This window comes from Serinus canaria, chromosome 6 (genome assembly GCF_022539315.1).
Source record: "Serinus canaria isolate serCan28SL12 chromosome 6, serCan2020, whole genome shotgun sequence".
Lineage (NCBI taxonomy): Eukaryota > Metazoa > Chordata > Aves > Passeriformes > Fringillidae > Serinus > Serinus canaria.
Genome location: NC_066320.1, coordinates 6,093,575 through 6,165,663, shown reverse-complemented (window position 1 = coordinate 6,165,663; position 72,089 = coordinate 6,093,575). Strand labels below are relative to the sequence as shown.

At 38.2% G+C, this 72,089-nt stretch overlaps 1 protein-coding gene across 2 annotated transcripts; it reads left to right on the top strand.

Annotated features, from left to right (window-relative positions):
- The first annotated feature begins 20,739 nt into the window (after positions 1 to 20,739).
- CABCOCO1 (ciliary associated calcium binding coiled-coil 1) lies at positions 20,740 to 71,828 on the top strand. 2 transcript variants are annotated; one of them, XM_030241354.2, is made up of 8 exons: positions 20,740 to 20,776; positions 27,622 to 27,734; positions 30,593 to 30,762; positions 33,791 to 33,935; positions 38,055 to 38,127; positions 67,715 to 67,774; positions 68,164 to 68,304; positions 70,982 to 71,828. In XM_030241354.2, the coding sequence occupies exons 1-8, from the start codon at positions 20,759 to 20,761 to the stop codon at positions 71,009 to 71,011; spliced, it is 750 nt and encodes a 249-aa protein (XP_030097214.2). In that variant the 5' UTR covers positions 20,740 to 20,758; the 3' UTR covers positions 71,012 to 71,828. The 2 variants fall into 2 exon arrangements, with proteins under 2 accessions (XP_030097214.2, XP_030097215.2); XM_030241355.2 differs by lacking the exon at positions 20,740 to 20,776 and adding an exon at positions 21,677 to 21,935.
- The last annotated feature ends 261 nt before the right edge of the window (positions 71,829 to 72,089 follow it).

Sequence of the window (72,089 nt, the reverse complement as noted above, 5' to 3'; positions counted from 1 at the left end):
CCCCAGGCATCTGCAGAAATTAGTTCACCTAAACAAGTTATGATCACAGATGTTGAAGGTGAGCACAAAAATAATAATGCTTCAGAGGCCAAAGCTAAGAATTTTGAATAAAAAAAGGTGCTAGTTTTTATCCTTGGATTCAGCCCCTCCTCCCCACTCCATGTGCTCTTGAGTTTCTTTCATTTAAGTGTATTTTGCCTCTGACTTCAGAATAAATGGTAGCAAAGTTTTCCATAAGAAGTCTCAAAAAAATGCATTATTAATTTGGAGTGAACATTAACATCTTTGTAGGAAATGGCTTGGATTCAGATATCTGGCAAATGAAAGCATTATGTATTGACTTACTGTAATTTGCTAGGATGCTGGTAACTTCATATTCATTTGCCTTGGTACCACTGGAGAGAGTACTGCATATAAAACCAGAACTGCTTGTGCTGTATTATTTAGACCAGTACTCCAAAACCAGAGAAGAGCCACTGCAGCTATAGGTGATCAAGCGAGATGCATTCCAGTTCTGCTGCCTTGAAGTACTTGGGGTCAACGTGTGTTCTCTTGCAAAGACTTCTTCACTTCTGTAGCAGCACAAGGCAGATCACCTCTGCAAGCACATTCAGGTAGTGCAAAACTGCCCCAGCAGTGACAGGAATTTGTGCTTTCTGCAGAGTAACTGGACCAGTTAATCTCTGAAAGTCCCTGACCCAAGGCAAAAAAGGCCTTTTAAAATTCAATAAATAACTGGAGAATACTATGAAATAACAAGGTGCCTGTCTAGCTCAGATTCTATTTATTAACAGCAGAACTGTGCACCACTTTGCAATGTGTTTGTGCTCCCTTCAATTACCATCTGAGAGCCACTCAGATCTGGCCCTGTGTCATTGTTTGTATTGCAGAGGAACATGAATCAAGTCTGTCACACTTCTGATGTGGCTGCCAAGTCAAAGCACAGTCATTTTAAGAACTTAGCAAAACCCCCTCCATGTTTTCTGCAATGAAGACAGAACAGTTTTTGCCCCTTTGCTTGCTTTTATCACTCTGTGGAAGATTCATTCAAAAATGACATTTATTTGTCAGCTGAAAAAAAAAAAATCTTTTCAGGTATTGTTTTTAATTTTATAGATTTTGAGGTTTACAAAGTTCACTTTTTTTTTCATTTCAGGACAGATTGTCTCAAAAAGCGGGAAGTAAATATTATAGCCAGCATTTCAGTTTTGTATTTTCTTACTTTGGTAGTTCCTTTTAAAATTCCACTATTTCTAAGGAATCAGATCTAGCAGTTCCAGGAAGGAGAGATTTGGACGGGTAGATGTGTACTGAATCCCAAAATACAGTTAAATACAAGCTATCCTAATCTTTTTATGGCAGAATATGAAGCTGACACTGTCAGTTTAATTTCATCAAAGACATAAATGTCCTTTTGCCCCAGGGACTCCAGGAAAAGGTATTTTCAGTTTTGGTCATTATGCCAGGCGTAGTAGTCTCTTTTCTGAATTGGTGTTATGGGCTTCAAATAGGAAAAGTAGTAGCATGCAGACTGCAGTATATACAAAAAATCATGCACTTCAGTTTGGGATATCAGTAATGGACAAAAGCTCCAAGACAAGATAAAACTATGGTAAAATTCCAGCCCTGAAAATTAGGTGGTCTTTGTTTCTGTAGCTAATGCTGTTAATCTGGCAGCTTTCATTACACCTGGGATTTGGTTTTGCACTCCTTAGAGTTCAAATCAGTCCTGAATAGTTGATGCCAGTGTCACAGTTTAAGACCCAAATGACAGTGCAGAGACTAAATAGATCTGGGTATCAAAGCACTTCATTCATAGGTATATGTAGTCTTTGAAATGACACATCTTCCCTGTTCTGTGGAAGAGGAGGCACAGTCCAGGAAAGAAATCAATGAGTTAGCTTAATTGTTCCAGCCCTGCCACATGTCCTCCTCTAGCTGTGACCATCCTCTCCTGCACAGGTGTCCCTGGAGACTGAAGCCATGATCCCAAACCCTTCTGCAGGGCCTTGTGTCCCCTGGCTGCTCTCCCTGCAGGGCTCCACTGAATCCCTGATTTTGGGCTGCCTGGTTCTTGCCCTCGGTGCCTGAGAAGTGCTGGTGCTCACAATCTGCTCCTCTCCAAGCTAGGTGACTTCTCCACTCTCATAACTAAAGTACTCCCTTGTGCTGTAGGGTTGAGCTGCTACAGCAGGTTGTTTTCTTTACAACATGTCTGCAGTGAATTTCTCAAACCTCTTCACAATCATTCTGTAAGTGTCAGGGTACTAGCCTTGGAATTACTGGATTTAGATCCTCACCTACAGCCCATTTCTCTGATTCCTAACAATAACCATCAACAGTTAATTTTCTATCTTCTTTATTACATTTAAAACAAACAAAAACTTAACTTCATTGCTGCTTCTGCCATTGGCCATAAAGCTCCAGCTGTAAGCTTAGTGCAAAAAATGAAATGAAAATCAACTGCATCAACAACCACCCCCACATCCCCAGCCCTACTGGAACAGCAATAAGAAAATCTGTGGCTTTGGAGAATGCAAAGATTTCTCAATTTGATTTGATACAATTTATTTCCAATAAGTTTCACAGGCAGGAGAAAAATTTAAAAGTTGCTCTGTTTAGACCATAATAAAAAAAAATAAAATTTAATGGATTCATTTGCATTTTTCTATCAGTTATCCATGATTCATGCTTACCTCTTGGAATGCAATACACAGATGAGTCATACAGAGAAACAGCCTCTGCATAGGAAATTGCACTGTCATTTATAAGTAACATTGCTTTCCCGAGCTGAAACAATGATGGGCCACAGTAATCACAGATAAATCTCCACTGACTTGGAGCACTTATTTAGGAAACCCACTCCCCTCTGTGTGTGAAACCAGAGCCTGACTCAGAGCACATGGAGCATGCAGTTACTAACTCCCACTAGCTTTGGGCACCCTGGGAACCTGTCAGGATCACCACTTCAGCTAATAATCTTTTTTTTTTTTTTTTTTTTTTTAACATGACACATGAAAGGACACCTTGCACTTTGGTGCTTTGACTGAGCCTCCTTGCAGGGCTGTTCTTGCCTTTCTTGGAGCCCTGTGTACACCTGGAGTCGGGCAGTCAGGCCTCAGACTCCTTGTGTGCTCCATGCAAACTCCTCCCTTAGCACGGGGGCTGTCCCACATTCCACAGGGAGCTGAGCAGGGCTGGCACCAAGAACTGGTTGTTGAAGCACCCTGCTGAGGGAGATGGAATTCTTGCTCTTTTAAGACATTAGATGAAGCCATGTCCCTTGAGTATTAACATGTCCTCCTAAAATTTCTGGAGGCTTGTTCTCTTTTTATGACATCATCATTCAAGACAGAAGGAATGAAGCCCAAAAGCTTCCTAGTTTTTCCAGTTTTTGCTCTTGAATATTCCCAAATGATGGAAACAGGAGAGAGCAAAAATATCGTACCAACAGCATCTATTGACTGCCAAATGTGTTGTAATTCTCTGGCCTTTAAAATAAATGCTGTTCATGTGCATTGCAAAGCCTGCAAGAGGAGGAACTAAACATACCAAGATTTGAAGCCCTGTACTCAAGAGACTGAATGTCATTCAGACTGTGGGTTTTGATTTCAAATACAAGTAAACCACAAATTTTCCAAATCTGGAAACACAAGACTGTGCACCTTTAATCACTGGTATATAATGTACCTGATTGGTATTTTCAGAGCATCAGTAAAACTCACAGAGGGAAAACAGACATGAAAACTAGAGTGTATGCATTGAATATCAGTCATTATGTTATATATGCATCTGAGATTTGTACTTAATTCAAGTCAGGATCTAATCCAGCTCCCATTAAGTCAGTGGGAATTTTGCCAGTGAAAACAATAGTAACAGGATCTGGCCAAAATAATTTAATCCACCCTCTTCAGCTGCTGTGCTCACAGCAAGAATGTTGCCATTAAGAAGTTTATATGGACATAAATATTCACTTTAATTTTCTAGAGTTTGTCTACTTGCTTAAAATTGCATTTGTGATTAAAAAAAGAGCAACACAGTGTACTGTGGCAGCATCTTAATCACTCTAGGTTCAGGAATAAATAGAAAAACATCTTAAATATTTTATACAGATTATATTGCAATCTTGAGTTAACAATTTATTTTGGAGTTGTTTATATCTTTTTCATTCTCTGTTGCTTTATTTTTCTTCTGTTGGTTCAGGTTTCCAAGTTACTCTGTGAGCGTGATTGTGATGGGTTTGGAATTTTTCCTCCTATAATCGCATTCTAGAAAATTGTCACTATGCATGTTGTGTCACTGAATTGTAACTTGCCTCCTGCTGTGATTCTGTTTCAGGAGGAGAAAAAGTTTAGGGCTGTATCATACTAATACTGTGTTTAATGGACTGCTCTGAGCCTTTGAAGGATGCAAGAACGTCATCATGGGGAAGTCTTGAGCAGCTGAAGCGTTTTTGAACCATATTCAGAGGTTTTATTCCACCAGACCCTGCTTGTCAGTGCTGCCCTCTCCCCATGAGCTCCATTGGGAGCTGCACTGACTGGGAATTGCTCAGGTGTACCTCCTTGGCTTAGAACTTCCTGAGGGATAACAAGATGCCTCTTCTAGAGAGCTGGTGGCTTGTGCCCCTGTGCCTGGCATCTTTTCTGAGCTGACCACCCTTAATACTTCTGCTCTGTGCCCTTCTTTTCCTTCCCACTGCAGGAGCAGCAGTGAGCCCTGAGCTGTGAATGCACTGCAGTTGCAGTCAGCCCTTCTCAGAGAAGGCCAGCACTGATGTGCACCAGGAAGGGCTCCAGGATGGCTCAGGAGTGAGGAGAAAATGCAGTTCTGCTGTTGCCAAAGAGCTTGGGAATCTGTAGGAGCTGACCAGAAGTGGCAGTGGAGGAGTTGGGGGCAGTGCCACTGCTTGTGCTGCTCCCAGGACACTGCCTCACTTCACAGCCTGCCCCGTGTGCCCCTGCAGTCTCCAGTGCAGGGATGGGGTACATTGCACCTCTGGCAATCAAAGCATTTAGGATTTGAAACCATTGTCTCTGGTTTGTTTCTCTGCTAGCTCAGCAGTGAGGGGGCAGAAGCCAACAGGACAGAATGCAGGTGGCTGTCATTTATGAGTGACCACAGGTCTAAAAGCACCTTGCACTGAAGGTGGCCATTTCCTGTCCTGGCTAACTTCAGTGCAGATATGCATATTGTCCATGACTCCCAAACTTTTTTCTCCTGATGCCCCCACAGCCTCAGAATATCAGCTCTTCCTATGTTACTGTTGTTAAAGTGTTGTGGTTTGACACTGGCCCAGGGCCAGGCATGCACTAGAGTCACTTGCTCACCCTCCTCTTCTAAAGCTGGCCAGAGCAGAGTGGGGGGGGGGGGAAATAAGCACTTTATGAGTGAGGTGAGGTCTGGGAAAAATATTTCAAGGGGCAAACCAGGCTCAACTTAAGTTGTAAAGTGAATTTTATCACTAACAGACTCAGAGAAGGATAATGAGAATCAAAATAAGCCCTTACAACACCTTATGCCCCCCCCCCCCCCCCACTCCTTTCCCCCATCCCCTCCCTTCTTCCCCCTGACAGCCAGGAGACAGGGTGTGGGGTTTTGGTCAGTTCATCAGGGATCCACGGAGATGCAGAGATCCACCTGCAGCCAGGGTGATGCCCATGCCAGAGTGGGTGGATACCCGGAGGAAGCTGTGATCTAGTGGGAGAGAGGCCCCTGCTCCCCAACTGGAGCAACCTGTCCTTGGAGGGCTGGACCCCATGGAAATGTGACCCATGCCACAGCAGTTTTGGGAGGACTGTCTGCCCGTGGGGGGACACACACTGCAGCAATTTTGGGAGGATTGCTGCTAGTGAGATTTGAAGCCACGCTGGAGAAGTTTGTGGAGGACTGTCTCCCATGGGAGGGACCCCATGGTCCACAGGGGAAGGACTCCTCTGCCTGAGCAGCAGCAGAAAATCTCAGGGATGAACTGACCAAAACCCCCCACCCTGCCTCCTCTGCTGTAGGTGGAAAGGGGTGGGGGGGGGGAAGGTGTTTTAAGGGTTTATTTTACTTCTCATTATCCTCCTTTGATTCTCATTATTCCTCCTGTTAGCAATAAAATTCACTTTGCAACTTAAGTTGATCCTGGTTTGCCCCTTGAAATATTTTCCCTTGTCTTATCTCACTCATGAAGTCTTTAATTTTTTTTCCCTCTCCTCTGCCCAGCTGTAGCAAGGGAGGGTGAGTGAGTGACTAGTGGGTGCCTGGCATTGGGCCAATGTAAAATCATGACAAAAAGTCACTAAAATTTCAACTCTTCTCCTGCCCTCCCTCTCCTTTATTTCTCCTAGATGTATTTTCTTCATTTTATCAAGCCTTGAAAATCTTTGGGGGTTACACTAAGGCAAGAACATATTATGCATCCATTTTAATGCCTCCTTATGGTCCTACAATAATGTCTAATATCGTTGTTCTTCTTGGGCAATCTAAATTTTCTTAGTTTTTAGGACCAAACAAAAGAAATCCATCTGGGCACAGCCTGGTGCAGGCAGAGGGGCCTGTGTGGGGCAGTAGCTGTGGTTAACACTCTGTGTACTGGCTGTGTGTGGGTGCTCTAGCTCATGACCCCACTGAGAGATTGAGTATCTCCACTTCCTCATAGGACAAACTTCAATTTGGGCTTGCTCTAGGTTTTTTATTCTTTTCAGTCCTTGGATGTGGTCTCAGTGATGGTATCCAAACCCTTCTCTTTGTCAGTCCTGCTGACTTTGATATTGTGGCTCATTTTTTCTTTCCCTCGTTGTCTAGTCTTGCTTCCTAGAACTATCTCTTTACAGCAGTGTAGAGATATGTGTCTTTGTTTTTGGGTTTTTTTTCTTTGAAATTATTATTATAAGTGCAGAGGCTGTTACCCAGGAAATGTCTGGATCATTTCACAGTGGATATGTGAATCCTATTAGCGGGTAGTGAAGGTTACAAAATTCTCATACTCTATCCTAAAAATGTTTAGGAGGATTTTATGAGTGCCTCTACAAAACTACTTAATTCTGTATCCTGACTATCTGGTTATAAAGTTGATTGTATATTAGATTTGGTTTATGAAATAGACAGCAAAATTCAATGCATTGAATTAAAATCCTGAATAGGAAGTATAAAAGCATTCCTCCTGGATATTTTGAGTTATGAGTTCTGTGACTGAACATTATTCTATATTGGTGAATTATTTCTTCCAAATAGATTAATTATAAATATGACTGAAAAAAAACCCCAATGTATAGTTACTTGATTGTGGGGGTGGGTGGTTTTTTGATTATCTAATCTATTGAGAGAATCCATGTATCTTTATTATACTACTTAATGGCCTGGAAACACATTACAACAGCATAGTAGTTTATTTATAGCTATATAAAGTTGAATTACTTTGAATGAGACATTTGCATACAATTATTGCAATCACACTGAAATGGAACAGCTACTTCAGCACATTTTTGAGACTTTAGCTCAAGAACTCTTAGGATTTCCCTTTGCAGCTGCTGGTAAAAGTAAATTATTTTCTACCCGTGCTCCAGACTGTGGCACATGCTCTACCACTGTTTCTGGAGGGAGGGAGCCCATGTTGCTCCAAATTAAACTGTAAACACTGATTCCCTTGAGAAGTCCAATAGGCTCAAAATATAAGCAACTAATATTTTTATGGATGTCAGCTCTCATAGTAATTCTATTTCAATTAATATTTTGCATAAATCATTGTCTCAGTAAAATAAGTAACACCACACTGAAAAGAACACAAGGCAGCTGTAATTAAGCCATATGTTTAGTAATGTGCTGAACAAACAATGGAAAAAATTACTCTTTGGTTGTGAAATCAATTGTAATCAACCTCATTCTGCCCACTCATCCACCTCCAGGAGCTGATAATACCTCTGTAGATATCAGGAACAAATCCAGCAACTAAATTAATAAAGCAAAATTGGTGGTTCAGCTACATGTGTTAGCACGAATGTATTGCTCCCTACGGCTTTATCTCTACAAACATCTTTTTGCTCCCAGAGGGCACTTACAAATCCATACTGTTAAAATAAATATAAAGAAATTACTCAGCTTTATAATTACAGCATAATTTAAGAATTTCTCTGCCTTCTGCCAAAGGGGTTGAAATATGATGGATTATTGCTAACAAATTATTTATCTCCAATAGTCAAAGACAACCTATGGGCTAGTATTGCTTTAATTTATACCTTGTGAATAAGGCTGTTGGAATATCTGGTTTGCTGTCAGGCAGCTTGTCAAGCTCACGCTGATGGCCTGAGAGAGGGTTTTTGTGGCACAGGGGCTGTCATCACGTGGTGCAGGATTGAGCTGCAGAAGCAGCTCAATGTGCTTCTGCCACTTCAAGGTAAATACTTAAAAGTATAGGGTCATCTTCATCAAACCTTCCCTCACAGATGTGGGCAGAGGCATTTCCTGCCTACCAGAGTAAGGGGGAAGATGCAAGGGATGGTTTAACATTTTTTGGAGCTTGAAGCCAAAAATTGCTTTCTTGTTAGCTTGGCAACTGGTCATGGCTGCTGGCTGTTCTGCTGTGGTGTGTCACTGGTTCCTGCCAAGAAGGAGTGGTGTTGGTAACTAGGAAAGCATTGGAAAAGTGCCTGCTCCATGTCCATGTGGTCACAGTAAGGAGCACAGCAGCATCCTGGGCTCGAGGCAGCCCTGCTGTGCCTGTCTGGGAGCCAGTGGGAACAGAACTAGAGCACACAGAGCCCTGATTCTTTTTAGTGTGTGTAACACAGGCACAACTGGAATACATGCACAGGCCTTTATAACCCTTGGGAGCTGCAACAAGGGGATGTCAGCTCACTTCCCAATGGCTCTGGTTTGGTTATCCTGCAAACTGCAGTATTCATGTATGGCAGGAAGTGTCTGGGAATTCATCTCAGGTGAAGTGCACACAGATAACGTGCTTTATGCTTTTATCTTATTAACCTGTGACTTTTAGTCAGTGAACTATTTAAAGAGCTAAGTGCTATTAGACAATAAAGGACATTTCCTCGCCAGGTAGTTAATAGTCTTCAAAGAGTAGACATGGCTTATGGGCACAAAAAAGAATGAAAGGAAGCAAAAGTCTCTAATTCCTGGGTTGAAATTCCCTGGAGGTGTTTGTCCAAAGAAGCAAAATCCAGATCCCCAGAGCTCATTCCTAAAGAGAATGTAAAACTGCATTACTTTTCTGTATTTCTTACGTAAGATTCCACTAATCAGGATTTCCTGGATAAAGGAATGTCAGCTAAATCTTAATTTTTGCTGGCTTCCCACAGGGTAGCGATTACTAAATCCAATAAATACCTCCTAAAAAAAATACATATATGTAATGCTAAAAGTATAATTCTTATTGCAGGAAAAAAAGCTTTACAGCTTTACTTGTAGTTTGTAAATATTAATGAAATAATTTTTAGTAGAACCTTGTGAACTTAAAAAATATTTAGAAAGTGTGTACAATTTTTACATAATGAAATCAAGGGTTTGAAGGAAGTGGAGACAAATCTTGAAAGATGATTTAAGTTTGTTTGGAAGGTTTCGATACATAGCTTCTGTGATTTTTAAAAACATTTTGAGTTCTAAGTTCATTAGTGTCTTGATGTTATTGAAAATCTTGAGTGCCTAGTTTTATATGAAAAGAATTTTTAAAAAACATTAGTGGTTTGATCAAAACCACAAAAAGTAATGAGAAGTTAAGAGCTGGAAATAAAAGTTCTTATTTATATTTTTAAAGTTGCCCTGCTGTAACTAACCTGTGCACATTGGACTCACTTTGCTCTGGCTTTATTTACTCCATAAATATACAAATGTCATGATATGCCAGTAGGTCCACCTTGGAATATTCAGTGAAATTGCACTATAGGGTCTGTGGATGACGATGAGACATCACAGACATCTTATGCATCCAAGTTAGCTGAAAAGCCAACTCCAGCAGCAAGCTCATGTCTCCTGCTCCTGCTTTGAATGTTTGGGGATAGAGGCTACAGTAGCACCTAGATAAAAACAACATCATACTACAGGGAAACTGCAGTAGCATGGGAGAGTTGTCAGTGGCTGTGGCTGCGGATCTGCAGTGGGAAGTGGAATGGGAACGGTGTACTACAAAAGCCCAATTACTTCTTCAAATGTTCTATTGTAAGGTAGTCAGAATAATAAAAGGTATGCAAATAATTCTGGCATTGGAACACCTTGGAATTCCTTTAGCATACAATTGCTCTTCTAGGGAATGATTTGGGTGCAACAGTGTGGATTCTGCTGCACCAACGTGAGACAGGTTTACTGATGAGAAGCAACTGGAGGACCCTTGATGAGTAAGTAAGTACATATGTCTCTACTACATAGGCAGTGAAGACAAGTTAAAAAAATCCCAACAGTTCTCAGCAGACCTGAAGTCATTCCAGAGTGAGTAGCAGCCTACTGCTTCATGCATTCCATCTTTTCTGTGTGGGCAAATGGAGAGTGTGGGAAATATTGTGACTGCATGAAATAAACCCAGGTGTACCAAGCAGATCACGTGGCAGCTTGTTTGAGAGATCAGTTCTGGGAGCTGGTGGAAGGGGTCACATCTTGTCTGGTGTCACTGGCTGACGTGGGGCCGCGTGTCCTGCGAGCGATCCTGGAGTGGTACAATGACAGAAGTGATGCCAGAAGGGCTCACACAGCTGAAGGCTTGGGAGGATGAAGGGGATGTGAGTCAGCCCCGAGCCAGCTGCCCTCCGTGTGGCCAAAGTGGCTTCAGTGCTGCTGCCAGGGCACTTGAGGAGTGCACACAGCTCTACAGGGACGTGGGGACACTGGTTACTGCTGGGGAGGGATGCTGGAGGAGCTCTTACACCTTGTTCCCTGGCATCTGCTGGTGCTACAGCTCTGCTGAACCCTCTCAAACTATGCTTCAATCCATTTAAATCCTTTGTGTCTTATGGTCGTACAGGCACTGGGAAGTGAGGGATGCTTGGAGGAATGTCTGAGTTGTTCCAGCTGGGCCAGCAGACGGAGATGTGGGGCATCAGTTTCTTCCTAGGAGTGGAAGCATTGCCCTCCTGAAATTACAAAAAGCTTGGTGGTCTTACAGTGTGTTTACATACATTTAAAATGGAATGAATCAAATGGAAGTAAAAGATAAAGAGAACAAATGTGGACTTCATGAAGATTTATAACATGTCAGAACTAGGGAGAAAAATTGGCGGTAATGATCTAGCAGATGAAAATAAGTTGCTTTGCATTACTAATGGACAGTTTATATTGCAAAGCCACTGTCCCATATTGCACACATTATAGAACCTCTTTGCTATCTCAAATAGATAAATAACATTAGCACAAAGCCAAGAAGATTTATAGCATGCATGAATTTCTCTCCATTACTCTTTTCCGACTAAGTTTCTGTAACTCGTTCTGTTGCATATGAATCACTTCACTGACCAAGCTAATTCATGGATTAACTCCCTTGGCTCCAGTGGAAGTACTACAAAGATGATTTTGAGGTGTGCATTAAAACAGGTCATACAGTGAGTAAATGGAAGTTATAAAACAAAGTGCTTATGCTAATTGGCAATGGCATCATCCCATCAACTCCACAGCAAGTGGATTATTTCTAGCCCCTGTTACAGATCTCTATTTGAGACAAGTAATTTCTTTCTTTTCTTTTTCTATCTAAGGCTTGTGTTCTAAAGCAATTAGCTCCTTGGAAACTATTTTTCCTTTCATCTGGAGACAAATGCTATTTCTGCTTATGTTTTTATAGTTACTACCTAATATGACTTTGGTCATTCTGGTAGAAATGTACTGTTGTACTTGTACTGTGTGTCACCTTCTAACTAAAGATCCCAAAGCACATGGCCCATCTTATGCCTCCCAACACTCAGAAAGTATATAGGTAATTTTATAGATATTTAATAGATGATTTCAAAGCAGAGGATTTCAAATTCTGTCTTGCCTGGAAAATTCTAGTGGGTTTAGAGTGCTTGTCTTTTGGGAATGATCCTTGCATATTCACATCCCAGATGTTCCTTCTGGTGGAAACCTGAGCATTGCTTGGTGGACTGTGCATCTAAATGGACTTTCTGTTGTGGGTGGAGGTTACATCAGTGCAATGAGGGTTTTGTATGGGCCTGTGTGTGCTGCAACAAGCTGTTATATTTCTTCTTAACATGTGTTTCACATCGATGCAGAATTAGCACATCATCACACAAATGATCAATGCTGGGTTCAGTCCAGGAAGGAACCAAATTTAAAAGGAAACTGCATATGCACGAGTTCAGATTTTTAAATGGGAGCTGCTGCTAAAGGCTCATAGAAAAATCCTGGCACATATTGAGGTAAGAAAAATGTCTTTACAGTTTTAAAATTTCAGATCAAATTTTTCCAGAGTTCTTAGCAGCATTAATCAAGATTAAAAAAAAAAAAAGCCTAAGTTGTGTTAATTATGCATGTATAATGGTCTGGGAAATGTGGAAAATCTTAAAGTGATGAGAAGAGAGTTTGATGTCCTATTTAATATTTAAGTTCATTGACACCTCCTGCCCCCCAAATTAACAGAAAGCTAAACTGTGCCAGAGCTTTTTAAAATGCGTATGGACCGACACTAAGTATGAACATTTTCAGTCTTAAAGGAATAAAACTGAGAAAATGGCAAGCAATCAGAAACAAAAGTTACATTACATGCCTAACTACTGTATCTATAGTGGCCACTACTACTGCCATTATAATACACAAGAGAATTTGAAAGCATTTAGATTTGCCTTTTCAGCTGACAATCTGCCGCAGGTGCTGTGCCATTATAAATAACTATTCAGCTGTTATGTGTTATTGTCTAAATCACCATTTTGAACCTGAAGTATAAGCTGCACAACCCATAGATCAAATCTAAGAAATTGGCTCTTGTTTGCAATGTAGTTATTTTAAAGGAAGAAAATACCCAGTAAATCAAACTCACAAAGAATTTTAATTACGCTGCTTGTTCCTAGGAGCAGTATTACAGTTTTACATTCCAACACTGTGTGCATGGGAAATGTAATATACAACACCTGTTAACAATACATACTCTGATGAATGCTTGGCTAAAAATTGGTGTCTGATTTTTTTTTTTAATTATGTAGGGTGGAGAGAAAGAAGTTTGAGTCCATTTTTTTCTGTAAGCGGACAAAAACTATCTATTTAGTATAATGATTTATGTTTTACCATCAGATGAAATCATATTGGGAATTTTTTTGGTCTAATACAGAAATAATTATGGTTGCTCTATTATTATTATATGAGTGATAACAGGATTTATGCATAGCAGCAAAAAGTGTAGGTAGCACTGGAAAAATGGTTTCCATTATAATTCCCTACTTGCAGCCTCTGATTTTAATTCTTATTTGGCACCAAAAATTTACATGGTTGAGTTCAACTTAAAAAATGCTTTATTTGGATTGTATTTAATTTCTCTGTATTTTCAACAAAACTTTTCACTGTGGCTGTGAGAAATATTTCTCTGGTATGTGTATAAAACATCCAGTTACAGTTAATATTTTGAAATGCAGCAGAGGCAATGAAAATTTAAATACTCATTTATCAAGAGTAATGTCTGGCTTGGGTAACATGCAAAAGGTAGTTACCAAGAAGGAACATGTGATCCATGTGCTAGTGTAAAAGCAAGAGGTAGAAGAAAGAATTTCATTGTGTATGATAAACCCAGGAAATAAAACTTAGTCATTTTTGTGTAGGAAAGCCTATAAACATCTTTTGAAGATTAGTCTGGCTTTCAAGCTTGATCTTCTTTTCATCAAAGAGAGTTTGAAAATTTACATCAGAGGAAGCGAAGAGGCAGAAATCAGAGCTGAAAGAACATCCCGATCCTCCATTTTGGGGACTTCCCATTTTTGCTGCAGTTGAGTTTTAACTGCTTGTGTTATAAATAAGTAATGGCTCAGTCCTCCCGTCCTCGCTCTGGCTGAACTCCTGTGGCTTTGCCTGTGGATTGCTGAGCTGCTGCCCTGCTCAGGTGGCCGCAGTGCTGAGACAGGGGAGCCCTGACAAGGGCGGCAGTGGGCGGGTGCATTCTGAGCACACAAAAAGGTTGAACAGAACAACTGGAAATATTACCCAGGCAGCCTAATTCTGAAGACAAATGTTTTCACTGCAGGGTTCCCAGGGAACAAAGGGAGTCGTGCCCTTTACAAAGTACACAAGCGGCAGAAATACTTGTATACAAAGTCTGACTCACAGCTCATGTAAAGAATATGACAAACTTCTTAGTCTAATTCATTAACTCTAAATAATGTCCTTTCAAATGCCATCCCCAGAAGCAGTTTCTATTGGAGCTATTTTTTATCCTTTTGCCACAGATTGTTTTAAAAGAATTATGGGAAATGACAGCTGTAGAACTAAAGTTCAATTTTTCACAGATGAAACTACAAAATGCATGGAGTAATGTAATCCAGTCAGACAAGTGAGTAAATTATATCTAGGTTGCAACAACGCACCACTTGCTGAATATCAATAAGGATATGTTTCCTTCTTTAGAGTAAAAATATTTGCTGTTAATGTAAATGGTTCTGAATGTCCCTGGCAGTATAGGCACAGATGCCAAACAGCATTAAAACTGAGCAGAATCTCATATGTTTTGTTTGAGAGGAAGAGGAAGACGGCGTTCACAGATGTTAAAACAAGGAAGATGATTCCTTTTACGTTGCTTTACCATAATGAAACTCCATTAACTTCTATCATCTTCTTTCAAATTTCAAGTAAATGAGAAAAGCATAAGCTCCAGTTCAAGGAACACTGTCAAACAGTGCACTCAATTTTTTCATTCTCCTTCTAAATTTCCTAGGATAAGTGTGTGGGTAACTCTGCTCCCTGTATACCAAAATACCCCTATTCTCCATAACCCAAGTCACAAGTGTCAGCAGAGTATATGTGAGCTGTGCCCCATCTTTCTCTTCATTTGAATTTTGAGTTCCAAGATACTGAGGAGCTCGAGAATGGGTTAGACTAATCAGATTTCCACTCTAAAACAAGCTAATTTTGCCTCATCTAAATCAATAAATTACATTAATAAATACCTTATGGAAGTTTTTGATCCCTGTTCTAGAAGAAACGCATACTGTTCCATATGACATCACATGTAGAGCTCATCTGCAGTTAAAGTGGTGTTCTTAGCACAAATATATGTGCTGGCCTTGGGTTCTCTTCTCAATGAGTTTTTATTTTTACAAGAAGTAATATACTTAAGCTCTCTAGAGCTCTGCAAATTCATTTTTTACATGCAACTACATAATCTTTTTGGAGTGAATTTGGACATTAACTCCTCCTTGCAGCTCTCTATAAACATCTGCTTGCACAGCAGATATTTCAAATTCAGAATCCAGGGGAAAGTGCTCCCAGGACTGACTACTGAGTTATATACCATTTTATTTTAATGTACTTTGCCAAGATGAGTCCATAACCTCAAATGAGTCAGGGAAATAAAGGGGAAGGGCAATAACAAACAGCTTCATCGTAATTTTAACCCTATTGCCTAGTGATCACAAAATAACCTTTATGCTTACATCTTAAAGGAGACCACATGGACACATTCTTCCTGAATGTGCTCATCCACTCCTTGGGATTTGTACTCTGTGATTCCAAGTACATAAGGAGAAGACACGTGATCCACTTTGTTATTTGGATCTGGTGGCAGGGACATTTAGGATGTATTGCCAGACTGTAGAGTGACGCATTTCACTCTCTTGGATAGACCCCTTTCTGTAAAATGGAGATTTATTTGCCATACTGACTCTCCAGGTGTTGCTGCTGTAGTTGGGATCCTATTCCAAGACATCACTTAAATACGATGTTATTATGTCCCAGTAATTCAGGCTTGCCAGTCCCTATTAAATAACTAAAGAAATATTGAAACACCTTGGAAGCTGTTTGTGTAGTCCAACAAACTAACAGTTCACAAATAAACAAAAAATACAGTCAGATTTAGTGTACATGACAACTTTTGTCTTGAGTAACTATAGTCTCTCTATTAAAATCCCCCTTTAATTTCAGCTGGATGTATTTTTTCACTTGCTGCCCTAAATTGTTATATGTTATTCTAAAAGCTGGTTAACATCACATGGAAAAGATGGCAAAAAATCAATAGAGTTTCACAGCAAAGGCACAAAAGGAGTAAAAATATGAAACCTGTGAAAGAAATTATGTTCCCATTTGGGGGCAAAAGGGCAAGGACAATGGGATCAGTGAATTTATATTTTTTCTGTAGACTTCGCTGTGTTACTAAGATGTAATACTTCACGCAGTTGTGTCTATCTTCTTTGGTCTGCCAACAAAATGAAACAGTAGTTCAAATGGAAAAGTCAAGTTTTGTCTATCAAAATGAAATTTCAAGAGAGTTTTCCCAGAAGATAAATGTCTCATCATTCTCATGGAGTAAAATATACTCCAGTTCCTGTAAACTTGCCAAGATTAACAGTAGTTCATATATTTAGAAAAGATACAGAGTAGATGGGACTCTGAGCTCAAGTGGCTGTCTGAAGAGAGAATATATACATGTGTATTATATAGAACCAATACTAAAGTATTCGTTAAATATATTACACTTTATATAGAATATGAATATACATACTCCTGTATTTTACAAGTTTTATTTCTATTTGCAGCTCTAACTTGTTAAATAATTCTTTCTGGTGATTTTCATCACTACATTAATTGGCAAATTCTGTGCTGCACAGCATGTCCTCTTGAAGAATGCAGCTTTCTGCCAATTAAACAATTATCTCAACAAACCCCAAACCCTACACTAACCTTATGTTAAATTATTTTTCCATTGTCACCGTGTACTCATGGCGTATAAGACTTAGGGGACTAAGAGTCACTCAATGGGCTCTTCTTTTTGTCCCTTGTCTTGAATTTGGGACTTCTGAGTAGATTGTTCTGGTTTGAGTAATAACTAAGAAGAGTCCTTGAGTTCTATAGAGATTTTGGTTTTTGTTTTATCAATTGGTGACCTTGAGGGTAGGTAGTTTGAAACATCTGTACTTTAAATTATCCATATTGCTTTATCTTATGCATCAGGTCTCATCTTTAGGTTTTTTTACTAAGAGAGGCATTTAGAGGGGAGAAAAACCTAAGCTTTCTTAGTTCATACTGATGGTGTACTGCAATGTTATACACACCTTTACATTATTCTTACAATTTAATACACAGTAAGGAGCTGTCTTGAACTACCGGATTAAATAAATTCCTATTTCTGCTTGAAATTCTTGTTGGCAGGAAAAAGTACAGGTCCCCTGGAGATGGGTTACATGTTCTTTTGAGTCTTTTCTATCTAATTTTTAGGATTTCTATGAACCTCAATTCAATTTCTTGGCAATAGATAAAGCAATCTTCTGTCTATGATCAAGAGAGAATCAATCTAAAATTTGCTTTTATCTTACATTGGGTCATTTCTCTTTATGGTGAGAAGATAATGGAATCATTGATAGAATACACATTTTACTACTTTCATTTCTTCATTTGCATATTGTTTTGAATAACTGAAAATTTATGATTTGCTCCATTTATCTTGGACTTTGTTATTGCTGGGCAGAGTACTAACATTACAAGTGTCTCAAAATCACTGTCAAATCACATAGAAATTTTGCCTACCTATTAATTAAACAGCCAGGGAGAGATATTGAGCTGGATTGTGTTGACAATGAGCAAAAAAGAAGCAGCATCTGTCCCCAAGTAACTCAGAACTCTGTCTATCCTGCTGCTAATACACCAAAGCAGTTATCCTCTCGTACCTGTATCTCATTTTAATTGGATACTGCCTGAGAAATGGCAGAATTATCTTTTTGTTTTAAAAACAAGTTTCCCTGACAACCTGGGATTCATGTTTTTCTTTTCCTAGTACATAATCATGCCCAGAATTTTTTCTGAAGGTGTGTATCAATATATGTAAAACAGAAGAACATTACCTAGAGGGAATGCTGTTCCCTGGATAGAGTATCTGCAAAGAATGTTATAAAGGAGCCAGGAGGGGATGATTAATTACTGTGTTAATGCACTCATGTACAGTAATGCAGGGCCCTTTATTAAGAGTCACGTAGCACTAATGTCCTGTTGCTTTCACAAATTAATCATTTGTTACTAGGAGGGTCAAACCCAAATACTATGTGTAAATCCTCCACATATGCCCATATGGTTTTTTCTGAATTCTTGTATGACAGGGCATGAGTATAAGCAATTTGTTGTCATGAGGGCTGGCAGCCAGGAGAGCTATATGTCCATCTGATGTTGATGTAACAAGCTCTGCTAGGAATTTCTGTCTGCTTTTCATCCTGAATTTGCCAATGGCTAATTACTGTGCTGGGTGATGCTTAAATAAAAGTGACTGGAAACGTGTTTGCAATTGAACATTTTTATAGGATCTCTGTCAATTGGAGGATGTTTCTCTGGGCCTGTTTTGTGTTACAAAACCTTTGCTTTGTAAAAGGCAACTTCTGAAAATTCATTCCTTTTCTTAAATTAATAAGTTTCATTTACTCCTGAAATGCCAGGATCTCTGCAATGAGTAACAAAATCAGACTGAATCACCTTGGTTCCTAAAACTTTGGTAGACTTGTTGGAATATTTTGGAGCACTTGCAGCTGCTGGATGTGTTCCAATTGCAGGTGGCCTGCACTATCAAAGCTTTGCTTGCAGCTGTGACCTTTATTCCCCTTTTGACATGGACTTGTGTGATGCAGGAGAACCTGCTTTTTGCCCAAAAGATGGAGTATTGTGATGAAGAGGAAAGTCTTTCTACTAAGACAGCTGTATAGTTGATTGTGCAGAGAGCACTGTGTGAATTGCTATATTGGTGATGCTTCAGTGCATAATTAGCAAAATGAAAATTTGGCAACTTGAAGAAAAATAAGGGAACAACCAGCTCTTTGCCCAGCCCCTACCAGGGCTGAGTGTTAGTGGGCTGTGTGGTGGTTATCTTCTACAGGCTAGAGGTGGCCCAGCACCATGAGCTAAAGAGCTTTAATCAAAGAGAGATGATAATGTGTTCCTTCCACGATCCTCATGCACTGAGTCATACCAGTCTTGGCAGAGCATCTCCCAAACCTTACCTCTGGTCTCTTCTCAGACAAATAGAAGAGTACTTACGGTATAAAGCCGGACTTTCAAATATGTTCTTCTTAAATGACATATTTTAAATATTAAATAACAGACACTTTCAGGAAACCTTTGCATCTAACAGAGCTGCACCAGTGGAGAATGAGCTCTGCTGTTCTCTAACCTGGGGTCTCTTTGACGATTAGAACTCATAGGAAACCTACCATGGTTACCTGTAGGAAGAAAGGACTACGTCAGCGTTTTAAGTTTAGTATTACTGTGTTACACTTAGAAGTTTTGCATTTGAAGGAAATCAAAAAGCCACCTTAAATATTCACGTACACATGGTTTTGTAAACATGAAGGATCCACATGAAATTAGACGGTATGGCTTGATGTGACTCTTGAATCCTTTTTTTTTTCTATTTCTAAGCCTTCTGAAAACAACTATCTAAAAATCTAAATTGAAAAGTAGGAAATTTAGGAGCTCACAACTGGAAATGTGGTTTGAGCTTCAATCAGTGCTCAGCTTCAATCACCTGCTCAGTTCAGGTTTTGTGTGAGAGAATTCAGTCCTTTTATATTGAGCAAGAGAAACAGAATTAGCTCTTTCTAAAGGCTTTAAGCCCCCAAGTATTTTACATTGAAAATGTTCATGGAAGTCAGTAGGCACTTTAAGTTCCAGAGGAATGCAGGGTTAAGTCTAGAATCTACCTGTTACCAACTAGATAACATAATAATGAATGTATGCAATCTTACATTGCATCCAAATATCACTTTTAACACCTTACTACGTGCAGTGCTTGCAGCTCTGAATAATGTTCTTATTTGGTTAGATTTATATTCACTGTAAAAGGGGCAGTAACACAGCTGTGCAGCTATCAGCCACAGAGCACAGCACAAATTGTAGGAATTCACAGTGTGGGCTCTATTTCTTTAAAATTCACAGTGTGGGCTCTATTTCTTTAAAATACTATGAATAATTCTAAAAAACACTGCAGGATCCAGCTCTCTGAACCTCAAAGATTTCTGACTCCTTTTGGAAACGCGATTGGTCTGCCTGTGTCAGTGAGGGTCAGGGTGTTTGAGCAGGAACAGGAGCTCCAGACGTGTTGAATCTCACACTATACATCACAATCTTAGCGGGTAATGGGCATGTTCTTGTCTCCTGTGCCCCAGCTAGGACACAGGTACTGTACTTTGTGGTTTGCACATTTTAAGAAACTGAGGATGACAACCTTCTGAAGGTGGCAAACTGCTCCAAAGCAGTGGCACAGCCTGAAACAGCTGCAAAAAATCCCGGGAGGCTTTTGCTTTACGTGGGGCACTGCAAAGAAGTTGTTTTGTCATACCAGCTTCCTCAGCACATCCATAAACTTGGCGAAGTAAGTTATTTCGCTCTTTGTTCTTATTACTGTTCCCCTACCAAATGCTTGCGTTTTATTTGATATTGCGGGTAATTGCTATTACTCTGAATTACTGCTGCTGCATGAAACACAAAGCTGACAGAAGAAATGTTTCTAGGTAGTTTTAGCTCACTACTGTTGCTAGTTCATTAAATAAAAAGCAGCAGGCGTTGGGCCGGGCCGGGCCGCGGGGGCAGCGCGGCCGTTAGGGGCGGGCCGGGCCCTGAGGGGAGCGCGGGCGGGGCGCCGTGAGGGGCGGGCTCGGCCGTGCTGGCGGCCATGGCGGAGGGCGGGCAGGTACCGCTGGGACGGGAGAGGTTTGGGGTAAATTGTCCGTGCTGAGCTGCACCCAGGGTCTCAAGGTTGCTGAGGGGTCTGGAGCATCTCGCTTGTGACGAGAGACTGCGGCAGCTGGGCTTGTTTAGTCTGGAGGAGACTGAGAGGGGTCTTACCAATATATTTAAATGTCTCAAAGGTTAGGAGCAGGGTGCCAGTCTCTTTTCAGTAGTGCCTAGTGACAGGAGGAGCAATGGCCATAAACCACAACAGAAAAATTTCCACCTCAATATGAGGAAGAACTTCTTCATGTGGAGGGTGGCCGAGCGCTTGAACGGGCTGCCCTAACGGGCTGCCCAAGGAGGTTGAGGAGTCTCCATCTCTGGAGGGAGGCGTTTGGAGACATAGCAAACCCATCTGGACGTGTTCCTTTGTTACCTGCTCTGGGTGACCCTATCTCGGCTGGGGGATGGACTGTTCTTAGCACCACAGGTCCCTGCCAGCCCTTTCGATTCTGTGATTTTGTGTAGAAAAGGGTGTGGTGTTCAAAAAGCTGTCTGTGTCTGTAAATATGCATGTGTACATGTAAAAATACACCTATGTCACTGTCGTCACCCAGTCAGTTCAGTGGAGAGGCACTGCTTGCCCTGGCAGCTCCTCCAGCAGAGACTGAGGAGCCTGGGCTAGCACAGCCCAGCCGGTCTGTCCCTCAGCCCTCTGACCTCACCTGGAGCTGCTGCAGGTCTGTGCCTCCTTCACCTTTGACCTTCCACTGCCTCGCTAGGTTTCACTTGGTTATGGACCCTCCTTTATAAATATATGGTTATTTCTTGGTATGTTGGCTTTGTGTGGCTTTGGTCCTAGGGAGCTACAGGAGTGGTTTCTGTGAGAAGCTGCTGGAAGCTTTCCCATGTCCACCAGAGCCAATGCGAGCCAGCTCCAGGACACATCCGTGGCTGGCTAAGGCTGACCTCACCAGAGATCTGGGGTAATAGATTTAGGAAAGGGAGGAAGGAAGCCATACAACAGCAGCTGAAAGAGGGGGATGTGAATATAGCATAGTGAGAGTCCTGCAAACACCAAGGCCAGCAGAGAAGGAGAGGCAGGATGTGCTCCCGGTGCCAGAACAGATTCCCCTGCAGCCCCTGGTGATGCAGCTGTGCCTCTGGGACCCATGGAGGTAATTGTGGAGGAGACAGCCATGTTGGAGCAGTTCATGGAAGACTCCCTGGTGGGGGGCATCCCATGCTGGAGCAGGGTTAGAGTGGGAGGAGTCTCCCTGAGGAAGGGAAGGGAATGAGGAGGCAGCAGGGTCAGATGCAACATGTGATGAAATGACTGCAAGCACTCTTAAGTTGTCCCCCTGTATTCCTGGGGGGATGTGGTAGAGAAAATTGGGAGTGAAGTTGATCCTGGGAAGAGAGGAGGGGTGTTTTGAAATGTAGTTTTTATTTTGCACTATTCTTCTCTGATTTCATTGGTAACGAATTATTGTTCTTCAGCTGAGAGACCCTTTTGCTCATGACAGTAATTGGTCAGTGGCCTTTCCCTGTCCTCACCTTTTCCCACAAGCCTTTTGCTTTTGTTTCTTCTCCCCTCTTCAGCTGAGGAAGGGGCTGACAGGCTGTGGTCAGCTCTTGGGCATCTAGACTGCGTCAAAACACCGTAGTGGGCTTTTCTGTGTTGGTAGGAGTCTCCTAATTTTTGGTTGTTGAGGAAAAGGCTTGTGGTTTCCTTTTAAAGAGCACTGGGGCAGTAGAAGCAAGCTTATGCTTTCCTTCCAGCAATATCACAGTTGTATTTCTCACCTTTCATTGCTTTAGGTAGCTGAAGTGCTCTGGGGGATTTTACAAATCCACAGTGTTTGCATTAATATTTGCTTGTCTTTGGCCTCCTCCCTGTTTTTTTCCTGTTTCCTTTTTTGACTTGGTTGGCAGAGGTGTGGTTTCTGACAGGCAACTCATTTCATGCTGCTTGTCAAGAGATATAAGAATAAAATTCGTTCCTCCCAAGACTGTATGGGGTGTTGCATCAACTCAGAATTTCTCCCTCAAGCCTGTCTATGTAGTTGTAGCTACTATAAGGTAATTTTCTTCTGCTTGAGCTGCTTTGCTGTCTCCACTGGCCAAGAAGTCGCTGTGTCTGTTGTGGGAGTGATTAGGCTCCTTCAGCCAGTGTCTTTGTCAGTACAAAAGCTTACCATTTAGGTTTCCTTAAATAAATAAACCCTCTTCCAAGTGAAATGTGTTACTAAGTATTCTAAATGCTTTATGAAAAATATATGCATCTTTCACAATGCGCTCCGTTAGCGCTCTCTGTAAATATTTTGGCACTTGGAGCAGCGTAACACTGGGGTAATGCAGTCAGATCACAGTGAAAGGATACAGGGTGTGCTCTGTGGGACACGACAGGCTGTCAGAAATATATTGTACATCTGTTTGAAATGTACCATTGAAATTTTTGTGGATTTTACTTCATGGCTGTATAAAAAGGATCTTTAGAGGAATCCAGTGAACTTTTTTTCCACGTGTTTTCTGTTCCTTATGTATTGAAGTTTGTTCTACACACAGTAGCTTACCTTTGTGATATTTTTGTCTGTCTTTTATGATTTTTTTTTTTATTGGAAACCATGTGGAATTGTGTGTTTTTATGAATCACATTCTATAGTCTCTAGTTTTGGCTGAAGGTAGCTTAGCATGGTCCATATATAAGGTGTAGGAAACACTGTATTCTGGTACTGTTTCTTTATATAACTTCTTACATTTGGAGACAATTCCTTTTTATTTAAATTGAATATTTTTGTAATTGTTACAGCTTGTAATGGCTTTCAGCAGAAGGTCTGTAAGAAAATCTGAATACTGATCTACTTGCTGCTGTTTTATTTTTAACCACATTTTTCTCATAAGTGGTCTGCAGCTGTGAAAACATCAGTAAAATTTATTGTCATCATACATTTGGTCAACCATAAATCATGATATATGGACTGTGACGTTTTTGAAACATATTTTGTTATTAAAAGGACACTATCATGATTATAGTGTTCCTTGAAAGCTTTCTTTGCCTATAGGTTTTGTGTTTTGCATTTGACACATCTGCATATTTCCCTTTTGAAGGTAGTTGAAATGAGTGCTGCTATTTTTATTTCCTCATTTGTTTAATGACAAAAGAAATGTTTATGACTAAAAATAGCGACTATTGATCTTAACTTCCCATTGTGGGGCCTTTTAAAAACAAACAGGAACAGTGAATGTGTTTCTGTTTCTGCCTTAACTATTTGTGTAGAAAGCTTCAGGATTTTCTGCTGCTACTGAAGTGTTTGACAGCTTGATAACAAAATGTGTATAATAATACAAATAACAGCCTGTGTTTCTGGTGTAGTTTGGTGGTTTTTTTTCATTCCCATTTTGATTAAAATTGTAACTGATATACAGCGCTCTTCCAGGGTACATCTGCTCTGCTGTCAGCCCAGGCAGAGCAGCTGAGCTTGCTTTACATGAGCTACTGAAAAGTTGAGTCCAGTCTGATTTCCCTGGTAGGGTGAGGACAGCAGGATCTTGGGTTCCTTACGCTTTGAGTGTTTGCTACACTTGATGAGATTTGCTGTTCCCTATGTCTATGGTTTTGGACGCCATGATTTTGCAAAGTGTGGTGGTGTATTGTCAAACAAATGCAAATGCAATCTTCAACCACTGCAGAAGGCTCATCCCAAAGGACAAGCTTATTTTTCTTTCGGAATGCTGGTGCTCATTTCAATTACTATGTTTCTGGGTTTGGCCACACTGGAAAGGCTCTCACCAAAACTGCAGGTAGTGGGGCATTTTTCCTAGCCAGGGGTGACTCAGTACAGGTTTGAGGTTTTGAGAGTTCTTTCCCACCCCTGTAAACACAGAGGATTTTTGCAATTTGCTGTTTAACTTTATCAGTCTGCTGCTATTTCCTGCTTCATGGTGGTGAAGAGAGACTGAGAGATTGAGAAAGATCTTACTTTTTTGTTTTAGAATATCTGGTTTGGTATTTTGATTTGATGCTGTTAACAAGGGATGCCCACAGCATTTGGAGTAATGTATTGAATAGTCAGAAACATATTATGCGTTCAGAACAGCTGAAAATCCTTCAAAGGAAAATAAAACTGTAACAAATAGTTCTCTACTAGCAGCCTGTATTTAAATAGGCAGTCTACTGCTGGGAATGGGCATTGGTAGGATTGGTTTCAGGAGTTTTCTTCCTGACACATGAAGACAGCATTACTAGAATTAACTCACCTTGGGTTACCTCAGTCAGTCACTGTAGTTAACACTTAAATGAACAGTAAATTCTTTGACACCAGTGAACACATATAAAAATAATCTCCTGGTATTTTTAGTAGTGGTTAAAGAGACAAAAGTAATCAATCAAAATAATTGTAAGCTTTTAGTCAAGTGTGTGTGTAGGTTCAGCCCAAACAGAAACTGTCTATAAACACAGGATTATTTAAATGATTTATGGACCTCCAATACTTTCTTAAATTACAGAAATATTGCTGATTTAAAAAAAAAAAAAAAGAAATCATGTGCTTTCTGTCCCCTAGTTCCTCATCTGTCATTTGTAACAGTATTTCTTCTTATCTGATATCTATGCTTGTTATAGTGGATAGTGGTGCCCAAACCCCATCCTTATCCTGAGTATTAACAAAACCAGTAATACATTGGTGGGAATGTTGCTGCTGGGAATGTTGTTCCAGCATTCAGATGATTAAATGGATCTTGGGAAGCATTCACCTTGCCCTGTAAACTGTTGTGGTTTGATGTGCAGATTAGAGAGCCTTATCTGCAACACTGAGTTAGTTACAGCAGCTGCCAATTTCTTCACTTTAAACTGCAGTTTGTGAAATATTAGTGTTTTGCCTTCTTAACAATTATGCTTAGTAAGATGTTGACTGACTGACCAGTCATATGTAATTTATATAGCGGTGGTCACTGTAAATAGTAAAGTATTCTAGGTATTGAACATTCTAAAGGAAAGTGAGGGAGGAGCATTAATTCAGTTTCCAAAACATTAATATCAGTTATTCATTTAATTCAGCCCCCACAGCTTCTAAAGAATCTCATGTTCAACATGTTTTTAACACCACTGCAGGAAAGAGTTTACATTTTTTCTTCTTACTGAAATATGTCTTTCAATAATTGTATATTAACAGGTAGTGCTATTGTTTTTTTTTCCCTGCAGCTTCAATTATAGCAGCATTATGGACTGTAGGAGTATTTTTTTATGGTTTAAATTACTGCTTATAAAAGCAAACTATCATCGTGCTGTTAACTATGTGAAGGAAACTTTCGTTTATTTCATCTCTGTTCTTATGAGATAGTGTATCTGAGATTGACTTGTTTACAGTTGGGAGCAATAATTTTTCTTCTTGAAGTATATGTGAAAGTACTCAAGTACTTAATTAGAGACGAGAAAATAGTCTGTCCATTGAATGAATGTTCCTTGTTGCTCTCAGTCTTGTTTTGTCCCTCCTGTCTGTGGTGGTTCTTCAGCTAGTCCCAGGGTTTCAGTACATCTTGTAGCTCAGCAGCAGCAGGGGGAGTAGTGTAGCTTTATTTGGGGGCTATCCTTGACCGGCGCTGGAGTGAGTTGGTATCAGCTCAGAGCAATGCTGGTCAGGCTTAAAAATCAGTGTGTGTCAGGAATTCTGCTTTGTTCTCCCTGTATGAGCTGGAAGCAGGATTCTGCAGGCTTTGCCTTGCTGCACTTCTCTAAATCCCAGATCCTGATGTACAAGTGTACCTGCTACAAGCAAATTGTGACAGGGATTTGTTTGGTCAGGCCAGGCAGACTCCCAGCAGGAGGCTGGAAGGCATTTTGGGACTGGTACAGCTGCTTGATCAGAGCTGGGCCAGCACCTAGTGTCCAGCAAGGCTTTGTCCAGTTTGGTCTTGAAAGCCTGTGAGGATGGAGATTCCCCTGCCTTTCTGGGTTATCTAATCTAATGCTTAAGTATTTTCATACTGAAATACTTTTCCTTTTGCTGCCCCACTGTACATCCCTTTCAACTGGAGCACAGTCCCATGACTGTTGTCCGTCTTTCCCCTGCAGTGCACCTCTCTGAAGGGGCTGCTTCATCTCACACCTCATTTGTCATCTACATATTCTATTGTGAAACAGTTTTAGGGGAATTTTTTTCTACTGTTTTTTGCATTTCATAGATTTCTTACTGAAATTTATTTTTTGTCAATGACAAAACAAAATATCATCAAATATTCCTATTTTTTCGAAGGCCATTGCATTGTTAGTTCATGCTCAGTTTGTTCTTCCCTAAAACGTGTCCATTCTTCCTAGGAACAGTAGTGTCAAATCCTTATTACTCTGTTGCAGCAAATATCTTGGACTTTTGTTTGGCTAGGGGAAGGAGAGAGTGTAGGCAATAAATTTGAAAATGCAATCGAGTGCGTGGAGGAGAGCAAATAACATAGTAGTATTTGTGTTTTCTCACAATAAGTTTAGGAGGAAGTTAATTTCAAAATTTAATTATTGTGCAATGCAGTATTATGCTGGTCAAATTTAGATTCATGGATTCTTTTGCACCTTTAAATCTCTTGTTTTTACTTGTGAGTTAATTTAATCTTGTGCAGCACATAATATGTCAGTGTGTTCCCATATGAATTTATGATAAAAATACTGTGTTCCATGTATCTGCCCAGCTTTTCTCTAGTGAGAATGTGTTAAGGTATTGTGTTACTGCTGAATAATTACAGCTGTCTTGCATTTTTGGCATTTGTTGAATTAATCCCTTGCATACCTCCTCAATATAAAAATGCTATTTAGATAAGTTACTGACATAATAAAATAAACATTTTTAAATTGCATTCCTATGTACGTGTATGCAGGATGAAGTCCGAGATCAGGGTGATGTAGGTGGAGGAAAGATTACTCGTAAGACGTTTCTTTCTCTTTCCCAAGTTACTGCCTTGTCAGAAGAAGATCTGGAAGGAGTTGAAAAGTAAGTGGCAGTGACAGCAATGCTGGAACCCATATAATAATGAAATAAAAATTGCAGTCTGTTTGTTAGATTTCTTTTGTGATGGTTATGTCATTAGTCTTTAATTGTTCAGTTAAATCATTGATATTTAATATTATTCACAAAAGATGGCAGAAACACTTTGATCTCAGATCCAGTCTGGTTTACTGTTTTTCTATACCTTTTAATTTTGCTTAGACTCCTTTTTTTCCACTTGAATTTCACCTTGTCGTGGTTTCTGAATTTACAATAGCTTCAAATACGCTGTAAACAAAACAGAAAATAAGAATAGGCCAATACTGAGCTTTTTTTGTAAGTCTCACTGGGTAACTTCTTTTGCTAAAACATTCAAGATTCTGTACTGTAACATAAATTATCAAGAAATCAAAAAGGTTTTGAAAGTTCAGCAAGGGGTGGGAAGCTTAAGAAGGCGTTAGTAGGTCGCCATTATGGTGCTCTGGGGAAATAGGAGGCAGCCAAAGACTTGTGATGTCAGGCTGCCTTTGTCTTTCCTGTACCAACACTCTCCCTTGTTATTAGTGTTTAGTAGCAGCTAAATTTAGGAGGCCAGAAGTTCAACCTGAGACTCCAGATTTATATTTGAAAGATGGGACTTTTCAGAAGTGCAAGAATTATTTAGGAGCATTTGTGTCTGATAGCAGGTTCTTAGGGAATTGAAAGCCCAAGGGCTGGACCACTGGTCTAGTTTGGGAAGGAAGAGGTGGGGGGGTATATAAAATACAGTTTTGTTCCTCTGAATAGGTAACCATTTAATAGAGAATAAAATATTCCTGAAACATATTCTGTTCTTCATCTTTGTCACTATTCTAGGGAGAAAAGGTTTTTCTGGGATTTTTTTTTTTTAAAAACTGGAAAGAAAATTTGCCAATATCAAATAATAAATAAAATTCTTTCCTTTCCTGTTTTCTCTTGCACAATAGGCCTCTTTAAATTTAGAGGAGACTGAAGTGTACAACCCATGGAGACTAAAATGTGCTTAATGTGCACAATTCTTTGTGCAACTTTCTCATCAAGATTAAAAAGAAAAGCACTGAAAGATCATATGCTCTTTTAGTCTCAGCTGATCACATATGTATTTATATATACATGAGGGGAATGTAAAGTATATACTGCATCTGACTGGAAGGAGCATAGTTACAGGGTATTTTATGCACACTAAGCAGTTTAACAGCATCATTAAAATTTTGTTTACCACAGTGCATTGTGTCCATTTACAAGAGCAGTTTGAAGGCCACAGCTAGGGTTAGAAAATCAGAATGGATCTGACTGACTGAGAGTTTTAATGTCCTGCATTCCCATCTATCAGGGAATGTACTGCTGTGCATCTTGGTAAGACTTGAGCCCTATGAAGAAAGCAAAAGCAGGGAGGCTAACTATGGAATTTAGCTGCCCCATCATTTTGCAAGCATGTACAGATACTGTTGTCAGTGACATGCTTTACAGAATATTGGAAAGATGAGCACTGGCATTGTTAGCAGAATCAGAGAAAATCTAAATCCCTGAGAAGCTCTGATTATGAAAACACAGAGTTGGCAGAAGCTTCAGAGAGAGAGGATATGGACTGTTTCAAACCTTGGAAAGTTCAGCTGGCCATGTTCCACTTCTATTCCAGGACACAAGTTAAGTGTTTTTAACCGACTTGCATGTGTGCAGCCGTACAAATTTGTCATGCAGAACAAAGGAATACATGTTTTAAATAAAATTGATTGGATTATATGCTCTACTCTGTTAGCTATTGAGCCTTTAATTAAAGAAAGAAACTCCTCTCTTTTGACAGCATATCTGTACTGTGTCGGTTAAAACCCTGAAACTCTAATGGCTGCAATCAGTAGGTCTGGGATTAATGTCCTTCTTAGGAAGGAATGAGAAGGGAGCAGGGTTTGGGAAGACCTTGCTTTTTCACAGAGGAGTAGAAACTCTGATCACTGGCACCCATGTCCTCAGCTGTAGTTAAGAAGCCAAATATTGCTTTAATGTAAAACTTAACTACCTGAGACATGGCCAAAGTTACACTGGAAGAATTGAAACCGAGTCCTAGCCTCAGTCCCCTCTCTTCATGTGGAAAAAAGCTCACAGTTATAATAAAAGATGTAACTAATTCTGTGTTTGGATAGAGTAGACATAAATGTGTCAGCAACAGTATGACCTCCTACAAGGGAGTGTATTTTTTCATAAATTTTGCAAGTTTAAGTAAGTGGAAAAATTTTCATGGTGTGCCAGTAAAATGGGATAAGGCTCTTTTAAAATGTTTTGACCATTATGGAAGTGCAGTTTAAACTTCTAAATATTTTAGCTACTTTCAGTAATTATGTATTATATTATTTACATTAATTTTCAAATGTAATTTTTCATCAGAGGCCACATGAAAAATAATCTTGAAATGTAAGCAAGATCTTATTACTACTGTAAAACTGTCTAAATCAGAGAGAAAGCATGATAGTGGAAAGTGGAGACTAATTGTGTCATTTCATCCCACAAACCAATTCCTGATGAAACACTTTTTTTCTCTGGAATTTTCAATGTATATCTCTCTGGTTTTGTAATGCTCTAATTTTTGTTCTTTTGTCAGTCATATCTGAACACTTCAGTAGTTTATGGTGAAACCTGCAGGGAATTGTTTAGTTTTTGATATGTCCTCTGATCATAAATGCAATCTAGGAATTGATGTAGCTACATTCAAGAAGTTATGTACATATGCACATATGACTAATATAGCAACTAAACAAATGTTATGGATATAATTGCATGCAGGCAAAGTAAGACTTTGAAATTTGTAATTTTTTTTTTAATTTCATTATTTTACTCTGCAACTTTTTTAGGAAGATGGCAGAATTTCTGAATCTTACACAAGTAAACACATCTTTGAAAGAAACTATTTTATTCGATTATTATACTGCAGGATTTTGGTGGGCTAAAGAAATGAACTTCAGTCTTAACCAGATCTCAGGATTCATGGGTCTATTAAATTTCACCTTGGAGAACCTCAGCAGTAAGTATAATTAAGAATTGTAAAATAAATATCTGAAGTGGAAGGCAAGAGTGTTTCCCAGTCATTTTAATAAAGCGATATTTAATTACATGTAATTGTGAAATGATTTATTTTCCTCTTGAATGTTGCTATGTTAGACCTTGTGCCTGAAAATAATTCTTACTGGCAGATCTCAAGTCTTTTGAGTAGAATATTCCTCGTTCATTGTTTGTACAATATGTTGTAGAAATGGCCCAAGTCCTGAAGAGACCTTTGCTATGGTAAAATAAATAATAATTACAGTAGAGTGAGAGCATGGAGCTCCAAAATTCCAGTTCCAGATTTCTCAGTGACTGACTCACTGTAGTCTTGGGCACATTTCTCTGCTGTTTGAGAGATTCAGTACATCCTGTAGCATTACAGCAGGTGAATTACATTTTTTTTATCCTCAGAGGTCAACTCTCATCTTCCTATATGGCAAATGCTGCACTTCTGGCACAGAATCTATGTTAACTCAGGACTGGTGAGAGAAGTAAACTGGCATTGCTGCTGAAGATGAAAAATGACAATGAAAGCTCTTGTGGCTATGAGGAAATTTGCCACAAAGAATGAAGCTTGGTCTAGTGGGAATGAAATAGCCAGAAAAAAATGGTAGCACTGTCCTCTAAAGCCTTCTTTGTCAGAGATTCTAATGCTTGTTTAACATTCACTTTGAAGGTGATTATGTTGGGAAAAGTCCATCCCAGAGGAAGGGTGAAAGGACTCAGCAGTTTCGTTCAAAAGAGCAGGCGAATATTTTGAAATCAAACTCATAACAGTTATTATACTCTTTCACTGTAGTTTAGTTCAAGGGCCTTTCTGACTTGGAATTTTGACAGAATATGTATGTGCTTTATGATCATTGGAATTTCAGTTGTCCTTCCTGTCTCCAATGAGAAAGTATCTTAACATATGCTAACGGTATTACTATAACAATGGAGCAGAATGGAAACCCATCAGAAATCAGTTTTATGAGACCATGTAGTACATGTGTACACAACAGGCTGGTAGCACAACCGCTTATTAAAACTGACTGACATTTTTCAGGAATGTCATCTTAATTACAGTAAGCTTTGCCAAACTTTTAACTCTTTAAGCTTAAGAAATTTTCCATGGCTCTGCCTGCTTTTGGTGAATTTTTATATATAAAATTGGAAGTGAACCAGCTCAGTGGGCTTGCTGACAGAGGCTGTGGGGTAAAAAAACCTATTTTGTATCTTTTTCTTTTCTTTTTTTTTTTAACAGGTTGAATGCCCCGGTGCTTTGAAGTAAAGATAAAGATTTGGCAAGCAAATGTTGTGAATTTGCTTTTTGCTGTCCTGTGAAAATCAATTTAGATTTGGCTAAGATATACATGGTCTTTAGAGAAATAAAATGTAGATTTTAAATACTTGCAGTTAACTTCTTATATTTGCTTCACAGCCTGGGGCTGAGGTGAATTTTCTTGTAATTACCTAACATTTCAACTAAAAGCAAAATTCTAATGTCTTCTTTATTAATGACCCTTTCTTTTCCTTTCCCTGCACTGGACCCAGTCAGCCTGGAGAATTAAGCTGACTTGGGTGTAATAGCAAGAGTAGCATTGAGCAGGAAGAATGGATTTAGAGAAGGAGGGTAGTGGAAATTCATTTAAGGCAAGTAAAGCAGCAAGGAAAACTGGGGGCCTTGCTTGATGGGAGTCAGAATGAGTTACATGATTTGATTAACTTTTATCCATTGAGGGTAAATGGATCTTCTATCCATTGAGGTACTCCTTACCTCACAGAAGTGCTGCATGAGTCGTCCTGAGAAAGATGGTTGTGACTGAAAATCAGGTGTGCTGAGGAAAGAAAAAATTCAGATAAGTTGACCACAGACTCAGGGCCTGGGATATCCTGTTATGTGCCTTCACTTCCCTACAAAGGGTGGTATTTCTGGTTCTGTTGCTTTTCCTCATTTCTTGTTGCTTGTATTTCCTCTGCATTCTCTGTGTTTCTTTCTTGTCCCTTCCCATACGGTTATTTATATTCTGCTGCCTCTCTTACTGAAAAGTGAAGTAGAATTTTCAAGCCTTTGATTACTGTACCACTAAAGGGCAAAACTATAAAAGAAAAGAAGTCTTCTAAGAATTTTAATTTGTTTTCTGTACAAAAAAACCCAAGGAGTAGATCAGTAGAGACATAAAACAATGAGGAAAATAAATCTATTTCACCACTGGTTTATACTTTCCCTTTTTTTTTTCTGTAGATGTTTTTAGACATAAAAAAATTAAATTGTATTTGAAGCTTTTTTTTTTTAACTTTCCATGGTAGTAGTGATGGCAGACACTGTATGCAAATCATAAAGATGAATCCTTTCTTTTTATAGGTTCAGCAAGCACTGATACATTTCAGATTGTCCTCTTTGTAAGGACAGTTATCAAACAGAATTTAAATTCTAATTCCAACCTGTTGTGGCATTTGGTTTTGATTTCCAGGGTAAAAATACAAAGTAATTATCTGGTTTGGAAGGATGCAAAAATGTCTCCAATTCTGATGATACATGCAGAGTCTTATGCATATTCATGTTTAATCTGTTATGACTGTAAGCACTTTAAAATATTCTTTGCCCTTTTTAATATCTGTTCCTGTATTAATGGCTTATGTTGCAAGGGGCATGGTCATAAGAATAATCTTTTACAATTCATAAGAAGTAGGCTATTTTAAAGAAAAATATACTCTGTCTCTCAGATTTGCAAATTATTCTGCCTGTGGTTCTCTCGGCATAGGTAAGAGGTGAAGCTGTGGTATCTTGAACACCCATTATTATGATCCTTCCATTGTGGAGGTAGAGTGGTGGTTTTGTACAGCAATTTTCATGGACACTTTAGTGATGAGAATAATGGCAATAGAAACATTTGACTGCTGTTGGCTTTTAAGTGGTAGGTCATAACTAAAACTTCAAGAAGTCATACAATTAAAATGGGCCAAAAACCCCCATCCCACCTTGTCATGTTTATACATGGTTTTTGTTCTTTGGGATTACTTTGCAGTCAGACGTATGACCTTGGAAGAGAATTTAAAAGAACTTGAAAAAGCAGTGACTGGAATAGGAGAAACTGAGTCAGAAGAAGGAGGTGACCTGAATTTATTCAACATTGACCAAGGCAAAGAAATCATTGATTTCTTGTTTAGCAGGTATTTATTTCTACAGAGTCTGTTTTTTTTTTCATTGATCTAATATAGTGGGAAAATGACTGATAGAATAACAGCAACAATAAGAACAAGAACATGAACAATTTTTAAATTATTATTATTTTTATGCTACTACTGCTGGTAGTATTTTGCTGTTATTTTACTGGATACCATCCTACTGTGCCAACATACTGCAAACACCAAACTTTAAATAATGAAAAAGAAGAGACAATATCAAGGAGCAGTAAAGATCTGGCCTCAGATGTTAATGCCCAAAAAATAAATTTGGACTGGAGGTTTATAAACATATAAGATTATACTGAAAATAGTCCTTTTGGGTTTTGTTTGAAGTGATAAAAGAAAACAGGGTGATGCATGGGCAATAATCTTGTTTTGCTTTTAAAAGCTACTTTTAGATTCCATCTGAGTAAGATTGTAGATCTTATTTATCTTATTTAGATCTTGATTTTGTTACTCTAAGTATTTGTGTGGCCTTGACAGTTATTGTGGACTGAAGTGATTTAAAGTTTTGTACTCACAGAATTAAAGTTCTGATCATATAGGAATCATAAAAACGTTGCATTTCAAAATCAGCAAAAGTCCAGTATGTACGTGAAAAGGTTTTGTGGCAGGTCTCAGCATTTAAACAGAGATACAGAAAGAGATGAAAACAGCTGTACATGGGTTATTTATTTGAGAAAAATACTGAGTCTGATAGCAACAGTAATGCCCCTGTATAAAATTCTGACTGTCTAGTCATGTGTACACCCCATTTCCACTGGACTGCTGTGGTTAAGGCAGTGGCTGTAATGACACACCCCTATTTGCAGTACATGATGGACAGAATGGTTCTCAAACTGCTTAACCATCCATGAATGTCAGGGGCAAGGAGATGGAAAGTTAATAAATAACTCCTGTACCATTTGCTCATCCTCTATTCTGCAACTGTAGCCCTTCAGCCCATTTTCTCACCCAAATGGAGGTGGGGGGATTTGTGCCAGATGGGCATAAAAATTGAGTAAGGTCATGGCTGATCTATATGTAGATTTGCTGGGAATTTTCTGACTTTTCTGTAGGAAGAGTGTAACACAGCAAAGTGTGAGTTTTTAGACTGTTTTCCTGAATGCAGAAAAGTATTTTCTTGAGCAAAGGCAAAATACTAGGGTAGCTATTCGCCTTCCAGAGTACTTGGATTCAAATGGGGATTTAAACCCATTGCAGGCAATTTCTCTTACAATCAGGCTATAAAATATGTCTCTCCTACTCTCTGATTTTTTTCTTTTGTTTCTTTTTCATGGAAAATATAAAACACTTAAGATTCTTCCCATAAGAAATGGGAACATCTCTTTAAATCTCAAATTTCTGTAGTCAGGGCAAAATAATGTCCTGCCAAGTACTAGCCCTAAACTAAAAGGAAACTTGGCATTTAAGATGTCTCAACTCCTTTTACTTCTGCCTTCCTGTCTGTCTTTTGTATATTTATATGGAACAAATGTTCTTTCCAAATAGCATGTCTGTTACTCTTGTGTAAATTATCCATTGAGAGATATCTTGTCCATGAAGTAATTCCTTCACAGTCAGAAGAATTTCATCCAAGAGATTAGGTGCTCCATCCTACTTCAAACCGAAGTATTAGCTGGGCAGGAATACAATCAAGATGTAAAACTTTTGCAGCAGAATGGTATTTTGGCCACCAGATATGTGGTTGTGTTTGCAAACTGCTCAATTTTTTACAAATGGGTGCTGTGGCAATGTCACGGAAGTGCGCACATACACAAATGTATCATATGTGTCCAGTTTTTGCAATCCATTATTTCAGTCACTGGAGTATTTTTTTCTAAATAAGAATGGAATTGGCGCACTTAAGTGGGTGTATTTTAAACTTTATGAGCCCAGAAATAGTTTGAGTTTTATTACAATTCAAATTAATGTATTAGTTCAATACATTTTTTTCTTGTTTAATTTTAAATGATAAGCCTGTAGTTTTTTTTCTACTCAAGACAGTATGACATGTTGTAGTTCAGATCATATTTTTACAGATGAGCTGTAAACCCACGGGATTTATAATGGAAACAGGGACAAATGCTTAACCACATTGGCACAAACTGTGCAGCAGCTATAATGACATCTTCAGGTTTGGTGGAAGGTGACAGTTATCATCTTTTTATCTTGTCTCCTTGGGCAAACACATATCAACATAGCTCCTGACATTTTCTTTTCAGGAAGCACTGGAGCTGGGGAAATATGTCATTGTTAATCACTTTCAGATTCTCATATGACATCATAAGAGTGCCTATTATTAACAATATTACTTACGCAAGTAAAATTATTTCTGTGTAATTGCTAGAAACACTGGCATGGAATTTTTAAATTGTTCACATCAAGTTGAAACAAAAAGGGGCATTTTTATAATGCTTGGTAGAAGAAAGAAAATTACACTTTTTTTCTAAATAAACGCTGATGTCTGATTTATGTAATTTGATTTCAAGACCAATAAATAGAGAAATTTTTTCCTTCATACAGGATTAGAGGTGCCAGGTTGAACAGAGATAATTTAAAAATAAAGACATAAAATTCAGTAATGTCAAAAATAATTACTAATATTTTTGGGTATATATTTTAAATTATACATACCTGTAACATAGTCCATGAAGAATACCATAACACATTTGGAGGGGAGGGGAAGGAAAAGACCTGACTTTTAGGTGCTGTAAATCTGGCTTATTTCAAAAGCACTAGGATAAAAGAACAAATTTGAAATATTAATTTCTGCCAATCCAATTGGAAGGATTTATGTCATATTTCCTGTGTGTCTGTGATGTTCATAAAATATTTTTTCTTTTTAAATAATCCTTGTTGGAATTTTACCAAATTACAGGTGTGGATGAAAGGGGACATATATTTACATAAATCAGTGTGAGTCATTTCCAGGTTAAGTCCTGAAGTCTCTTTAAACATAATTTCTGTGTTTCCACTGAAACGTGTCAGGGATTCTTTGGTGAAGTGCTGCAATAAAAATGTACTTAAATGAAATCGCAAATACTGTAAGGACTTAATTAATTGCCTGTGTGCTTTGGGTTTGGGGGAAAGCAGCCTCTACCTGATGGCAGCCAGACTTCTTATGTGGGCCTTGCCAGTACCAAGCCAAAGGTATTGCTGACCCAAATGATGAGTCTCCCAAGAAAAGAACCTGGGTTCTTTCCCTAGTCAGAAAGCACAGGAACCAGTTACAGATGTTCCATGCAAATATTGCAGTACTTTTCACAGATACAACAGGCAGGACAGCAATAAATTATTAGAATCATTCTTTAGCCTGCACTTGCTATGAAATCACAGAGCAGTGCTTTAAATCATGTGTCAAAATAATGTGAAAGAAGCCAGGGGTTCTGTATCATGATTGTAAGAGAAGAACTAATTGTAACAGACTATGAACAAACAAAACTTTTGGTTAAACAAATCCTATATCATTGATCAGTAGAAAAAGAAAAAAAGAAAATTATTTGAAACATGTGAAATGGAAAGCCATACATGTTTAAGGAAGATCAATATTTTAGTCCATTGACAAAGTCTATTTAAAGTTGCTTTTGTTGTAGTACACAAAACTGCTGTGTGTTAATCTAGTTTTTTAGTTTTTCTTTGAGGAAATACTGCACCAATTTTGCAAAGTGACCTTGAGAGAATAAATACTTCTATTCTTTATTGTTTTGGTGTTCCAAGATCAAACTTTCTCCCTGTACTGGCAGCACATCCCAGAATCTGAAAGCTGATTTGGCTTTGTTTCCTTGTCTGCTATTGCTGATAATAAAGGCATAAGTATCCTGGTGATAAGTGTTTCAGGAATAACTTTTTTCAGAGGAGAACTTTGTCTTCTCAGAGTTCAGTTTCATAAGGACTAAGTGGATGTATTTTTAAGTATCACACTGTATTTTCTACAGCCATCTGATAATAAATCCTGCAAAGTAAATATGCTGCTTGTTGTTTCTGAAGTTAAACAACTGTTTCTTTTTAAAATTTGGACTGTTACCATGCTAGAGTGTACCTCTTAGTTTAAGAAAACTTGTAATATTGTTACCTTTCCAAAAACTTAGAGCTCTGATTGTCTATGTTATGTTGTTTTTTCAGCTTATTTCAACATTATATAGCATTTGAATACCTCTTCCACATTCGTAGAGAAGAGCCTGTGATAAGTAATGAGGTGAGTCATTTATATAGATGGAACTCATTATGCAGAGTTCCTTAACGAGTGCACCATGGCATATGTTTTATATTGCTCAAAGCAACTTCATGTCAACATCGCGGCATTACTAACGTAAAACGGCTGATTAAAGAGCGCAAGTTAAGATGTTTTGATCCTCATATTCAAAATTAATTTGGGATCTCAAAAAAGTGTAAATGCATTGCTTGGTTAAGTCATTAGTTGCGTTAAATCAGGAACACTTTTGTGTAGGTATTTGTAAGTTGATGCATGTAATTTGAATTAGCAATGTGAGTCTGACTCTGCTTTAAAATCAGCAATCAAAATCAGAAAATGCTGTGTGCCATCTGACCACAGCCCCCATACAGACATGTATGCATGTGCATGTACATGTACAGAGTTCTGTTTCTACTGTAGCCACCAAGAGTTAATTATACTGACTATAAAGAAAGAAAAAGCTAGAAACTGAGCATTTTGAAAGAATTCAGTTAACAATAATGAGTTGGCATCACAATGAGCTTTGTCATGTGTTCTAACTTACATGTGAAAAACTACATAAGAAAATGTGTTGATGCAAAACATGGCCTTTAATCAAATGGACAGGTTCAATTAATCACATAAACCTTCCTTTAGCCTGACTGTGCTTTTTGAGGATATTTCTTTTTATATGTTAAAAAAAATTTCCATTAAAAATTTGTATTAGGAGCCAACTGATGGCCCAGAGGGGCACAGTAGTGTATTATTTTTGGTGGGTACTTATATTTTAGCTTCTCAGTACACAATGAAGTTAAAATTAGCGCACTAGAAAAGCTCCTTTACACTTCCAGCTGGTATTTTGACTCTGGTGATGTGGGATAATTGCTTTCCATGTTGCTTTTAAGAAGCCATATTATAAAATGACTTTTCTTGACATGGATGCAAATATTTGGCAATTATTCTTGTCATTTACAAAGTGGGTTAAAATTCCAACTGATGAAATAGGTGACAAAACTGTCAATACAAAGGTACAGCAGAACTTCAGCATTACTATGTTAGGATGGGGGTTTTGTGTTAAGTAAGCAGATCAATAGGTGGTTAGCACTTCTTAATTGGTAAAATCGATTTTAATGAGGCTTTGATTAGGTTAATATTGTGTAAACTTGGAACATGAATCTTAGAAGGTTTCAGACTAGCTTAAAGGAAATGTGTTTGTGTTTCCTGAAGTCTTCTTTCTGGATGGGTGAGGTCATCATGCACTGTCCCAGCCACAGGACAGGGATTGCCCTGGGCAGGCTCTGGGGAGAGCATCACCTCTGCTGAGGGTACTAGCACCTCTGGGCTATGGCAGGAATGGATTTCAGGGAATGACTTTGGTGATGATCCATCCAAGCAACAAGTGCTGTCTGCAGCTACAACTGTCACAAAACCCTCCATGACAATCTTTAGCTGTAATGCCTTTTCTTACCTATGGTGCCACTTCACTTTAATCCATCTGTTTTGTATTCTGAGCTACATGGCAGAGAGCTTTTAATTTGTCCAACTACACTCCCAACACCCAAGAAAATCAATACTTATATTCTGTTAGAGTTCATTTTGATAGGGTGATGCATTGTTCTTCAATAAGTAAAAGTTTAAGGTATTGAAGCTGCACATACAAATTTATGGCATTATTTGCACTTGCTTTATGTGTTAAAATGTGAGGAGAGGTGAACTCAGCATAGACTTCAAGTTCTTTTGCTGTAACTTTGTTTTATTTAGTAATTCTTATGCATAAAAGAGATCATTACTTCTAGTTTGCAGTCCCTGAGATGTACAGTTTTTTGGGCTGCCATGGTTTGGTGTGTGTGGCTGTGGCAGGGACACACCTGGGGTCACTTGCTCTGCAGTGCATCTGCTGAGGGGACAGGAGATCAACTGAAATCCATGTGCTGAAAGTAGATAGAAAATTTGTGCTGAAAGTTTGGCTGCTGTCATGTTATGTAGACCAGTGTCTTACTAAAAAAAAGAGTCCATTGCAGACACACCACAGCCCAAAGCTGGATCTGATCCTGACTCTAAGCTGAGTGCAACTAATGTCTAAGAAATTTTTCTTTAGCTCCTGCAATAAAAGCCTGTTTTTTTGGAACAGGACACTCTAAATCGTAATGGCCAGATTTGCCCAAATAACAAGAACCACAGTGTTCCAAGAGCTTAATTACAGCATTATCTCCTTTTGCAAATGAACACTTTGAGACGAGTCAGTGAAATGACTTGCTTCAACAGAATTGATTTGCTTCCACTGAAATGGCTTTAGCTCAGTGAGTATGTGTGCCGAAAAAATTACCTACGGAATAAAAGCCCAGCACCCTCAGGAGAAGATCTGCTTCTTTAAAAGAGATACAGCTACAACAAATAAAAGCTGTACTCAGTGTTGTAATGGATATCCTTTTAGGGAAACCATAGTGTGTGTTTTCCAGTGAAATCTTATAGCGATGGGTTGTAAAGTCGTTGGAATTTTTTTTTTCTCTAGCGCAGGCAATTATACAGTGTTCTCAATCAAGTTTCCTTTTTGATCTTTCACTGCAGCTATTTTCAAATGACCCTGTCATTTCCTGTGTAGAATAAAATCAGACAAGAAAAGGGAAATGACTCAAAACTCAGATTATGCATACAATATCTGTGGTGGTGCCACTTAACAAAATGTAAGTTATTTAAATGTAGAACATAATTAGTGGAGCTTCACAGTCTGATTAATATTCTGCATTTGATGCAGCTAGCATAATAAAGCCACCTCTGTGAAACACAGACAGTGTTCAGGTCTTAAAAAAAGGTAACAAATGCCAGGCTAATTTAAAAAAAAAAAAAAAAAAATATATATATATATATATATATATATATAAAAAATTTTGCATGGGCTAAAGCCTTTAAACCTCAAACTGCTGCCTAAGGTGATCATATTGCCTAGGAAAAAAAGGTTAAAACAGAAAGACATGAATGCTTGGTTAGATGATAAAACACACATCACACTTCTAACCTACTTTGACAGGATTTAAAATTTAAAACTTGCCTTTCTAGCTATCAGATCCCTTACTTCTTCATTCCAGATCTACAAAGACCTATATATTATGTATGCATGAATACCTGTTAGAAAACATGACGGTACAAGGAATTGCTGAGAAGTGTTAAGATTGCCAAGTAAATTCATTGCATTTTTTTTTTCTTGTTACTATTATGAGCAGTTCCCCCCATTTAGAATGATTACAGAAAAAGCTGTGCTTTAGCTGTTCTGTGGCTGTGATCCAAAATAAAATGCAAGCAGTGCTACCACACCAGAGTTCTCCAGGAATATTGCTGTTAAAGATGCTGTTTTTTTCCCTTCTGCCTGTTCTGGACATTTTGCTCTCTAGCTGTGATTTAGTACACCTATATTAGCTCGCAATTTCAAGGAAAGCAAAAGGGGTACAGACTAAATATTGATGTTCAGGGAGTCAATGGAGCATTTCCTATTAACACGTCAGATCTTAGAACAAAGGTTTAAATTGTTAATACATGAATTGTGTAGAAGTTTTTATTATTTTCTATTTCTACATTTAGTTAATTTATTTTGCTTTGATAGGATGATATATTACACAATGTCTTGCAAATTTTTTTCTCTCATTTACAAATTGTACCTTATACTGCAATTCATGGTTTTTGCTGCTCTCTGTTGTGTATTTTTGGATGGTATGTGGCTAAGGTCTTTCGGGATTATGTCTGCTTTGAAACATTTCCTAATAAAAATAATGTGGTTGGTAAATCTAGTTTTATTCCTAGTTGCTTTAGCCAGCCTGATGGAGTAATCTGCTATTTTATGGCCCAGATGACTAGCTAAGTTTGACTGCTTGAAATAGTAGTGTACAATGTAATTTTCTTTAGAGATGTCATAGTGGGTCAGGTTGCAGTAAAAATATCAAAGATTAAATTTAATGGCAGTGCAGATTCAGTCTTATAGCAGTCACTAGATATCATCCTCTGTACTTAGAGTTCCAGACTAGTTTCCATTAATGCTTTCATTCTATGTACTCCCTACTTTCTGAAGCATTAAGCATTTGGGCTGTGTCTGGTCCTTGTCCAGTTATGGCTTGGGATTTTTTCAAGTTTAAACAAAATCCCTTCTTTGTTTGAATTTAAGGAGATGGATAGAAAGAATATGCTTTTTGAAAGCTAATAAAGCTTTTTTTCTTCTGATGGCAAAAGCCCTAAAATCTGGGACTTGACTTTGATACGTAATCCTCATTAGGTGTTGCATATTTAGATTGGTTAATCAATCATTGTTTAAATGAATTTGCTCCCTGACTTCTTGAGAAATACATTTTAGAGATGTATGAAACCAGAACATTTCCATATCAGTTCACACTACAGAAACTCATTCCCCAGCTAATGGAGTGCTTTTCAAAGCCTGGAGGTTTCAGATATTTTTAGTGCCTAAAAACCAGTGAGTTGATGTTTTGTAGTTTTGTTTTCTCAATATCACCATGGCAAAGACATCAAGAAAAACATAGGACTGGAAGGGATGTCTTCAATTGTCAACTCTCATGCTGCTTTCTCTTAGGGAAACATTCATAATCCTCTTCAGAAACCTGTCAAACTCCAGTTTAAAAAGTTAACTTTTTTTTTTTGTCTTTGCACCTTCAGTTACAAAGTGCCCTGATGCCTGGTTTCTGTTATTGTTATAAAACTTCAGTTTCTGGTCTGGGTGTATTCATGACAGGCTTATGTGCATTTGTCCTTGTGACAATTTCTGCTGGTATTGACCTTTAGCTCTTGTTCCATCCCCAGTGTTTATTTTTCTAGTGCATAAAGAGACAGCAATCTTATTGTCAACCTTCATTCAGCTAGACTAGAAAAGCCAGCCTTCTCTAATCTTTGCTTTAAAGGTAGACTTTGATATGCATGTGCTAACATCCATACCAGCTTCTTGTCATCCTGTTGGCCTTGTTCTATAATTGTTCCACTTTAAATCAGTCTTGTTGGAACATAAGTGACCAAACTGACATAATATTGTTGCTGAGATAAAAGCAAGGCCTTGTAAAATATCAGTAGTGCTTTCTTTTCCTCTGCTGGGAATAGCCTACATGATAGGTCCTAGAAGCATTTTATACCTGTATCGTGTGCCTATCTCATTGTACATCTGCTATTCTAGTTCTGCTTTGTTACTATATTTTCTAGCTGAGGTACTCCCAGTGCACTATAGGCTTTAAAAAAAAAAATGTCCCCACAATGTCGCCTGCCAATTTGTCATTGAATACAAGAGTGAATAGACTTAAAGGGCGTTCAGTCCCATCTGTGTGGTATTCCTGCCTACTCAAATTGATCATGTCTCTCACATTGCTTTTGTCTAGAAAATTATTTATTTAATTTACTATGAAATTAGTCTGGCATCATGTATCTTTGATAAATTGATGTTGTGTTACATTTCATTTCTCTTTAATTTCCATGCTCTTTTTTAGTTTTTTCCTTCAAAACATGTTCCTCAAGTCTTTGCTGCTATGAAGATCAAAACTACAGCTTCATGAGTAGGTTCATTATTTTCTGATTGTGGATGCTTAAAACTGGTACTCAGTCTTTTGATGTCTGAGGGGAAATTTTTGATGTCCATTACAGAATTGTGCCGTACCCAGGTCCAGATTACTGAAGTAAGCAGCTGGAGAGCCAGTGGGTTTTTGACAAAATTCACAGATATCCAGCCCTTTGATTTTGAGGCTTGCTATGGCTGTAACTGGAGATCGTGAAGGACTTGTGTTTAGTCTGAATGAAAAGTGGAATCTGTTGGAATTGTATGCAGTGCTACTTCAAATATTTAAGTATCTATTGTCTAGTAGAAACAGCCTTTGTTTTCCAAAGATTGCGCTGGTGTACTCATTTTCAGTAGGGGAGCTACACTGATGCTTAGCTGTTACATTTCCATGTAGGTCACATGCTGATGGTCTTTTAATGAACTTTTAACATTCCTGACTAGCAGTTACATTTCCATGTAGCTCACGTGCTGATGGTCTTCTAATGAACTTTTAACATCCAGTTTTGGTAGCTGAACTGCTCTGCCCTAAGAGCTGGTGAGAGCTCCAGAGAGCTGGTGGAATTCGTAAGCCAGTGCTGAGTACTTTTATAAGGCTTTAGAGAATGATTAACAAAACGTTTTTTAAATTATTTCTTAGGAAACGTCAAATACAAAACAAGCCTGCTTCTTAACTCAGAAACATGCGTGAAGTCACGAAAGAAAAGAATTCAGGCAGGACAAGTGCCAAATAGCTGACATGGGCTGTGCCTTCAGTGTGCTGAGCACCATGGTTCTGACCCAGCCAGCATTTCAACAAGCGCCTCTTCTTAACAAATTGGGAACTTTAATTTCAATGGACCTATTCACATACACAGAATTAAACTGAGAAGTGGCTGGGGCCACATTGTTCTGCACCCTGGAGGATGAAAAACTAAAGATACTAGAGAAAAAAAAAAATTGATGTTCATGATCACTTTTTAGTTCAATTGTACAACTGACAAAGCGTCACATTTTTTGACTGTATGATGTTAGAGAGAGAGAGGGAAAAAAACTTGAATTCTTGGCAGGAAAACAATTCTGGAACTATGCAGGAATTAATATATACACAGATGTGCTCTATGAGATTTTTAGTTATTTATTTAGAAAGTGACTTGATTTCCATATGTATGGAATCGTGTGTGTGTGTTTGTGTGTATGTGTTTGAATGTATGTAGGCATCCATAGTTGTGATAAGAGCAGTAATGACTTGTTTATTTGCTGGAATGCAGGTCAACTAGGAGTTGTAGGCTTTGACTAGAAGGATAGTCAGTACATTAATGACAGCCTGTTTCTGCTATTCATCAGAATGTTCTATGACCCAAATGATGAAGTGCTCTATCAGAAGACTACAGCACATTTAAAAATGGTTATCAATCAAGATGTAAATTTTAATAGAAGACATTGAGATTGGCAGAAATGTATTGACTTGGAGAAATTTTTAAGTGGTTAAACAAAGTATCTGAAGGCAGACTATTAGGATATGAAGTTTGTTTTACTTTTCTAGTATTTCAGAATAGCTCACTCTGTTGATACCTTTGCAAACTCTACTTGTTTAATTTGACCAGCATAAAAAAAATGTACTTGGACTTGAGCAAAGATCAATAATTTTGCTTCATAGGAGAATCTGAGAATTTTGCAGTTGGATTTAATTCTGGTTTAAAACAAAAAAATAAACACTTAAGAGAATTGCTGTTTTTACATGTCTGTGTTTAAACTCCTTGACACAAAAGCAGTGCTTTTGAAGATCATTTCAGAGCCCCAGCTCTATCATGGTGCCATACAGCGTAGTTGGCTCTGCTGGAGCAGGACCCACACAATCTAGGGGTCCCCAGCTTGCCCCATAGGGTGTGTTTCTTGGGAGACAGGAATATAGAAAACAGGATTCTTTATCAGCCAGTATGACAAACCATTGGAAGGACTTTGTACAAATGCTGGTGAGAGCCGGGTAGGTTGCTGCTGGCACATTGGCAGAAAGTTATTCACACAATAACTCAACTTGAGGAAGTTCAAAGAATGTAACTTGAAAGGAATCTGCTGAAAAAAAGTAGAGACACATTTTATTTTCAGCCCAGTGCATTATGTCTGCTGCAGTACAGTGCTATTTTCAGTGTTAAACTCTTCCATGTAACGTAGCAGGGATCATGGAGTTATTCAAGAATGTGCCACATTTTGTTTATATTTGGTGGTTCAAATTTAGCTGCCTTTTTTTTAAAGTTGTTTGCCAGAAGGTACCATTTTGGTGCCTGTACAGTTTGATTTACTGGAGACTGGTTTTCCAGAGCAGTTGCCCTATTTCCAAGATTTCCTGCATAATTTTTGGTAATTGGCAGACAGAGATCCATGACCTTAAAGTACAATTAACAACTGTTTTGTACCCATTACCTTTTATCAGCAGCTTTTCATCATCTTGAAAATTAAATTGTATTCATAAAAATATCGGTGGAATGGGCAAGTGATGTAATATTTCATGGGAATGTATCCCCATGGGTGAATATTTAAGTATCAAATTCATACATCTTGTGACCTTATGTTATGAATAACATGTTGACCTTATTCATATAAATAAATAGCATGACATTTCTTTACCATGATGATTTATAATCAATATACATCTTAATAAATTTTCATCCGTTTAGTTGATGTTATGAGGACAAATGTAATCCAAGTCTAAATAACGAACAAGTTTTACAATCCTTTAAAGTTCCTTTTTAAAATGCACCAGAAAGTTTGTGTCTTCTAATTCCACCTTGAATTTTATGACTTTTCATAAGATAAAACATAAAGTATTTTTACTGAACATTGAATCTGCTGTATTTGAATATTAATTCAAAAAAAAAAATTCATTATTTTGATTTCCTGTAAATATGCTAAGCTCAGCAAAATGTGGTGTTACTCATTAGAAAGCTAAGTTTTATAGGATGTCTGGTTGGTATTTGAGGTAACTTATATTGCTACTTAGGTTTACATTTAATAAACCTTAGCTAAGAAAATTGTTTAAATTTCAAAAGAAAGATAATAAATAAAATGAGGGCATCGAATATTAATGTGAACTGTGCCTTTATTTTGTTAAAGCGTTCAAAGTTAAATAGTGGTGGTCTGTTAACAATCTAGGGCTATTTGGCAAGTCTGTAAACTTACTCAATAATCAAAACATAAAAGGACAATGGAAACTTTTCACAATAAAAGAAAAAGGAGTTGAGTACAGAAACCAAACAAATTATTCTCTGCTTTTTCTTGGTAAGGAGGTGAACTTTATAGGAAGGGCAGCAAACTCTGTGTTAGGGTTGCCTTTTCCTGCCTTTGTTATAAATTGCATCTGTCTGTGAAGAATCCTCTCCAGTTACTTTGTGGTTCATGGCTACGGGGGAGGTGTGCATGTCTATCTGGAATGGGACAGAGAGAGACAGATTGTGGGGGAGCCTTTTCATTTTAATGGTTTGTTTTTCACTGAGGAAATGGCAATTCTAAGCATTAATTTGCCTTGCTTACTAATTATACAGATGGATAAAATTCCTAAGGATCCAGCTGTGTAAATAGAATATTAACAAAACAACTGTTTTCTTCAGCATTTGTATTATTTGTTCTTTGAAGCTTGCTAGACTTTTGGAAGACTTCAGCACCAGTTAGGTTCAGTGTAATCATTTAAAATGTTTTTATTAGGGCTTAAATGAGGAAAAACTTTGGCAAAGGAGTTTATCCAAAGCATAGTGTTTGATTCTTTCATGAGAGTCTGAATACACTGCAACAATATTGGAAGGCACCAGAAATATGGGAGTAAGCTGCCAAATGGTGCTGGAAGGAGAGCCATATACATACTCAATGTATTGGGTGTAGTGTGCTCTCCATGCCCTCCTTCCCCTGCACCTGGTCAGCAAAGAGATCAGGCTGAGGTAGCCCAGATGTGGCACTGTAGGGTTCTGGCTCCTTTCTCTCCTGTCTGCACAGTTTCCTTCACCATTTGATCCTGAGACAGGAGTCATTTGTAGGCTGCTAGTGACAGAGCAAGGTGGAAATTCTGTCCTTCCAATCCCTTCTTCAGTGTGGGCTGATGGCCACCTCCCACCAGCTCCAGCCCACTGAGCCTCATTCTCTCCTCTTCTGCTTTGGGAAATAGGCTCCCATCTGCCTCTTCCATCAGCCTTAGGTAACCTTGTGCTGCCTGAGTCTCCCACAAATCCACTGTGTTTCTGTGGAAGCTGAGACTTCGTTATGTGTTTCAAGCACTCAGAAAGCATCAAATAGGTAGAATATCTCCTCAGGGCAGGCTTGAAAACACAGCAGCTGGAATCTTTGGTGTTCTTCACAGTTAAGATCATTATCTAAAATATTTTTTGGTTTGGCTTTCCATGTGCGCTGTTGAAAATTTGGTAGTGAACTCATCCTGAATCTCCTCTTGGCCAACTTAAAGAGAAGAAATACTTAATTGTTTATACTTAATGTTTGCTTTTTCCTACTTGTTAGAGTGGGCAGACTGTTTGGCTGACCTTAAGATGCTTATATGGTGAGGGTTCTGCTTTTTTTTTTTTTTTTTTTTGGGCTGGTTTCATCCTCATGTTTTGTCCTCTGACTGCAAAGCCTATGTCAGAGCCCATGTAGGTTCTGGAGGGTTACATTGCAGATGGTGTTGTGTCCAGGATAATACCTAAACAAATACAGGTGGTTTTGGCTGAAATACCTCAACATTCTGCTTTCCACTTTTATGACAAGTGGTCCTTTTGACTTTTTGGTTGGTTCTACAAGAATCCCACAATATTGTAAATACATATTGCAGAAAATATTGTTACTACTCCCACAGAACAGGTCGCTCTTCATTAATTACATGCTGATACATATGGCTATTTTTTTAGTATTAGAATTCCTGTGCTTGATGTGTTGTTTCTGTTCTATTTAAATAACACTAGGTAAGGAATAATATCTCCTGTGCACTTGCACTGTCATTTATTTTGACTGTGCATATCAAATTTGGCTTGTGAACACAATCTAAGGAAATTGCATAGATTGTAAGTGATATAGATGAATGTTGCATGCTTCATTTATAGGAAGACCATCCAAATATGGTCTCAGAATTGTGAGAACATCCTGTGCTTAACTTGTCTTGAATTTTGCATTGATCAAGTCTGTGGACAAGTTTCAGGCATTAACAGGCTGGAATTCAGGTCTGTTTCTAGATTTACTGGACATTGTGTGTTGTGAAAAGATTGCAATACATGGCAACCAATGCCTATAGTACTCTTATATAATAAAATGAAAGAGTGCTACGGATGTTCCTTAGAGATTATTCTACTTTGAATATCTGCTTTACATTCTCTCAGCATTTTTCTTAGCATTCATTTTGTATTCATGGTGCCCATTTATCATTTTTGTCTCTATCTGTTATACATTTAGGATCTTAATGATTTTCTTTTGTTCTAAGAAAGATACTGTGCCAGCTTTTTGTATTCCTCAGGAATTAGGATGTAGTTGAAGACTTACATTTGGAGAAATGTTAAATTACCTGTAATGGTCAGATTTTCAATGAAGTATTGAAAAGTTTTACTCTCACGATAGACTTTTTTCAGTTTTTAGCATTACTGTTGTCCTGGCAGGTCTAGATTAAAAGAAAGTGAGGGCTAGAGCCTAGGTAGCTGACTTTGTGGTGGGGAGGGGGACGGGAGAGGATGGTTGGTTTTTGTGTGGCTTTTTTTTTTTTTTTTTTTTTTCCTCTCTTTTTTTTTTTTTAGTAATCCTACCATTGGTTCACTGTAGTGCCCTGCAGTGTAATTTCTAAAAATGTCATTATGTGTCTGTCGATTTTGAGAATGACCCCTTGAGTCTCTTGATACTGCATGCATAGAACTCTGCACTGAACCATTAATTTCTTTTTAATAATCATGTTTTGTTTGAGAAATCAAGAAATTGTCAAAGTGGAAGTAAGGAGCCAAATGTTACTTATTTTATCATGACAGATTTTATCTTTTGTCCTTCCTCCTTGCTTGCAAATAGAGCTCTCTGAATTACTGTATGTAAAATTAATATCCTTTTGTTTGCAACCCTAACATGGCCAAACACAATAGGAGTAGTTAAAGACAGGATTTCAGTCTTATCTCTGTGCTTCTGAACTACTGCTGGTTTGTCTTCAGTTCCTACTCTTGTTATTCATACTGATTTTATTATTTTAATTGTCTCTTTGTTCTGATCAGTCCTCAGTTAAATGGGTAAATAATAAAAGAAAGAGGGTACATAATCAAATTACCAGCAGTAATTGGTCAGTCCAAGCATTACTGGAACTTTATAGTGGGCAGAAAGAACAGGGCTTTGGTATCAGAGTCAAAAAGGCCAAGCCTTTAAAACTGACAACATAAATACATTGCTACATTGGCACATCTTTGTGAATTTAAATTACAAATTATTGTGCATAATCAGAATCGGAGCAACTGGAAAATCATACAGCATGGATAGACTTTATTAATTTTGGATAGAAATGAAAGACATTAGACAAGCTTAGAAATCTGACAGACTAGGAGAATCTTAATATTTGACAAGTGTAAGATTAAATGAAACTTTGTCTCCTGGATTGCTGGGGTTTTTTCTTTCTTTCATAGTAGTGGAAACATTACAATAGCTAATAAGCAGCAAACCATATGCATTAGAATAAAATGTAGAAGTCTATGGTAAGGAAGCTTATTTGGGTAATGGGAAAGTTTAAAGGTTATACAATAAATTATCAACAAGGCATTGTGTGCTACACAGGGGACTGAGTTGCTCTGGGAATTGAGAATTAACCCCTATAGTATTTTAGAGCTTGATTGCCATTTTAATACATTTATGGCTTTGCAGACCATAATGTGAGTTGGTTTTGTTTCATTTTGTAGCAAACTAATTCAATTAAGAAGACAAATCTGCTTTCTTCCTTAACATTTATCTGTTAACATACTAGCAATTTTAGTAGCAAAAGAAATTTCTTAATCAGATAGGTACCAATAACTCTAACCCATACAGACAGGCAGAATTTGATTTTTTTTAAGTTTTCATTTTCTCTTTCCACCAAATCAATTGGAGAAGAATGGACAAAGTGTAAAGAAAAGGTAGCATGACTTAAACTAAACCCTGCTCTGTGGAATTCAGTTACATAAAAGGTCATTTTTATAGATTTGTGCTACTTGGAGGATTCTGCCTGTCAAATCTGATAAGATCAGTATGGTGGGGAAAAATTAAAGCTGCTCATGAAGAGTACACTAAACTTGACCAATGCTACAATAAATAGTTGTGTTTCAGCAGGGTGTTGTGGCTTCATGTTTACCTGGCTTTCAGGTTGAGTCTGTCAACTACTTCCCAGTTAAGATCCAATTTACTCAGGCTGCATAAAATCTTTGACGTGACACTAATGTGCTCCAGAATTCTATCTTCCGGGAACAGTAATTTTTATTCATCAAAAACATCTTGAATTTGAAAATTAAGGAATTTAGGATGGTGACTTTTAGAAAAATGTTTCATGCAATAGTGCATGAGAAGGCTTATAATGTCTGTCCTTCTTTTACTGTTGTCAGGTATAAATTTTGAGTGAGCTGCTAAGATTTACCATTCAATTCATGTTTCCTCAATCCACTGTTCCCCAAGTAATTTCAAGGGAACTGCTAGGATTGTATAGAAAATAAACAGTATATTACTGTGGTGTGCAATGTGCAAAATTTGGCCTTAAACTGAAAACTATTACATTAAAAACACTCTCTCTACAATGCAAACATACCATATTTACAGCTGTAGAAAATACTGCTAAAACTTTGTGATGTGTGGGTGTATGTGTAAGTAGAGTAGAAAGTGCTGTATTGGTTCATCTTGTGGGTCATTCCCAAACAAGACTTCATTTGAAAACATTTCAACTAATTGTGCTTTGTGTTTTCTATAGCGAATTAAGGAGCCTAGTTAGTTTCCAGCATTAAGAGGAAGTTGCTGCAGTATATCTGCAATATAACGGGAATTATATTTGTTAATGTACTTTGGGAGCATTTAAATTCTAATCATGCAGACGAAAGGAAATTTCAAGTGATGGCAAGTAAATTTAAATTACACAACAGTAAAGACTTTCATACCTTTGAAAATATTTCAGCACTGGCTTTTTTTTCACTTGCTTTGATTATCCATGATCACAGCAGCAGAATTCTATTGCTGTTGCCATAATTTCTGAAGCATAACTGTGCTAACATGAAATATGTATATATAGGTACATTTGCCAACTTGTTTTAATTCTGTCGTTGGCTTTCCACCTCATATGTTGGGAGGGGCTGCTGATCAGTGCGGTGGCTGAAGGAGAAGGCAGAATCATTGCAGGAGAGAATGAAGATAAGCAGGCAACATTTGCAGAAAAAGTAGGCACTTTTTCTGTGGTTTCAGGGTCAAGAAAATAAGATTTCCATCCCATAAAGCCTGTCTCTGTGACCTCTGGGAGCACTCTGTGGCCATGCAGGTGTGAGTGGCACACAAGCACTGTGTAAGGCAGGATTTTTATGCCACATAAAATTGTCAGCTTTGCCCTTGTTGAGCAATCCTCTGGATCAGGTCTCACAACCTATGTATGTCCAGTAATCTAGTGGATAAAACTTGGCTTCTTCTGCAAGCTGGATCTTGGCTAAGGTAGGAAAATGCAATACAAGCTATGTAGTGACTGTGGAAGGGGAGATCAATTGTTTCCAAGGAAGCATTTTCCTACTCTTCTCAAGCTCAGTGTCCTCTACCATGATTCTCTTCACCTCTTTAGCAACACCTGCTTATTGTAAAAAAGAGAGGGAAGAACTAAGCACCACTGTGACCAAAAATAGAATTCCCCAAGTTTTCTTTTTTTTATATCTGTGTTTAACCTCTGCTTTTTTAATCATATGCACAGCAAGAAAAAGGAGCTCTAGGAACTTGTCAGCTATGAAGCAGTGCAAATTTTTAGCTAGAATCATGCTATCAGTTGGAAGTAAACAATAGGTCTGCATATATTTAATTATTTACTAAATTTTGAGTTATGCTATTCTTTTAATTATGTTAATCAGGCAGGCTCCAACATTGCAAGCCTTAGGGCTTGAAGTGTAATTTCAATGCTTTGTATTAAATTTGCTGAACTTTGGAAAAAGATGAAATGGCTCAGTATTAAACATTTGCTTGATTTGAATTTCACTAACTCATGCACCTTTTAACTCATATTCTTTCAGTGCAATGTACAGTTCCAGCAGAACGACCATAATTGTAATTGTGAGTAAGTGTTCCTTTTGCACACAGGTTTTGCTTATAAACTTGAATAAAGGCCTGGCTGTTGAGTGAATGGTAAAGATCTATTGTGCCTTGCACTTCAAGGTCATTGGTTCAAGCACACATCATTAAAGGCAGAAACTCAACATCTGACTGGTGCTTCATAACATACATTAAATGAGTTAGTGGTGTCAGTGGAGACAAAGAAGGAAAACAACCAGTTCAATTACAAGAAAAGGGGTAGGACTAATGCACACCTCCAAAAAGGGGGAGGAATCAGGAGATGCCCAGTGTAATCCTGTCTTCCCCTGCATGCAGTCCCAAGGGCTTTAGTCTTTCTTCAGCCTGGAAGGGTTGTAGCCACCCTGCTTGCTCTCATTTGATGGCATGAGCTTAATTGAGTTGAGCTGGGTAAATACTTAGGTGGAGAAGGATCCAAGGAAAATGCAGGTAGAAGATGGTTTGGTGATGAAGTAATAGTGAACCTGGTTTGGTGCTGCACAACAGGCTCTTTGAAGGGAGCTGCCACACTGATATTCTGGCCACTGGTCATTACCTCAGGCATATAAATCACAGGCAGAGAACAGTTGGGCATGGTGTCCTCATGACTGCCTTCAAGTGAGTAATTACAGCCTGCCAATGGTAGTTCCCAGAAAAGTTAATGGCATGAGGTGCTCTCTCTTTTGATCAGTTGTGCAGTGTGATTGTTGCTTAAGGCTCTTTTAAAGAAGTAGTTGCTTTTCAGTGATGTGATTCCTTTATGTGAGACCTTTATGAACATTATGTGAGTTTAGAGGAAGGAGTTTGTGGAACATAGCAGTGATTTTTTTTATTAGCCATTTAATATTTAGTTGTCAAAATGAAGTGAATGGCTTCTGTCTGCTCTAAAAAGTCCATTCTTTTTCCTGCAGCTTTTCCCCTTCCTTTGGTCTTGTTGTTTTTGTTTGCTTTGAAATCTGGGTTGACACTGGACCCAGGATGTTTTTACTTAATATATACATAGGACTTACTGAAAGAAATTATTTCAGCCGTTATAAAAGAGCCCTGTGACATTTCCTCTGTGGTACCTTTATTCAGGAACAGACCAAAGGCGGGGGGGATCAAACAAAAAAAGTCACCTAAGTAGCTCCTTTATTAATAAGCCCCCTTTAGAACATTTTGTGAGTAAGAAGGAAAATAAGGTCAGAAAAACCAGAGAAGGAGAAACTCAACCTCCCAGACAAATGAATTTCCAGAAAAAAATATGGACATATGCAACCCTGGCTTGGTTTGGTTTGTTTCTTTTGCCCTTTAGCCCTTGTTACTTGTATAACACAAAGTTCTTATACCTTTGGAAAATGTTTTAATAACAGGTTTTTTATAGTTTTAATATGAGTATACATTGAAAATACTTAGTAATATTTTACATTTAATGTGGGACTTTCTTTTTATTCTCAACACTTGACTGAAGCAGAAAGCATTTTTGGAAGAGCTCCCACCCATCTGAGCCCCTGAATTAGTCTAATGTTGCAGTTGTTAATTGAGAGGTGGTTTCACTTAATTGTAATGGGGAAAAGCCAGTGGAAGGTTTTGCAATGGAATTTTATGAATGAAATTGTGGTTTACTTTTGAGTAATATGCAGTGCTCAATGAAATGGTCTCTGGAACATTCGTGAATATTTTATTCACTAACCTTAGACCATTTTTTTTTTAATGAGTAAAGTGAAGTTCCAACTGTCTTTTCTTAAATTTAAAATGTCAAAAGCTTCTGTATAAAAGATATATTTCAAACTCTCCATATTCAAGCATTGAAAGAATATTACTTATTTTCATAAAGTATTCTATCTAAATCCACATAATAACTTTTTTTTTTAAGTAGACTGGGAGGGAAGTATGCATAGGATATGTCAGTTCTCTCCTGAAAGAAAACACCTTGTGTATTTTGCTTCCAAACTCAAATAGAAAACTTTTTTTGACATAAAAAGCAATTAGGTTTTAAACTTCTTGTCATCTCTGTTAGAAAATTACACAACTTCTAAGTAATTAAAAAAAAATCTTCAATCTCAAGTTATGGCAACCTGTGATATTTAATTGGAGGATTTTTAGGATTTAGAAGAAAGACAACAGAAGTTTTATATTTCAAAATATTAGTGCATCAGCTTTATTGGAAAAAGCTAAAATTGTCCAAATGATCTCAGTGAAACAATTTGGACTACGGTTCCCGGAATACTCATGAAGCTGACATATCTACATGTTCTCAAAAAGTCATAATCCATCATTCTGATGCTAGATCGATGGATTATGACTTTCTGATGTCAGATCTGTGAATTAAGGCTTTTTTGAGTACAGCCTGCTATCCAATTATTGCCCCTATTCATATATTATAAATCATTATTCCTTCACCAGGTAGTCAGCAGTTTCTATTTCCTGAAGTTTCAGAGCCTTCTTTTTTTAGCCGTTGTGGCACTCCCATTGAGCAATCAAAAATGGAGAGCGCTGACCTGAAAAATAAAGCTTCTATCACAGCAAATTGTTGAGGGAGCAACAGTCGTTTCTAATTCTTCTAGTTTCTGTTGAAACAAATCTCATCCCCTTCCTGCACAAACAAGCAATATAATAAATGAGTACAAAAGTCAGTAGTTGGCACATACTGACTTCATTTTTAAGTGCTCATGCCTGAGTTTCTTAAAACTGATGCTTTCTTCTGAGAAGTTTCCATTTTTTTATATGAAGAAAGATCAGCTTCTGATTTAAAGCTGGAATTTGCCAGCGTGCTGCCTTAAGTGACTGTGTCTATTAGGTGCTATTAAACTGAAGCTCCTTTGAATGAATTATTTATAGAGTAATAAACTTACCTCTAATGTTACAAAATGTATGATAAAAATAAAAAATGCTTTACTATAACCAATTTAGGTGTCAAATCAAAACACATTTAGAACAACTTTATTAAAAGATACTCAGAACAACAAGAGGAGTTGTTTCAGGACCTATTGTGCATTCAGAAGAGTCATTAAATGAAATGTAATCATGCTATGTTGCAGAGTTATCTCAACAGATTTCTCAAGTTAAGGGAATTTAGGTCTGGTCTGTGTGGATGGAGAAAATCAATAGTATGATCTTGTTGGTTTTTATTTCATTTTGCTGTACTGATATTCTTCATTAGGATGCAGTTTTCACAGTGGATGGCTGTGCATAAAATATGCCCAGTCAGTACATTGCTGGTGGAGTAGTTGTCAGAAAGGATGGAAATCGATGAAAAGGAGCGAGGTGTAATGAATGGAATAGAGTTCATCTTTATTAACTATTTGTTCTAGTCCTGTGACTGTTGTGAGAGAGCTGTCATAGTGCTGACTCATGTCTCAGTTTCTCCTTTGGGTGGCCACATGGATTCTAAAATCTGTGTTCTAAGGACTGTGTCCTTGGCACTCTCCTGATAAACAGGTTTGTATATCTTGCGTTACCCCTGTTGCTCTTCAGTCAAGGATGTTATCAGAAACTATATTAGAGAGTTAACAGAAATTTTGCATGTCCTGCCATTTAGTAGTTGGGGGGGAAGTTTGTAATATTTTAATATAAGGGGAAGCTTTGTCTTGGCATATTCATCTCATTCCTTACTGTTTATTTCAGTTCTGGTCATTAATGGCATCCTTGCTCTCACCTTCCTTTTCCTGTTACCTCTTTTACATTTCAGATTTTGGCCGCCAAGGCTTCCAGGGTGCTGCAGAGCACTGGAAAGAGGTGGTTTGTTGTGAGAACAGAAATAGTTGTTCTATCAGTGCCTCTGCAGAAAACATTATTTCAAGGACAAGTGCCAGCACAGGGATGGAACTGGGGCGGGGCTCCAAAGCCCTCCTTGTTTCAGATAGCTCAGTTCTGCTGGTGGGGAGTCGAGTGAAGCTCCTGCCACCCACGGAAGTCTGCTTCAACCCATTTTGAAATTTCCTGTAAACTGCAGATGCCCACTAGATGGAGACATAATATTTTCTACACTAGTGGCTATACAGATGGTAATCAAACCCACCAGCTGCTGCCTGCGCATTCCAGGCACCGCGCCAATTTACTGGCAGTATGTCGACTGGGAAGCAGACAGTGACACACTTTGATCGAAAAGCTTGTATGATGATTTTTTTTTTGTTGTAATATTATTGTTTTTTTAAAAAATGATAAAAGAGATCAAGATGTGTATCTTGATCAAAGGGTACTGCTGTCTGCTTTCCCATCAGCAACTTCTAATTTATAGAAATCAGATTGCATGGAAGGCAATCAGCAAAGGTTTGAGGTCTTTCTTGTTCTCACTGCCAAAGCACGCTGACAAGTGAGAAAATTAAAATCAGAGAAGGTAGGGAGAGAACTAGTAAAACACTGGCTGAAATATAATTATTTAAAGTCTATAATTTTAATAATTTTAGGGCTGTTAAAAATCCAGTTAAAGTGCTCCATTTGTCATTCACTTGTATTATAAGAGCGCCTCAAGGTCTTTCTCTGATGGAGGGTGTTGCTTTGAGACTAATTTACTACGGAGAGAGAAATATATCTATTACTTGTTGTCATGGAAAAATAACCTGTCTCTGGTTCTGGGGCCAAGTTTGTCAAAGGTAACTCGTATCAACTCTGTTTCTTCCATATGGAGCTGTGCATCTAGTATGATTTATAAGGGTGTATGCATGATACAGTGAACACCTGTAAAGAACTCTTAAACCAGTCAGTCCTATAAATGTGAAGATACTTTGTACAGAAGGACTTAACTGAAAATTTGTCTGTTATACTTGCTAAGGTCTTTTCTCTTCAGGGTCTCTAGTTCAGGGTCTCATTTTTGTTTTCAGCTCTTGGTATCAACTCCTTCTTTAAAAGCCTTTTTGTAATTTTATTTTTCAGTCCTTTCAGGCTTAAAAAACAATTAGCAGTTGTATATATATATATGTGTGTGTGTGTATGGACTGTGTTTCCATGCAGGGGTCAGTATTTCTGGCCAACATAAAAGCACAAACCCAGTGACAGTGGTGAGAATTGCTTCACATTCTGTCAGTTCTTAAAACCAAAATGGAAAATGACATCTTAGAAGGACCTGGGATATGTGACATTTTGTCTCAATGGAGCAAGGGACTATTGGAGGGAAAAAGCCTAATGTAAGTAAGGAAGTGAATAGGGCCTACCTCCAGGAGTCTTCAGAGTGAGACCTTTGATCTGATCTCCAGGTTATGCTCAGCCTTACTGCCTCTCCTCCACCCATGAGATGTGGTTGCTGCTTCCCATCGCTCTTGCTCTTTTCTTCCACAGCACCAAGTGAAGTCCTGTGTCCTGATCCAGCCTGCCTTTCTCTGTGCTGCCAGCCAAGCTTCCCTGTGATTAGTGATTTTCCTATCTTCTTCTCCACTTCTCTCCTTGGCAATTCAGACACATTGGATTTTCCTGCTGCGTGCTTTCTTCTAAGGGTTAGATCAAAAGGCAGCAACTTCAGAGTAGGCGATGTCATGTTTCTGGGTATGGCTCTGCATTCTCAAGAGAAGATGCTGCCATTGGGTGCTTGCTCCCTCTAGGTATTTATGACATTGCTATTTAGGAAAGCTGCCAAGGAAAAGGTGCTGCTGAAAGGAATAAATAAAACCCTTTGGCATCATTGCTTCGTTTTTTTCCCATCAAAAGCTGACACATTGTCTTTATCTCATCAGGCAAACTGTGTGCAAACTTTGTGATCACGTGTTCTTTACCTATTTTTGTAGAACAGAGTTTCTCAGAGAGACAAAGCACAAGGGGAGGAGAGCAAAGGCTGCAGTGTACTACTCAATGCAATACCCTTTAGCTTCACTTATTCTATGACTGGCTCGAAATTTTCTCTCCAAAGTTGGAAGTGTTTGCTCTTTATTCTGAGTTGTGATAGAATTCTGTATCATTGTGGAAATCTTTGAGCAAATGTTAGATTTTTGTTGGTTCTGTTACTTGTGCATATGGTAATTTTCTATAAGATGTAGTTAACAGAGTTTATAAGGGATAAGAAGTTAAGATACTGTTTTTGGTTTGTTTTTTTAATTGGAGAGAAATTATTCAGTAGACATGTTTGTTTCTTCCCATGCATTGTTGAAACAAATTCTAAAAATCCACATTGGATTATGTGATTTGTCATGAGCTTCCTAACAAGTCAAAGCAGAATGAGATTTATGCTATTTTTTAGCAGAAACCATTTCATGCCCCAACAGAAATGGAAATTACTGTTCTCAGAAACCTTCCAAGTTGAAGTGGGAGGAGATAATCTGCAAGGAGATGTTACCTTCTCAAAAACAACCTCACATCATCCAAGGTGTGGTTGGCTTTGGCAGTTTACCAAGGGGAAGCTTTACTAGATTTCAAATCACCCACCTAGCCAAGCTGTGCTGAGGCAAGGCTTTGTTTAACTCCTGCATTCACCAGACCAACCCTGCCCCTACCCACAGCTGCGTTTTTATCTGACGTGAATGACAGGATTATAAGGGAGAGTTAAAACAAACACAGGCACTCACACTGAGATGCAGCATAAACAGATTTATGAACACATACGTAATGAGAGAGCCTCTTTACATTGGGGCACGAAATCCAAGTGTCACATAAGGAAGGGGTTTTTTTTTTTAGACTAACAGGCCATGGTTAAAACTCTGCAGATTCAAATTCCATAGAAATGTAGTTGTTAAGAAGCACCGATACCTTAGACTTATGTGGAGGGTTTGTGTGTGCTGATCAAATATTCTGATGTTAAAATAGACTAGTTTCACATAGAGGGGTGACTGAAAACTGTAACTCGGAAATTTCAGAGAGCTGGCTTGCTTCTGCATTCCCACATTGGGAGATGTATGCTAATGGCTTAATTTTTATGATAAAAACATGAAAAATAAGTCCCTAAAATAGTGTTGAATCCATTTTCTGATAAAACAAATTTGTTTTCCCATTTGTGATTAAAATGACCTACAGTAAGATTTTTTTTTTAACTAGGTGTTAATTAAAAATATGGAAATGGATTTTAAAAACCTTGCAGTTCACAGAGGAAGAATTACCATAACTGATCTGTTCTCAGAGCCATGCCTGTTCTGAGATGTTTTTAAGATGTCTAAGTTACTGGTTGTTTTTCTGCATGATTGTTTCCAAAGCAAAATGTGATTCCAATAAAAACAGTAATTGAATTTACAGTCCACAGGACAAATTGTTGTTTTAACAGAAACTTACACACTCAGGCAAAGAGCTTATGTTTTAGGTCTAATAACAAAGAACACAAGCTCCCCATTTTATGTGGCCATATATTCTGCAGTTTTCTAATGTGGCATTTTTTCTTTAAAAAAAATCTATATTGTATTTTTTAAATTATGTGAGCAGTTTTTTCCCCCTTTTAGCTCTGGATCAATATTCCTTAGGTTGTGTTGGTTTGGGGTTTTTTTAAAGCAACCTTTTAAATGTTAGTGCAGCTATTTTCTGTAGCATCAGCTGGGGGTGAATCAATACAGGCAAGCCTATCCACGTCTAAATGCACCTAATGACTGAGAGGAGTTTGGAGAGAGCTTGTTTGTCTGGCATTTGGTGCTGAGAGAGCATGGAGAGCACAGGGCAGTTGTGTGAGGGGCTTGTGCATGACCAGTCTTGTGTGGAGAAAATGCTGATTTCAGAGGAAGTGGGTAGGAAAGGAAGGCTATCCAAGAGCAGTGGCAGACAAAGGCAGGAGGTGGGACCTCTTTCCATCATCAGGCAGTGACTGCCCTTTACTGTACCAACAGCAAAATGGTGTTTTTCTGCTGTCAGACTTTCTCTGCAGTTGCCCCCGGGCTCTTCTCAAGCCCCTTTTGTTCTAAAAGGTGGGGGGATTAGGTATTCCTAGGTTTATGGAATCTTGGTGCCTTTTCTGTTTAGGTAAAGACTGAAGTCTGTGCTTGCTGAACAAAGAGAAGTTAGGTGGGGCTCAGCTCCAGGGGTACACAGGCTGCTCTGAACTGGTGTATGCAGAGCATGAGAAACACTGGAGATTCACACGTGCTGGAAACAGGCATGTCTACATTAGCAGGCTTTTTTTGGAAGTCTTAGGGCTGACTTAAGGCCCTGTGGAACAGTAAGAGTTGGTGAGATATTGCTGCATCTCAGATGTAACACCTGGAAAGAACAGTCCTGGATAGTGCCAGCAGCTGTCTGACTCTTCTCCTAGGCACTCAGGGGTGCAGCAGGAACACGTGGTGCTGGTAATCATCTCTGAGTTCCTACAGTGACCATTTGAATAAAAAAGGGAATATTTCCTACTTCTCAACACCAGGCAAATCAGGGGCCCTGAGTGAGGAAGCCAGCTTTCCTAGGTTCCCCTTGGGAAAAGGCCAGAGAGCCGGCTGTGCTTGCTGCAGTCCAGGGCAGGTACATTAAGGAGTTTTTAGGTTCTTAATTTATCTTAGTTGACTGTCTCTCAGGAGAGGCAATTGTCTTTGCACTTCCTGCAAGCAGGGGTTTAGGGGGTTGACAGAGCCCCTAAAGCAGGTGTGATGAATATCAGCCCCCCAAGCAATTTAATTCTTTTAGGCCATTTTGTTGCCAAAGGCACATGCTCTCATGCAAATTGGTTTTCTGAGAGTATGAATTGCAGTAAGTATTTATGAAATGTTTGAAGCCTGGTCCCAGAAAGAGGTACAAAGATGCACCTGGCCAAGTTTTGTTTCACATTTTTATCGTAATGTTTTCAGCATTCATATTGGTTCTTTACTGATAAAATAATGTGGTAGAAAAAATGCACAATAAGTGTAAAGCTCCAGTCTGATAAAGGTGGATGCCACTGCCTGTTGTTCATTGGGTTCAACAGAACTTACTTTTATAGTTTTCAGATGTGATCCAATAAGTAATAAAAGGGCCTTCATTTTTAAAAAACATTTGTAGCTCTAGATAGGTGGTTCCTGTGGGAAAGGTGCTTGTGGTGTCTTTTTGTTTATTTTTTAAATGACTTTAGATCCCTGTTGATTATGATTGTACGGCCAATATAGGAGCTGGCCGTTCTTTGCTTGTTCCATGGCTTGTTCCATAGCCCCTTGAAGTGGAAAGGGGTGAGTTGATACTTTGATGAGTCCAGATATGCAAGAGTTGCACTTTCAAGAACATAAAAACCAAAATTATTCACCACTCCTGAAAATCTGTATGTATTTTTTGAAGGGTTATGTTAGCCTTGAGTATTTAAAATGATGAAACATATCCCAAAAAATAATGAATTGCTTAAAAATAATTGTTTGGTTCTTTTTCCTTGCAGTCTAGTTTTTGAGCTTTCAAGAATTATGTTTTCAATCTTTCCTCTGCAACCATAAGAGCTAACTTTATTTTTAAATGAAAGCTGAGTTTCTTTTGTAATCCCATAACTCTAAATTTGGCAATGCTAAATGCAATGTGAATTTAGAATGACCATTTCAAGGTGAATCATTTAGTGATGTCCTCAGCATTAAAGCCAACTGGGGATTTTTTTTATGTCTTTTATTTTGTCTTTCTAAATAATCTGCAACTTGGCAGCAATAATTGGAAGCTTGGTGAAAGCAGTAGAAGACAACTGCAGCCTAGTAAAATCAGGGGGTTTTATTGTTGGGTTTTTTCCCTGGTATGTTAAGATAGATTCTTACAGAATCTAGGTATTAAGGGCACTCTGCATTAAGATATCTCTAGAGAGGAAGGCTTTGGCTGTTTTTGTAGAAGCACCCTTTTCTACTCAGTCAAGCATTAAAATTGGCAGCAGCTCCTGGAGTAGCAAGAAAATCCTGGTTGTCCTCATGTAGTTACTGAAAACAGTAAGAGGATATGTAAAAGCTTTAACTCCAAGGAAAAATATTTGTAACTGTGACATTGTGTTTCCTTACAGTAATTTATGGGCAAAATGTAGGAAAGGAGGAAGACAAGCTATAAATAATATTTCTTATGTAAACATAATGGCAGTAGCAAATTCTTTTTATTTAAAAATTAATATTGATGTTCATTAATATAAATTACCACATTTCAGATGACTCTGATGTCCTTGAGGCCAGATGTCACTGACTGATTTACAGCTTCCTGGGGGGAGGAGGAGATCCTGTTTTGTCAATGTAATCACCAAATTGCTTCAAATAGATATTTTAGACTAGATTCTTTACTAATGTATTGTCAGCAAAGTCAATTCACATCACAGATCAGAAACATGGGAAACTCTTTTAGAACATATTCACTTGGATATTGAAATGCAGGAAAAAGAGCATAAAGCTTACCTTTGACTGAACTTCTGTCTCTTTTAGGAACAGTGGTTTGCAAAACCACTGCCCAGGAACACGCACACGGAATTTCATTGTGCATCATTAGCAACCAGGGAGCATCCTTCAGAGGCAGAGTTTTTTTAGGCCCTCATTGATCTTAATTTTACTTTTAATATTAATAAAAATATGTGTATTGAGGGTGTGCAGGAGGAAGCTCTGCCACCTCAGTCACACCACAGAGATCAGGTATCTGGATTAAGTTTTTGAGTGCTTTGTAAAATCCTTTGGTCCTTTGGACCTCATGTGTTAAATTGCTGCAAAAGAGGATAGCAGATGTGTTTGTAGAACTATCAGCAGCTCCCAGGAGCTCCTGTGGGAACACTCGTGGGCGATGCCTCCGCAGGCAGGTGGGGTGGATTTGTTGTGTTTGCATATGCCGGCAGGTAAAAGGGGAGGGATTAAGAAAAGCAGGCTGGTTTGAGTCAGTGCATCTCTGTCCATTAGGTATTCATTCAAATTCAACCACATGAAATACAGGCATCCAAGAAACCACCTCTTGTAAGTGCCTTTTATTGCAGCAGCTGAAATTCAGCACATTTGTAGGTGTGTGGCCCGCCATGCTTAGCATGAATAGCAAACTAATGTAAATCCTGTATTATAGAGTTTGTTTGATAGCAAAGCTCACATATGTATGAAGGAAATCTTTGCAGGCCTCTGGTAGGATAAGGTCCCATGGCATACAAGTAAAAACTGCACAGGTGATATGAATACAGAGAATAATGCACAAAGAACTCCCTTTTTGAAACTCAGCTGCCATTCATATAAATTAAATCTATATCCATTGAAAGGCTCGGAAAGATGTTACAAGGCTTTAGAAATGGTCCATGTTGAATGTGGGATCTTTTTTCCAATCCTTATAAATAATTATTTTCCTGTGTTTGGTAAGTTTAGCTGCAGAGAATTTATGTTAAGACTGTAGAAAGGAGTACAGAATTTCAGGTAATATCAAGCTGAGAAGGTGGTTTTAAAATATTTCTGTGATACAAAAGCTTTGTATCAAAGAGGCAAATGCATCACCCCCTCAGTCTTTCTTCTTGTTTATGAAATAAGTAAACATAAACGCTGAATTCTCATTTTCAGTAAGTATGTTAGTAAAGCCAAAGTGACCTTGACCTTAGCTTTGCTAATTCCCAAACTCTGATATTTATTCCTGTTCCCTTCATACCACATGCATTAATACTGCAATCCTTTCCAGTGCCTTGAATCAGAGTGTAAGTAAATAGCTAGTTTTAATCTACATAATATTTTGAGAGCAGACGTTCTGTGCTATGACTATTAAGATATTCCCAGCAGCCATTTCTATAATACTAAAACCTCTTATATCTATTATTAAAAGTAATACTATCAGCCAGGGCTTGTTATATGCCACAGAAACTTTAAATAATAAAATACAGCATGGATAAAATCTGCAATAATAGTAACTTAAGCAAAATTAATTTAAGTAACAGATAACATCTGGGAGAAAATGCAATGGTATATTGGTAAGTTATGCAAAGCTAATTCTGTAATAACTACCACATCTGTGGAACTCATCTATTAGAACGCTTTACTGATCTTCTTTCCTGTTATTATTCTGTTTTAGAAATTTCCCTCTGTACTATTTTACTGTCTTTTCTCTGCCTACATTTGTAAAAATGCAATTTGCTACCTCTCAACAACAAGAAAAGTGTGTGAGTTTATGTACAGAGCAACACAGGTTTTTATACAAACCTGACTTTATGCAGACTTGTACCTGTAAGAATTCCAGAGCAGGGCTGTGGCACGGGGCTGTGCCCTGAGAGCAGTGTCTGCTCCAGCTGCAGTTCTCAGCCAGGCTGGTGCCACTGGGCTGGGGAGGTGGTGCTGACCCATCAGTCCCATGTCAAGCTGTGCTGACTTCCCTGGCCAAGCGGCCTCCTGCCACCTCACCTCAGAACTGGTAAGAATAGTGCACCTAATTGTCCCTTCAGTCTCTTTCAGAGCAGCTGACACTGATATGCCAGCTACATTTGTGCAACTGCCTCACAATGTCTATGTTTGAATTCCCGTGGACCCGCTGGACCGCAGTGTGCAGGAAAATATTGCCAATTAATATTTAAGGCACTATCATCTTGCCAAACTGTTTCTCACATTTCAATAGTTATATTGATTCAAGAGGACACTTTGAGTAATGCATCTTTGTCATAGTGAATAATGCTCACATAATGACAAATCTTCAGGAATTAAAAAAAGGAGAGTGAAGTTTTTAATGTAGGTCAGTGGAAGTAATTCACCATAAATTTACTCAGTCTTCAGAAACTAGCAACATTTTTTTAAAGCTTTTGTAAGTGTATAAAACTTACTGTGTCTCCTTCTCTGTTTTTAAATAGATTTTACTACAGAGCCATTGGTGCTATTAAACATGAGGTTTTGTTCAAAGGAAAAACAAAGACTTAATTGTATTTTTTAAAGGAAAGTATTGCATCAGAAGGATTCATTTAAATACGTTTGTTGGCTTCGGGCTCTCACCACAATTCATTCGTTCTAATTTTCCCCTGGACTTGTTAAGGACACAATGTATAGAAAGGAGCAATGCAGAATGGCATTTTTAGGTCACTATATTTTGGCTGTAAACTGTAGTCCTGCTCATAAACTTGTTATTACTAAACAAAAAGCTTCATATTCTACATTGAAGTTTCACAGTCTTTAAAAAACTTTTGGCTGAATGTTGGGACTATTATGGCTCATTAAAGAGACTAGTTCTGCTGTAATTTAGTTATTTCTTAATGATCCAAGGGTTATTATTAGACATGGAACAGATGAGTAAAGAATGGCTCTCTGTAAAAAGATGCAGTGAAGTAAAAATATTATTCAGAAAAACAGAACCTCTGAAAAACCTTACCCATGCAAAAAAAGTGTATTTGATTGGTTTGGAATCGATTCTAAAAACATGATCTATTTTTATTACATAATTTGACTTTCTTTTTTAATTTTGACTGGAGAAAATAAATGGAATAATAATCTACATAAAAAATATTTTTAGTGAATAGGTTACTGAGCAAAAAATAGTATTTTAAGGAAGCAGAAAATAATTTTGAATTGTCATCCAGTTCAGCTAATATTTTTAATGAGGAAATATAAGGTAAGAAAATTGAGATAGTTGCTAAATTAAAAAAAACTCTAGTTTTTAAAAAATATAGAATTTGAAAACAAAGTGTCTTTGTTTTTGAAAGAAATACAATTTGAGTTAGTTTTTTCATTTTGATTCCAAATGCAAACTTTCTGATTTTCTTTTGTATGTAGGCATTGACAAAATGCTGAAAATTTAAATTACAAGTGATAAAAGAAAATGCTTCTATAACTCTGTTTTTCTCCTCAGGTATAATCTGCAAATCTTTCTGTCATCCTGTTAGGTTCTTATAAACATGGGCTAATGCTACCTACCTACTTTACTGAATTCACACATAACAGGAAACCTTGGTGGTAGTGATGGAGTCCAAACAGAAGTTCTGAAAAGCTTTTAGGACTACAAAAGAGATTTTTATTGTTATGAAGTGGCTAGGTCTAACTTTGTATTTTCAGTTGTTGCTATCACTTCTGCAGATATATAGAAGCTCTAATATTTTCAGCCTGTTAACTCTAGCAAGTAACTAAATGACCCAAATATCGACCTAGCTAGAATTTCAAAGTATGAGGAAATTAATTTATGGGAATTGCAATTACCCTGATGTGAATTAATGTCGTTTACTTACACCATCCAAGCAAAATCCTGTTTGTAATCGCTGACTCAGAACTGGAACATCTGCCTCATATTCTCAGTGGGCACTTCCCCTGCAGAGGCCCCAGACAGACCATTTCAGTGCTGTACCCTGCTCCTTGCTTGGTCACAAATGCCTTTTTTCGCCCTATTTGGCACATATGTTTTCTGTTATCCATTTTGTAAAAGTAGGACACAAAACCTTGTTCCTTTAGAGGACACAGGACTGCCTTCTCATCACTCCTGAGAACCTGAGCATGGACTTGGTGTTCCAGGTGGGAAAAACCATGCATGCTCTTGTCAGAGCATTCTTGGAGCTGCAGGTCCCATGGTCCCCCTCTCTGTAGTGAGGTTCTCATGGTCACAGCAAAGGAAGAAGAAGCAGCAGCAAAACTTGGACCATTAGCAACTCTTAAATTATAGTTACATATTAAAATAGTTTCCTTAGGGCCTTATTTGATTTAGTGTCACTGCAACTTCATGCCGACTGACTCCTTTGATACTCCCCTGCAATTCCAAACTGCAGCAGTGTCCCCGTTCAGAAGTGACAAATTTGCAGTGGGAAGACAGAATGTTACCTAAGCACTGTGTTTTCTAAACGTAATTATCCACATGAGTAAGAAGCTGTAGTGTTATGAAATTATGAAAATCATCTGTTCTTTCCAAGCATTATAAAGAGGGCCCCTTGAGATGCAACTGGAAATTAAAGCTGATCTATAATCATTTTCAGAATGCTTTCCAGTTCTGAGCACCTGGATAGTAACAGAAAAGGTATTGTTTTTTGCTGTTTGCCAGCCATTTTGTTTCCATTTAAAAAAACGGCAAGAAACCTCTGAGCAATAATTAAACATAAATTACTTTCTTCTTCTTTCTTTTTTTTCTATTTAATACTACCAGAATGAGCTTGAACTTGACCAATCTGCAGTTTCCCCCTCAGCTTCAGCGACAGAATCTCAGGTACAGTTTTGTTCCTTATTTTGGCGGGGGGGGGGAGGGAGGTGTGTGTGTTTAAGCTGTTTTTCTATGAATTTCCATTGGATCCCAGTCACTGATGGTATTTATTCTCTAGAACATAGCATGCATTCTCTTCTAAGATTGAATGAAAAGACTTTTAATGCAATAATCAGTCAGCAGAGGACATTTATTTGACTGAGCCCATCTGGGCTCTTGCCCTGTGGGAGGATGTGTCTGCCTGGCCTGGGCAGTGTGAGACAGCCATGATGGTCTCTGTCAAAGCAGAGCTTCCCAAAAGCAGCTCTGTGTGTTGTTGCCTCTCTTTGTGCTGGGTCTCAGAGAGGGCAGGAGGATGTTCTAACTCAGTGTTTCCTCTGGCTGGTTGCTGCTAGGAGACTGACCAGGGGGATTGCCTGCAAGAGCCCTGTCCAGAGGCAGCGTCTTCCCAGGCGGGTGATGTAGCTGGAGTCACTGCTGAAGATGAGAAGTCTGCAGTGGGTGAAATCCCAAATGAAGTTATTGGCAACCTTGAGGTACTATTACTAGAAAGCTATTCACTAATTCTGTCTATGGTTAATTAGCTAGCTCAGTCTTAATGAATATAAACTGTGTTTGTGCTAAAGCTGGCAAAAAGCACATCCATATGCTGTAAAAATGTGAATTAGCCTCTATAAATAACTCCTAGTTTAGTCATCTTACATATGATAAGATAAAAAATACTCAGTAATATGACAACATATATCTTTAGCCTTACTATGTGTCAAAAACACAGGCCAAATCCTGCTCTCAGTGATGTCAGTGGTAAAATTCCTTCTTAGGGGTTCAGGACCAGCTGCTGTGCTGGAGTATATGCAATGTGTGCTTAATATAAATTGTTAGATGCATCTATGTCACACATCTTTCAATTTGTGTAAGAAATTACTCACTTATGCCAATTTTAGGCTTTGTCTGGTAGGTGTGTGACTACACAAGAGCTGCCTTAATGAAGCAGATCAGCTGTCAGTATGTGGTCTTCAGACTCTGAGGGCTCCATGATTTCTTTCTGTGAGGTTCATGGAAGGGAAGGAAGCTACTGTCTCTGGAATTAACAGGAAGTGATTGAAAGCCAAAGAACAGATTTGGAGGATAGATTTGCACCAAGGATCTGCTGGAATTTGTTCTTACTGGCAACAACCAGGTGGCATTAGGCACTTTGAACTTTGGATACAGCACATTAGACACCATTGACTAAGCAGCAGTTTAATAAATACCTAATATTATCTGAAAACACTGTGGTATTGCTAAATTGCTTTACTTGGACTATGCATTAGTGGGGAATATGAATTAGAATTATTATATGAATTATTATATTAATTAGACTAGATTAGATTGTTAGATCAACCTCTTTGAGTTCGTATTCCATTTCAACATGTCTTTAGAAATGGGAGGGAATCTCTGGCCTGTGTTAACTCATTCCTGTCCCTATCAATAGAAAGGAGTAAATACCTGGTTTTCACTTGACCTTCATTAACATCAGTGCTATGAGTTTTTTTCTTTACAGGACTGCACAGATGAGAAAAATGCTTTCTTTTTTGGTTTGTTTTTGTTTGGGTTTTTTTTTTTTTTGCAACTCTGGTTGTATACAAAGAAAATAATTTCCTCTCAGGTTTTAATTCTTTCACCAGTGTATCATTTTCACCTGTTTTCTCAGATTCATGACCTCTGAAGAAGTCTTATAATTAGATTTTTACCTGATTCATGATCAAACTCATACCTTTTTTTGTTATGTGTGAAATATGGTTTCACAATCTGCATTATGTCTCAACATATGCATTAACAAGGCAACTGTTGCTCTAATTGAGTCTAGAAAATGACTTTTAGTCAGGTATCACAGTGCTGACACTCAGTGGTCTCGGCAGCAGCCATAGCAAAGTGTGGTGGCAGATGATTTTCAGTGGAGGTAGGACCAGAGACAGGGGTGTGTCAAAACTGGAGAAGAAAAGGCCTCTAGAGTGGCTGGGAGTTGATTAGCCTAGAGGATCACTGTTTCAGCAACCAACTATACACATCACATAAAGGGATGAAGACATATTTGTTGATTCTTGAATTGAATATGGTGAAGGCCATTTCCAAAGATTAAAAGTTGAGAGAGAAATTCTAGCCTTTTGGTTCTAATCTGAGCTACTGAGAACTTTGAAAACATTTCAGCTATGGTTACCCATTGATATATTGCAGAATAGCACTAATAGGGATTTCTAGGACTGGCAAGCCACAAAGTTCCTAAAATGTCAAGTTACTGCAAGTGCTTCTGGTACAAATCCATTTGCTTTATCAAAATTACCTGAATTCCATTAAGAATGTAACTGAGTTTTGGAAGAGTCTATGTAGAGTCTGTAAAAGACCTGTGAGGCTGTCCCAGTTGTTTGAACAAAACTTTATGACTCTTAGAAATACTGTCATTGCACTCTTTCCATTTCTCTTGTATTTTTGCAGTAATCAATGCTCATACTGAAAAATGTACAAATTACCCATAAAACACCAGTGTTGTGACCCTTTTTCCAGTGATCCCACATTTCCAAGTGCTATACAATCAGAGATTGCTATGCATTATCACTGCCAAAGATTTCATTAGCTTACATCACAACCCCTGTACCTTCCCCACAAATGCTACATTGCAAATTAAACACTCAATGTCTACAGCAGTTTGGATTTCCAGAATGAGATGCATATTCATAATTGTGTTTGTAATTAAGACAGACAAGCAGCATCACAGAAATACGGTTTTTTATTGTTCATTTTCAGTAATGCTTTTTAATTCCAGCACTGTTTCAATAAAACACATTACACTAGAGAACAAACATCTGCAGCAAAGGCAAACAGTAGGAACAACCAGGTCCCAGAGCAATTTTTCTGATTTGGTGTCTATTGGTAAAGGCTGTCTGAGAATGGAGGAAAATTAGCCTATCTGCCAAGACAAGGTTAGGTGAGGAATGGCTGTCCCAGATCACTTCCTGCTCATGGCAGCCGTGCCATCCATCGGAATTGCGCACGGCAATGTGATAACGTGCTATCACGTACGGACAGGCGGGAACACCGTTCTGTCTGCAAAACAGGAAGGTGTGGAGGATAATGTCTGCCTTGCTGCTCCACGCTGTGTCAAAACCAAAAAGACAATGTGCAGCCTAAGATAGCTCCATCGTAACCTCTTCTTTCTTCTGGTTTTCTTTACAGGCAGACTTAAATGAAAAGCTGCAAATGTAGGAAGAAGCTTAGACTTGGAGAAGAGAAAAATTGAAAAGTCCTAACCAGCCATGTAAGAAAGGTGATGCTGGGTTTTGCAGGAATTGTGCAGTAGGGAATGGCACATACAGAGCCTGGCTCACTACCTGAACCAAATTATTTTTGTATAGAGGAAAATGGTTCTGTTAACATTTACCTGGAAGTATTTCATCTGAGTTCCTCAAATTTACGGTATTCTGCTAGTGTTGTTGTTTAGTTTAGACTTAAGTTGAAGATTATAAACAGAAGGGCACATAATTAAAACACGTTGAAGTTCAGTTTATTTCTGAATACAGTTCTAAATTATAACTTTAAAAAAAAAAAAAAAAGCTGCAGTTTCATTCTCCCAGTTGTGAAATACTTAACAGTTTCTGCTTTACACCTATGGTTTTTTTCAGGAAGTGTTGCTACAAGGAAAATACATGGAGGGAAAACATTATTTTGTGGCACTGTAGATATAATAAGGAGAGAATTTAATTAACATGTAATTATGCGCCTTGCACTGTAGCTACTCATTAATAATATGTATGTTGTTTTGTTTTAATTTGCTTCTAAGCTTTAAAAAAATTTAATAGCTTACACTTCTTTTTTTCCACCATATTAAAATTGTATAACTGAAGAGTTTGCACTTAAGTATTCAAAGAAGAGTTTCTTTAGATTTCAGTGGATTATTTTCTGGAATGCATGTATCCTTTCATCTGAGAATGTTTCCATATTTTGTCAGACATTATAGGAATGTTTCATGCTCGAAAAGAATCCAACCAAATAAATGATCTCAGAAGAACCGGTTGAACATCTATGTTTCAAACTTGCTGTCTGTGTTTGTTGTGTCACAGAACTCTGTGCCCTAGAAAGCATGTGAAATACAAGTCATGCTTTGGAGTGTAAAGGCTGGATTGGATTGCATGTTTAGTGGAATACATGAGAAACAGAGTATTTTATTCATTGCATTTTCATATTTATTTACCACTAAGTAGAAAGTTAGATTTTGTTTCATTTCATCTTCATTTTTTGGTGGTGGTAAATGAAAAATATTTGCAAGCCTGACTCAGCCAGTCTT

Bases quoted from the DNA above. Each gene is read 5' to 3' on its own strand.
- CABCOCO1 (XM_030241354.2), top strand. The intron at 27,735-30,592 runs GTAAGTGGCAGT...CAACTTTTTTAG, and splicing joins GATCTGGAAGGAGTTGAAAA to GAAGATGGCAGAATTTCTGA. The intron at 33,936-38,054 runs GTATTTATTTCT...TTGTTTTTTCAG, and splicing joins ATTGATTTCTTGTTTAGCAG to CTTATTTCAACATTATATAG.